Here is a 72,089-nt window from a genome sequence, read left to right as displayed (position 1 = left end):
GGTCCCTTCATGGGATATCTTTGATGCACTGGTCCCTTCATGGGATATCTGTCCCTTCATGGGATATCTTTGATGCACTGGTCCCTTCATGGGATATGTCCCTTAATGGGATATCTTTGATGCACTGGTCCCTTCATGGGATATCTGTCCCTTAATGGGATATCTGTCCCTTCATGGGACATCTTTGATGCACTGGTCCCTTGATGGGATATCTGTCCCTTCATGGGATATCTTTGATGCACTGGTCCCTTCATGGGATATCTTTGATGCACTGGTCCCTTCATGGGATATCTTTGATGCACTGGTCCCTTCATGGGATATCTGTCCCTTCATGGGATATCTTTGATGCACTGGTCCCTTCATGGGATATCTTTGATGCACTGGTCCCTTCATGGGATATCTTTGATGCACTGGTCCCTTCATGGGATATCTTTGATGCACTGGTCCCTTAATGGGATATCTTTGATGCACTGGTCCCTTCATGGGATATCTGTCCCTTCATGGGATATCTTTGATGCACTGGTCCCTTCATGGGATATCTGTCCCTTCATGGGATATCTTTGATGCACTGGTCCCTTCATGGGATATCTGTCCCTTCATGGGATATCTTTGATGCACCGGTCCCTTCATGGGATATCTGTCCCTTCATGGGATATCTGTCCCTTCATGGGACATCTTTCATGCACCGGTCCCTTCATGGGATATCTGTCCCTTCATGGGATATCTGTCCCTTCATGGGATATCTTTGATGCACTGGTCCCTTCATGGGATATCTTTGATGCACTGGTCCCTTCATGGGATATCTGTCCCTTCATGGGATATCTTTGATGCCCTGGTCCCTTCATGGGATATCTGTCCCTTCATGGGATATCTTTGATGCACTGGTCCCTTCATGGGATATCTGTCCCTTCATGGGATATATTTGATGCACTGGTCCCTTCATGGGATATCTGTCCCTTCATGGGATATCTTTGATGCACTGGTCCCTTCATGGGATATCTGTCCCTTCATGGGATATCTGTCCCTTCATGGGATATCTGTCCCTTCATGGGATATCTGTCCCTTCATGGGATATCTGTCCCTTCATGGGATATCTGTCCCTTCATGGGATATCTGTCCCTTCATGGGATATCTGTCCCTTCATGGGATATCTGTCCCTTCATGGGATATCTGTCCCTTCATGGGATATCTGTCCCTTCATGGGATATCTGTCCCTTCATGGGATATCTTTGATGCACTGGTCCCTTCATGGGATATCTTTGATGCACTGGTCCCTTCATGGGATATCTTTGATGCACCGGTCCCTTCATGGGATATCTTTGATGCACCGGTCCCTTCATGGGATATCTTTGATGCACCGGTCCCTTCATGGGATATCTTTGATGCACCGGTCCCTTCATGGGATATCTTTGATGCACCGGTCCCTTCATGGGATATCTTTGATGCACCGGTCCCTTCATGGGATATCTTTGATGCACTGGTCCCTTCATGGGATATCTGTCCCTTCATGGGATATCTTTGATGCACTGGTCCCTTCATGGGATATCTTTGATGCACTGGTCCCTTCATGGGATATCTTTGATGCACTGGTCCCTTCATGGGATATCTTTGATGCACTGGTCCCTTCATGGGATATCTTTGATGCACTGGTCCCTTCATGGGATATCTGTCCCTTCATGGGATATCTTTGATGCACTGGTCCCTTCATGGGATATCTTTGATGCACTGGTCCCTTCATGGGATATCTTTGATGCACTGGTCCCTTCATGGGATATCTTTGATGCACTGGTCCCTTCATGGGATATCTTTGATGCACTGGTCCCTTCATGGGATATCTTTGATGCACTGGTCCCTTCATGGGATATCTTTGATGCACCGGTCCCTTCATGGGATATATTTGATGCACTGGTCCCTTCTCGGGATATCTGTCCCTTCCTGGGATATCTTTGATGCACTGGTCCCTTAATGGAATATCTTTGATGCACTGGTCCCTTCATGGGATATCTGTCCCTTTATGGGATATCGTTGATGCACTGGTCCCTTCATGGGATATCTTTGATGCACTGGTCCCTTCATGGGATATCTGTCCCTTCATGGGATATCTTTAATGCACTGGTCCCTTCATGGGATATCTGTCCCTTCATGGGATATCTTTGATGCACTGGTCCCTTCATGGGATATCTTTGATGCACTGGTCCCTTCATGGGATATCTTTGATGCACTGGTCCCTTCATGGGATATCGGTCCCTTCATGGGATATCTTTGATGCACTGGTCCCTTCATGGGATATCTGTCCCTTCATGGGATATCTTTGATGCACTGGTCCCTTCATGGGATATCTTTGATGCACTGGTCCCTTCATGGGATATCTGTCCCTTCATGGGATATCTTTGATGCACTGGTCCCTTCATGGGATATCTTTGATGCACTGGTCCCTTCATCGGATATCTTTGATGCACTGGTCCCTTCATGGGATATCTGTCCCTTCATGGGATATCTTTGATGCACTGGTCCCTTCATGGGATATCTTTGATGCACTGGTCCCTTCATGGGATATCTGTCCCTTCATGGGATATCTTTGATGCACTGGTCCCTTCATGGGATATCTTTGATGCACTGGTCTCTTCATGGGATATCTTTGATGCACTGGTCCCTTCATGGGATATCTTTGATGCACTGGTCCCTTCATGGGATATCTTTGATGCACTGGTCCCTTCATGGGATATCTTTGATGCACTGGTCCCTTCATGGGATATCTTTGATGCATCGGTCCCTTCATGGGATATATTTGATGCACTGGTCCCTTCTCGGGATATCTGTCCCTTCCTGGGATATCTTTGATGCACTGGTCCCTTAATGGGATATCTTTGATGCACTGGTCCCTTAATGGGATATCTTTGATGCACTGGTCCCTTCATGGGATATCTGTCCCTTTATGGGATATCTTTGATGCACTGGTCCCTTCATGGGATATCTTTGATGCACTGGTCCCTTCATGGGATATCTGTCCCTTCATGGGATATCTGTCCCTTCATGGGATATATGTCCCTTCATGGGATATCTTTGATGCACTGGTCCCTTCATGGGATATCTTTGATGCACTGGTCCCTTCATGGGATATCTTTGATGCACTGGTCCCTTCATGGGATATCCTTGATGCACTGGTCCCTTCATGGGATATCGGTCCCTTGATGGGATATCTTTGATGCACTGGTCCCTTCATGGGATATCTGTCCCTTCATGGGATATCTTTGATGCACTGGTCCCTTCATGGGATATCTTTGATGCACTGGTCCCTTCATGGGATATCTGTCCCTTCATGGGATATCTTTGATGCACTGGTCCCTTCATGGGATATCTTTGATGCACTGGTCCCTTCATGGGATATCTGTCCCTTCATGGGATATCTTTGATGCACCGGTCCCTTCATGGGATATCTGTCCCTTCATGGGATATCTGTCCCTTCATGGGATATCTTTGATGCACTGGTCCCTTCATGGGATATCTGTCCCTTCATGGGATATCTTTGATGCACCGGTCCCTTCATGGGATATCTGTCCCTTCATGGGATATCTTTGATGCACTGGTCCCTTCATGGGATATCTTTGATGCACTGGTCCCTTCATGGGATATCTGTCCCTTCATGGGATATCTGTCCCTTCATGGGATATCTTTGATGCACTGGTCCCTTCATGGGATGTCTTTGATGCACCGGTCCCTTCATGGGATATCTTTGATGCACCTGTCCCTTCATGGGATATCTATGATGCACTGGTCCCTTCATGGGATATCTGTCCCTTCATGGGATATCTTTGATGCACTGGTCCCTTCATGGGATATCTTTGATGCACTGGTCCCTTCATGGGATATCTTTGATGCACCGGTCCCTTCATGGGATATCTGTCCCTTCATGGGATATCTTTGATGCACTGGTCCCTTCATGGGATATCTGTCCCTTCATGGGATATCTTTGATGCACTGGTCCCTTCATGGGATATCTTTGATGCACTGGTCCCTTCATGGGATATCTGTCCCTTCATGGGATATCTTTGAAGCACTGGTCCCTTCATGGGATATCTTTGATGCACTGGTCCCTTCATGGGATATCTGTCCCTTCATGGGATATCTTTGATGCACTGGTCCCTTCATGGGATATCTTTGATGCACTGGTCCCTTCATGGGATATCTGTCCCTTCATGGGATATCTTTGATGCACTGGTCCCTTCATGGGATATCTTTGATGCACCGGTCCCTTCATGGGATATCTGTCCCTTCATGGGATATCTTTGATGCACTGGTCCCTTCATGGGATATCTTTGATGCACTGGTCCCTTCATGGGATATCTGTCCCTTCATGGGATATCTTTGATGCACTGGTCCCTTCATGGGATATCTTTGATGCACTGGTCCCTTCATGGGATATCTGTCCCTTCATGGGATATCTTTGATGCACTGGTCCCTTCATGGGATATCTTTGATGCACTGGTCCCTTCATGGGATATCTTTGATGCACTGGTCCCTTCATGGGATATCTGTCCCTTCATGGGATATCTTTGATGCACTGGTCCCTTCTTGGGATATCTGTCCCTTCGTGGGATATCTTTGATGCACTGGTCCCTTCATGGGATATCTGTCCCTTCATGGGATATCTTTGATGCACTGGTCCCTTCATGGGATATCTTTGATGCACTGGTCCCTTCATGGGATATCTTTGATGCACTGGTCCCTTCATCGGATATCTTTGATGCACCGGTCCCTTCATGGGATATCTTTGATGCACTGGTCCCTTCATGGGATATCTGTCCCTTCATGGGATATCTTTGATGCACTGGTCCCTTCATGGGATATCTTTGATGCACTGGTCCCTTCATGGGATATCTGTCCCTTCATGGGATATCTTTGATGCACTGGTCCCTTCATGGGATATCTGTCCCTTCATGGGATATCTTTGATGCACTGGTCCCTTCATCGGATATCTGTCCCTTCATGGGATATCTTTGATGCACTGGTCCCTTCATGGGATATCTTTGATGCACTGGTCCCTTCATGGGATATCTTTGATGCACTGGTCCCTTCATGGGATATCTGTCCCTTCATGGGATATCTTTGATGCACTGGTCCCTTCTTGGGATATCTGTCCCTTCGTGGGATATCTTTGATGCACTGGTCCCTTCATGGGATATCTGTCCCTTCATGGGATATCTTTGATGCACTGGTCCCTTCATGGGATATCTGTCCCTTCATGGGATATCTTTGATGCACTGGTCCCTTCATGGGATATCTGTCCCTTCATGGGATATCTTTGATGCACTGGTCCCTTCATGGGATATCTTTGATGCACCGGTCCCTTCATGGGATATCTGTCCCTTCATGGGATATCTTTGATGCACTGGTCCCTTCATGGGATATCTTTGATGCACTGGTCCCTTCATGGGATATCTTTGATGCACTGGTCCCTTCATGGGATATCTTTGATGCACTGGTCCCTTCAGGGGATATCTTTAATGCACTGGTCCCTTCATGGGATATCTTTGATGCACCGGTCCCTTCATGTGATATCTGTCCCTTCATGGGATATCTTTGATGCACTGGTCCCTTCATGGGATATCTTTGATGCACTGGTCCCTTCATGGGATATCTTTGATGCACTGGTCCCTTCATGGGATATCTGTCCCTTCATGGGATATCTTTGATGCACTGGTCCCTTCATGGGATATGTCCCTTAATGGGATATCTTTGATGCACTGGTCCCTTCATGGGATATCTGTCCCTTAATGGGATATCTGTCCCTTCATGGGACATCTTTGATGCACTGGTCCCTTGATGGGATATCTGTCCCTTCATGGGATATCTTTGATGCACTGGTCCCTTCATGGGATATCTTTGATGCACTGGTCCCTTCATGGGATATCTTTGATGCACTGGTCCCTTCATGGGATATCTGTCCCTTCATGGGATATCTTTGATGCACTGGTCCCTTCATGGGATATCTTTGATGCACTGGTCCCTTCATGGGATATCTTTGATGCACTGGTCCCTTCATGGGATATCTTTGATGCACTGGTCCCTTAATGGGATATCTTTGATGCACTGGTCCCTTCATGGGATATCTGTCCCTTCATGGGATATCTTTGATGCACTGGTCCCTTCATGGGATATCTGTCCCTTCATGGGATATCTTTGATGCACTGGTCCCTTCATGGGATATCTGTCCCTTCATGGGATATCTTTGATGCACCGGTCTCTTCATGGGATATCTGTCCCTTCATGGGATATCTGTCCCTTCATGGGACATCTTTCATGCACCGGTCCCTTCATGGGATATCTGTCCCTTCATGGGATATCTGTCCCTTCATGGGATATCTTTGATGCACTGGTCCCTTCATGGGATATCTTTGATGCACTGGTCCCTTCATGGGATATCTGTCCCTTCATGGGATATCTTTGATGCCCTGGTCCCTTCATGGGATATCTGTCCCTTCATGGGATATCTTTGATGCACTGGTCCCTTCATGGGATATCTGTCCCTTCATGGGATATATTTGATGCACTGGTCCCTTCATGGGATATCTGTCCCTTCATGGGATATCTTTGATGCACTGGTCCCTTCATGGGATATCTGTCCCTTCATGGGATATCTGTCCCTTCATGGGATATCTGTCCCTTCATGGGATATCTGTCCCTTCATGGGATATCTGTCCCTTCATGGGATATCTGTCCCTTCATGGGATATCTGTCCCTTCATGGGATATCTGTCCCTTCATGGGATATCTTTGATGCACTGGTCCCTTCATGGGATATCTTTGATGCACCGGTCCCTTCATGGGATATCTTTGATGCACCGGTCCCTTCATGGGATATCTTTGATGCACCGGTCCCTTCATGGGATATCTTTGATGCACCAGTCCCTTCATGGGATATCTTTGATGCACCGGTCCCTTCATGGGATATCTTTGATGCACCGGTCCCATCATGGGATATCTTTGATGCACCGGTCCCTTCATGGGATATCTTTGATGCACCGGTCCCTTCATGGGATATCTTTGATGCACTGGTCCCTTCATGGGATATCTTTGATGCACTGGTCCCTTCATGGGATATCTTTGATGCACTGGTCCCTTCATGGGATATCTGTCCCTTCATGGGATATCTTTGATGCACTGGTCCCTTCATGGGATATCTGTCCCTTCATGGGATATCTTTGATGCACTGGTCCCTTCATGGGATATCTGTCCCTTCATGGGATATCTTTGATGCACTGGTCCCTTTGTGGTATATAAATAAATAATACCGGATCTATTTTTGAATGTATGAATGAATAACAGATAGCTCAATAAAATAAGAGTCAAGATTCGAGGTAGTAGGAGTTTCTGCAGGTTTATTACAGCATAAGGACAGGATCGGGACAACCTGCATAGGATGACCCAGCAGCTGCTGGGGCTGGATCTGGGATGATCGCGCCAACTTTTAATAACAATACATCAACTTATATACATAGCGCAAACACATAGCATTACATTGCAGTAGGCGTAACAGTGGGTGGAGCAGAAGGCGTGACGCGTAGCAGTCGCGAGAGATAACAGTAAAAGTAGGTGTAACTGGGAGTATACATGGACATGTGATGCAAACGTAACAGAATATGTCATGAATGGGCGGAATCATTGGAGGGGGCTACCTAAGGAGCCGGGACCTCTAACCTAATGGTGCGCGTAAACTGGCAATGACGTGTTACTAGGAGAAGCTGGGGGCTACGAACTCTGTGCTAGGAGCAGAGACTTGAGTCTGGAGGGTCGGAGCGACATGTACCTAAACCCTATCTGGTATCTGATGTTTAGGGAACATGTTGATATAAACTAGAAGTCATGAGGGGAAAAGCTAACTTGATTCTAAGACTGGACCATGCATTATTCTACATGTAGTGCGTGATGAAGAATATTAAATGACCATTAATACAGTATTTCTCTAACGTGGAGCCGAATAGGCTAGACAATGACGGAAACTATTGATGCAGTTCAGTAGTTTAGGAATGCAGAGAAGAAGGACTGAACTGATAGCTGGAATCATAACATACTCTTGGCAGACTCAGAGGCAGAGCCAAGCTGCACCGGGCACTGCGAGGCAGGAAGTAAGTGAGAGGTCGAGGATACAGGTGGGGGCTGTATCGCTCCTCAGCGAGGCTTTCAGGAGACAGGAGCTGAATCTGTGGTCCGGGCCCTTTTGAGGCCTGGAAACGGGGACTTTATAATGAAATAACGTGCACACTGAGAAACGTGGCAATATAACTTTACATAGGCCTGATATTCGTAGTATTCACGAGGACTGGAAACTGACATACCAGAGGTGGACACAACTGTAATTGCGTCATTAATCAGACATGGGGAATAACATATGCATATTGGTCATGCACTCATAACCTATGATGGATGAGGCGTAGGGACACAGAACATGGCAAAATTTACTTTTCCACATTCCCTCCTTGTCACTACGTTTCCATCAGGAAACATCAATATTCATGATACCATCTATCATTTCATACAGTACCATTTGCTCGTCTCGAATTGTCTTGGAACGGGATTTAGAACGGGGCTTGGGACTAGGAATACAAGAGGTAGCACACATGCTGCAAATCGCAGGGCCACATTGTATACAGAGGCAGCAGCTGAATATGATCGCTACTGCAATACCTAGAAAGGACAGGACTTTCCATCCCCATGCGGAAATTATATTCCAGAACCAACCGGACCATGTCCAGGTGCCTGGATCTTGGTGTAACAGATGGGCAATTTTATGGAGTCTGGTTATAGCTGAATAAACAGACGGCGCGTTATTTGGAATGAAAATGCAGCAACTAGATCCGATGACTCTACAGGCCCCGCCCCTATCGGCCAGTATGACGACAAGGACGAGACGATTTTGCAAAACGACAAATCTCATAGCAGATTGTTCTTCGGTTAGGTTACCTAGAGCAGAGGCAGTCTCATTTACTACAGCTTCAAGGGTTCTTGTTAACCTACGGATCAGTTTACTATTCTGGACAGGTCCTACAAAGAAGAAGAAACCTTTATTGAAATCTGTATACTGTTCTAGAGTAGTTTCAGTATAATCGACAATTGGGGACTCCCTTCTATGTCTAATGTGTACTAGATGTGTGTTTCTGTGATAATCAGATGGGGCTAGGAAAACAGGTGGCAGTAGGAAGGCAATGTAACAGGTTCCCTCCCAATCGAGGGGCAGACGGACATATGCGGTCTGACCACAAATAAAATAAGAATGACGTGAAGCTTTGAAAACAGATTTCCCACTGTCACTATACTGGATAACAGTAGTACATTCACTATGTCCTACATGTACAGAACCATAACTACGGACACATAATTCGCCTTTGACAGGTAGTACTGAAATAGCAGGTAAGTCTGGAGTAGTATCAGACTGAACATTCAGGACCATAAAATTCGACGAATAATTACCTAAATTATATACTTCATTTTCTAGATCTAAACCTGTTCTGTGGGGGAAACCTTGCTTGTCTGAAAAACATGTACTGTTAAGAAAAGACATATCTGTTGAGGATGACGTTAGCGTGGACCATGCTCCACACGAACCATTATATGAGAATGGATAAGGAAAAAGTGGCAGAACTCCCTTCGGTGTCTGGAAAGGGGGGAGTCGACCACACACCCAACAATTAGTGGCATTGCTGGTCTGGTGTGAATAATGTAACATACGGATAAATGTGTTGTTGCGCATAGCGAGGCGGTATGAATATTCGTGAGGAGGCAGATCACTAAACGTGTGCTCTACTGTAGCATTAGCAGACATATTTACATGAGGAACTGGAAAATACAGATAGAACGCATAGCTGGTGCAGGAAATCAAGATGCTGATGAATAATACGAAACTCAGAAAAACGATACATTGAATTGAACTTCGACTGACTCTCTCACTATGGGGGTCTATTTTATACATGTCAGAAACAGTCTAACCGTTTCACCTAGGGGAGGACTTATACAATCAAACTGACTGACTTATTAGACCTGAGCTTTTGCTTATACTCCTGCTGCGGAGTTTTCTCTAACCAGGGAGGGGTTGTAGTAATGTCTTTTGCGGGACAGTCCTTTAAAACAATGTTCTGGCAATCTTTCGAATCCTGGGAAATGTTTTTAGAAACGGATTTCAATCCTTTAAAAAGTTTAATATGAGAAAGGTGGATCCATCCTTTTCTGCCTTCCAACTTGACGGCTGTACGGGTGGTGAGGAGGACCTGACGGGGCTCCTTCCAACGAGGCTCCAGCGGACTTGATCGGTCAAAATTCCGGACCATCACTAGGGAACCTGGAACGATTTCATGCGGGGCCACCTCGGTATTGTCTGGAAATGCGGCAGCAACCTGTGAACGACATGAGTTGAGGGCAGACATCAAGGAAGCTAGGTAATCTGTCAGCATATTACATGAAACATCGGTAATACTTCGGGGTCTAGGAGTACCCCACATATTAGGGGGGCGGCCGAATACGACCTCATACGGGGACAGACCTGATCTGGAATGTGCGACCATGCGCATATAAAACAAAGCAACTGGCAGAGCTACTAGCCAGTCCACACCTTTTTCTTTACAGACTTTTGCAATACGGATTTTCAGGGTCTGATTATGTCTCTCGACTAGACCGGCTGCTTCGGGATGGCGTACACAATGAAACTTCCACTGGTACCCTAACAACAGGGAAACGTGCTTCATCAGTTCAGAGGAGAATGGCTGACCGTTATCAGAATATACGACTCTAGGAAGTCCATACCTAGGGAAAAATTCACGAACCAACTGCTTGGCAGTGGTCGCGGCTGTGTAATCTGGGACTGGATATGCTTCTGTCCACCTGGACAAAGCGCATACTACTACAAGGACATACTTGAAACCTCGACATCGCTCCATCTGAATATAATCCATCTGGAGGACCTCAAAAGGGTGGTCAGGGGGCTGGAAACCACCTTGTTCCACCGGGACACCTTTACCTGGATTAAACTGACAACATATCATACAGGTACGGACTTTCTGCTTGGCTGCAGCTCGTAAATGCTTGTTGAACCAAATGTTCTGGATACTGTCTAACATAGCTTTTTCTCCTAAATGTGCTGGACTATGTGCGGTATTGATAATGACTTGAACCATAGAATCGGGGAGAAACCATGTGGCTCTACCCTTCGTTAACCATCCTTGATCTGTCTGGACCCCTCCTTGTTCAGACCATTTCTTGATTTCGTCGGGAGTAGCATGTAACTGGATATCTATGACATCTTGTGTAGGGTCCTTAACTGTCATGCATGTAGTCGGATCTGGAGTATGTATTATGTTAACTGGAATGTCTGGATTCTGTGCTGTAAGCTTGGCTGTGCGATCTGCTAGATCATTACCTTGGGAAATAATGTCAGTAACTTTCGTATGTGCTTTGCATTTCATGATGGCAATGGATGTCGGTAAATGTATGGCATCTAACAGGGCTTGAATAAGGAGACCATGCTGAATCTTGGTTCCATGAGAAGTCATGAAACCTCTCTCCTGCCAGAGCACTCCGAAGTCGTGTACAACTCCGAATGCGTAACGTGAATCTGTGTAAACATTAACTTTCAGGTTCTTGGCATGTATACAGGCTTGTGTCAGAGCGACTAGCTCTGCTGCTTGAGCGGACAGGGTATCAATACGGTGTATTTCAATAACTTCGGTGTCGGTAGTCACTGCATACGCGGCGACTAGTTCTCCTGTACTAGTTCTCATACATGAACCATCCACATAAAGTGTCAGGTCGGGGTCTGGTAACGGAATGTCTGTCAGGTCTTGTCTTGGCTTTGTCGTAATGTTAACTACTTCCACACAGTCATGTGGGTCAGGGTTCAAACTGACTGATGGTAACAGTGTAGCAGGATTCAGGACGTTGCAGCGTCTAATTTCTATGTGTGGCTGGAACAGTGTCAATTCATAACCTGTTAAACGTGCAATTGTCAAGTGCTGAGTTTGTGTTCGGTTTAAAAGAACTTCTACGGAGTGTGGAACTTGTACTGTCAGGGAGTGTCCTAAAACTATGGAATCACTTTGTCTGATAGCTAGTGCTGTGGCTGCAACTGACTTGAGGCACGCAGGCAACGCCTGGGCGACTGGATCTAATGTGCTCGAAAAATAAGCACAGGGCTTGTATTGTCCTGCTTGATCTTGTGTGAGAACAGATAATGCTGTACCTTCGCGTTCAGTAACAAAAAGTGTAAAAGGCTTACTGTAGTTCGGTGTAGCTAGAACTGGAGCTTGGCATAAAGCTTTCTTTAACTCGTTGAAACTCAGTGTATGTTCAGATGTCCAAGGGAGGACAGTCGATACGGCTGCCTCCTGTGTCGTTAACTGTATCAGTGGCTTGGCTAGAAATGCATACTGGGGAATCCATTGTCTACAATAAGAAGTAAGGCCGATAAAGGCACGTACCTCCTTCTGGGTTCTGGGCTGGGGAAGACTCGCTATTAACTGGATACGGTCTGGTGTCAACTGCCTACCCCTCTTGGACAGCAAGTGTCCTAAGTATACCACTTGCTGGACACAGAATTGAAGCTTCGAAGGTGACACCTTGTGCCCCATCTCGGCTAGAAAATACAAAACTGTAAGTGATGCTCGCTCGCAGTCACGTTCAGAACGGGCTGTGATCAGTAGATCATCGACATACTGGAGTAGGGCAGTGTCAGTTGGCATGTGAATGTTGTCTAGTTGTCTCTTGAGTGCTTGACTGTAAATACTAGGGCTTTCTGTGAAACCTTGAGGAGCGCGTGTGAACATATAGCTCCTTCCATTTAAACAAAATCCGAAAAGAAACTGGCTGTCTGGATGAATTGGAACACTGAAAAATGCATTCTTGAGGTCTATGACAGTGAAAAACGTGGCTTCGGAATCAATAGCTGTTAACAGGGAAGAAATGTCTGGGACAACTGGATACTGAGGAATAATACATTTATTAAGCTCTCGTAGGTCGATCACTAATCGATATACTGGAGGTGCATTTGGATCAGTACGTTTCATGACTGGAATGATCGGAGAATTGCATACATTGGAGTCAGTTTCTACAACTACTCCTTGAGCCATGAGTTCGTCAATAATTTTGGATAAGGCTGCTACAGCCTCAGGTGGCAATCTGTACTGTCTGATTCGGGGTAACACTACACCTGGTTTGAGAGTCACACGATGGGGTGTGATTTGCATGTAACCTACATCAGTTGGACCTTGCGCCCATAAATGCTGCGGAACTTTAGACAATCTTGAATCAAAATCTCGTAATACATAGTGACCCTTGAAGTCACGTAGGAACAGACGTATTCCCTCTGGGGAACAGCAAATAACTGCACCTAATTCTTTCAGTGTCTTAATGCCTAATAGATTTTCTGGACATGACTTAGTAAGTAACAGATCAGTAGTGCGGGACAATGGACCTACTTCTAGAGTAACTGGCTTTGAAATCTCATTAACTATTGGTTTTCCTGAAAATCCAAGGGAAACATTTCTTGAGCCTGAGAGCGGAGCCCCTGGAACTTCGGCATGACTAATTGTGGTCCTACTTGCCCCTGTATCAATCAAAAACTTTGTCTTTCCCTAATACTTGACTGTGAACATAGGGACCTTCTTGATCTACAGGTATCTCGATGAGAGGCAAGCCTACCTCCCTCTCTAGGCTGTTTCATGAATATGGCTGGTACTCTGGATACTCTGTCTGAGCATACTGGTACATCTGCGATGTAACGTGCTGTGTTGCAGCAATAGGCTGCGGTGCTGTAACTGTCTGTTGTGCATTCTGTGACTGAGGAATCTGTGAAACTTGTTCTTGTCTAGGCGGACGTGGTCTTTCTTTAGTCTTACCAGTAGCTATATTATGTTTCAGAACTGCACACTCGTTTATAAAATGACCTGGCTGTTTACAATAATTGCAGTTCCCTTTAACGGGAGCGGCAGGATGACTGGCTTGATTCGGACCCCTCTTCTGACTGTCTTGAGGAATAGATTGTGCAACTAGCACTTTCATTTTCGTGTCTTTCATACGTTTTCTTTCGTGTTCTTGCTCTTCCCTGATTCTATTTTGGTGATACTGGAGCATCTGGAGCATTTGGGACGGGGTGTTTGCTTGCCAGGTGCTTTCGACTTTCAGAACTCGATTTTTAATTTGTGGACTTGAATTCTCGACTAATTTAGTAACGAAAAGGTGAGGGTATGACTCACTACTTGTCTTGAGACCACTGTTAATACTGAAACATTTCTCAAATCTAGAATAAAAATCACTAATATCTTCATCTTGTTTCTGTTTACAGGCTGAGATTGCATCCCAGTCTTCTTTTCTCGTTGTCAATAATCTAGGTAAAACTTGAATCAATAATTCTGGTAATTCTTTACATTTATCTCCAAGACCGGTACCTGGTACTCGTGCCTTGTCTTCAGCTTCTAGAGCTGCCCAATCTATCTTTTTCTCTCCCACCTCCCATTCTTTTTCCTTTAACTTTTCATACACCCCTGCGGGCAACAGGACTTTTAACATTTTAACGATATCTGGGTAAGTGTATTCTCCCATACGGAGCATGTCTTTTAATTCTCTATGGAACCCTGCTGGATCTTTGTCATGACAGGGAATTAATTTCTTCATTTCAAGAAGTTCCATCTTTGAAATCGGAGTGTATACAAACACTCGTTGCATTTCGCCACCCGCCCCTTGGACTGGGTGGACTTCTCGTAACGGATTCTGTCTGTCTATGTAGAATGATTTGCTTTCTGGGGGTGAAACATGAACAAAATGCGGATTCAGAAACGTTCTATACTTGTGACGCTGTTCTAGAATGACACTAACTAAATCGGTACCTAGACCTCTCCATCTATACTGGAGTAACTCGTTCAGGATATCGTGCAACGGACCTGGATCAGAGTGCTGACCCTCATACAAAGTAATGAGGTACTGGATCATATACATACCCACCAGTCGTTGCTCGGCTGGGGGCAGTTTCAGAAACATTTGTGCCACTATTTCGTCTGGAAAAGTGGTAGAATCAGTAATCCATCGGACTGCTGATCGGGCTAGTTCTTGTTCATGCATGGTACTTAATTCACTGTAACCGATTCGTGATTTCAGAATGTGATCGGCAGCTTGAAATACTTGTTCTAGAGAACCTTGTTCTGGTGCTGGATGATGGAAAGTAGACTTGCGTTCTAGACGTAAATGGCGATCTGGAAATCTAGATTTTCCTACATACGCTATTCTGGCGGGATTCTCGTCCTCTTCCTCTTCAGGTTCAGAGGTACTTTCTTTCTCGCTTACTTGTGCTGCTTTACGCTGTTCGTGTAACCTTATTATTTCTTTACGAATTTTCTTGTACATACTCTCCATGGCACAATAGTCTTGTGCTTACCCTCGGCTATATTATCACTCCACCTTGTCAGGATTCTCATTTCGGCAGAATCTTTAGACGGGTAATCTTGTTCTCTTATTAGACAATTGATCAGGAACTTTAATATCATGAGCTGGATCTCGGCTTTCCTTTGAGACATAATCTCGCCAATACTTTCTGGATCATCCCCTGTACGGATGAAACGATATATTCTGTCTAGATCTTCTTTCATATTCGGTAAGGTGACTAGATACTCGGTCACTCTCCTTACACGTAAGGAATATAAAACCATATTATATTCGCCTGGAACTGGATCATAGACACATTCGTTAAGGGTTTGCCTGATTTCTGTAACAGACTGATGTTTAGGCGTGCGCTGTAACGCTTGAGCATGTAATTCGAGTAATGTTAAACGCTTGTGTGGCGGCGGGGTTTGAGGAAGACCTCCTCCTGCGGCCCCTAGACTAGAATCGTCGACTGACATTCTTCGTCCTGGCAGGGTCGGTAATTGTAACATGGGCTGGACTTGTATGGCGGGCTGGACCGGGGGTACCGTAACAGGTACTCCGGTGTCTGGAGGAGCATGAACTACCTGGTTTACAGGGACTGGCGGAGCGCGAACAGGATTTGCATATTCGGGGACTGTGTCGTCCAGATAGGACGAAATAAAAATATCAGCTGCGGTCGGTTTGTGACGCAGCTTGGTCGGAACCAATGGTGGCGGGAAATTACTAGATGCCTCTGGGGTCGCTTCTGGCAAGCCCTCGGCAAGAAGAGGATACATACCCTCAATGAGGGCATGCCTCTGTCTGTCTGACTGTTCGGCTTTGACTTGTTCACCTGTCTCGATTAATTCTCTTTCTTGGGCTCGTTCCTGGGATTCTCTACTTAACTCTGACTTTCTGACTTCTTTCTCGGTCCTTCTATGGGCTTCCTTACGCCATAACTCGATGGCATCTTTCTGTGACTGTCTGGCTTTCTTTTTCCATAATGCTTCTTCTACTCGCATGATACATTCGGCATCCCATGTACCCGATACGGGCCATCTATACTTTTCGTCTAACTGTTTGGTATACTCTACCCATAAATCTAGATACAATATGGCGCTTATGCCATGTTTCTGATACATAAAATGACCTGGACTGTCCCTGGGCGGGACAGGAACTGCTTCCTCTAATAAACCCTTTCTAGTTTTTAACTGACGTAACTTGGAAAAGAGCGGCATTGTAAACTTGAATCGGAACACAATACAATACACGAAAAACAATAACAATTGGGAAAACAATTCAGGCATACCACGACATTGGAAATACATTGAACAACATTATAAATGACAGGTCGAACAGAATATTACCTGGAATACTGAGAACAGAAACAGAACAGAATTTCTCGAGAACGGAACAGACTAGAGTTACTGGATGCACTGCTATAACAGTACGGAACATACCGGTCCCATAAAGGGACGCATCAAGACCCGTATCCACCTAGGTGAACACTTCGTTTGTGAGTCTGGGCACCACCAACCCACGGACCAGGAGTCAATTTAGATTGGTCCTGTCTAGATACTACCCCAGCAATGGTACTCACCGGGCAGCAAGAACGGAAAGGCCTCGGACTGGACGACGGACGACGAACTTCGGACTTCAGTTACGGGTGGGCCTCCGGATACCTCGGACCTTGGACTCTTGGCTTGGGCTCTGGTCGGGACTCGCCGCGTTCCTCCACCGTCTCGTTCGGATGCTGGACCGCCTCCTCCGTCTCCTCCGTGGGCCTGAGGGATACTTGAGGCAGAAATATCTGCACGTGGCCGGTATGGTTCCGTCACGGCTGCAGAGGGTCAGGGGGTCGGCGTGGCTTCACCGACGCGTGGGGAAAGGGCAAGTCCCTATTCGGGCGCCATTATGTGGTATATAAATAAATAATACCGGATCTATTTTTGAATGTATGAATGAATAACAGATAGCTCAATAAAATAAGAGTCAAGATTCGAGGTAGTAGGAGTTTCTGCAGGTTTATTACAGCATAAGGACAGGATCGGGACAACCTGCATAGGATGACCCAGCAGCTGCTGGGGCTGGATCTGGGATGAGCGCGCCAACTTTTAATAACAATACATCAACTTATATACATAGCGCAAACACATAGCATTACATTGCAGTAGGCGTAACAGTGGGTGGAGCAGAAGGCGTGACGCGTAGCAGTCGCGAGAGATAACAGTAAAAGTAGGTGTAACTGGGAGTATACATGGACATGTGATGCAAACGTAACAGAATATGTCATGAATGGGCGGAATCATTGGAGGGGGCTACCTAAGGAGCCGGGACCTCTAACCTAATGGTGCGCGTAAACTGGCAATGACGTGTTACTAGGAGAAGCTGGGGGCTACGAACTCTGTGCTAGGAGCAGAGACTTGAGTCTGGAGGGTCGGAGCGACATGTACCTAAACCCTATCTGGTATCTGATGTTTAGGGAACATGTTGATATAAACTAGAAGTCATGAGGGGAAAAGCTAACTTGATTCTAAGACTGGACCATGCATTATTCTACATGTAGTGCGTGATGAAGAATATTAAATGACCATTAATACAGTATTTCTCTAACGTGGAGCCGAATAGGCTAGACAATGACGGAAACTATTGATGCAGTTCAGTAGTTTAGGAATGCAGAGAAGAAGGACTGAACTGATAGCTGGAATCATAACATACTCTTGGCAGACTCAGAGGCAGAGCCAAGCTGCACCGGGCACTGCGAGGCAGGAAGTAAGTGAGAGGTCGAGGATACAGGTGGGGGCTGTATCGCTCCTCAGCGAGGCTTTCAGGAGACAGGAGCTGAATCTGTGGTCCGGGCCCTTTTGAGGCCTGGAAACGGGGACTTTATAATGAAATAACGTGCACACTGAGAAACGTGGCAATATAACTTTACATAGGCCTGATATTCGTAGTATTCACGAGGACTGGAAACTGACATACCAGAGGTGGACACAACTGTAATTGCATCATTAATCAGACATGGGGAATAACATATGCATATTGGTCATGCACTCATAACCTATGATGGATGAGGCGTAGGGACACAGAACATGGCAAAATTTACTTTTCCACACCTTCATGGGATATCTGTCCCTTCATGGGATATCTTTGATGCACTGGTCCCTTCATGGGATATCTTTGATGCACTGGTCCCTTCATGGGATATCTTTGATGCACTGGTCCCTTCATGGGATATCTGTCCCTTCATGGGATATCTTTGATGCACTGGTCCCTTCATGGGATATCTTTGATGCACTGGTCCCTTCATGGGATATCTTTGATGCACTGGTCCCTTCATGGGATATCTTTGATGCACTGGTCCCTTCATGGGATATCTTTGATGCACCGGTCCCTTCATGGGATATATTTGAAGCACTGGTCCCTTCATGGGATATCTGTCCCTTCCTGGGATATCTTTGATGCACTGGTCCCTTCATTGGATAACTTTGATGCACTGGTCCCTTCATGGGATATCTGTCCCTTCATGGGATATCTTTGATGCACTGGTCCCTTCATGGGATATCTGTCCCTTCATGGGATATCTTTGATGCACCGGTCCCTTCATGGGATATCTTTGATGCACTGGTCCCTTCATGGGATATCTGTCCCTTCATGGGATATCTTTGATGCACTGGTCCCTTCATGGGATATCTTTGATGCACCGGTCCCTTCATGGGATATCTGTCCCTTCATGGGATATCTGTCCCTTCATGGGATATCTTTGATGCACTGGTCCCTTCATGGGATATCTGTCCCTTCATGGGATATCTTTGATGCACTGGTCCCTTCATGGGATATCTTTGATGCACCGGTCCCTTCATGGGATATCTGTCCCTTCATGGGATATCTTTGATGCACTGGTCCCTTCATGGGATATCTGTCCCTTCATGGGATATCTTTGATGCACTGGTCCCTTCATGGGATATCTTTGATGCACTGGTCCCTTCATGGGATATCTTTGATGCACTGGTCCCTTCATGGGATATCTGTCCCTTCATGGGATATCTTTGATGCACTGGTCCCTTCATGGGATATCTGTCCCTTCATGGGATATCTTTGATGCACCGGTCCCTTCATGGGATATCTGTCCCTTCATGGGATATCTGTCCCTTCATGGGATATCTGTCCCTTCATGGGATATCTTTGATGCACTGGTCCCTTCATGGGATATCTTTGATGCACTGGTCCCTTCATGGGATATCTTTGATGCACTGGTCCCTTCATGGGATATCTTTGATGCACCGGTCCCTTCATGGGATATCTTTGATGCACCGGTCCCTTCATGGGATATCTTTGATGCACCGGTCCCTTCATGGGATATCTTTGATGCACCGGTCCCTTCATGGGATATCTTTGATGCACCGGTTCCTTCATGGGATATCTTTGATGCACTGGTCCCTTCATGGGATATCTGTCCCTTCATGGGATATCTTTGATGCACTGGTCCCTTCATGGGATATCTTTGATGCACTGGTCCCTTCATGGGATATCTGTCCCTTCATGGGATATCTTTGATGCACTGGTCCCTTCATGGGATATCTGTCCCTTCATGGGATATCTTTGATGCACTGGTCCCTTCATGGGATATCTGTCCCTTCATGGGATATCTTTGATGCACTGGTCCCTTCATGGGATATCTGTCCCTTAATGGGATATCTGTCCCTTCATGGGATATCTTTGATGCACTGGTCCCTTCATGGGATATCTGTCCCTTCATGGGATATCTTTGATGCACTGGTCCCTTCATGGGATATCTTTGATGCACTGGTCCCTTCATGGGATATCTGTCCCTTCATGGGATATCTTTGATGCACTGGTCCCTTCATGGGATATCTTTGATGCACTGGTCCCTTCATGGGATATCTTTGATGCACTGGTCCCTTCATGGGATATCTTTGATGCACTGGTCCCTTCATGGGATATCTTTGATGCACTGGTCCCTTCATGGGATATCTTTGATGCACCGGTCCCTTCATGGGATATATTTGAAGCACTGGTCCCTTCATGGGATATCTGTCCCTTCCTGGGATATCTTTGATGCACTGGTCCCTTCATTGGATAACTTTGATGCACTGGTCCCTTCATGGGATATCTGTCCCTTCATGGGATATCTTTGATGCACTGGTCCCTTCATGGGATATCTCTCCCTTCATGGGATATCTTTGATGCACTGGTCCCTTCATGGGATATCTTTGATGCACCGGTCCCTTCATGGGATATCTTTGATGCACTGGTCCCTTCATGGGATATCTGTCCCTTCATGGGATATCTTTGATGCACTGGTCCCTTCATGGGATATCTTTGATGCACCGGTCCCTTCATGGGATATCTGTCCCTTCATGGGATATCTGTCCCTTCATGGGATATCTGTCCCTTCATGGGATATCTTTGATGCACTGGTCCCTTCATGGGATATCTGTCCCTTCATGGGATATCTTTGATGCACTGGTCCCTTCATGGGATATCTTTGATGCACCGGTCCCTTCATGGGATATCTGTCCCTTCATGGGATATCTTTGATGCACTGGTCCCTTCATGGGATATCTGTCCCTTCATGGGATATCTTTGATGCACTGGTCCCTTCATGGGATATCTGTCCCTTCATGGGATATCTTTGATGCACTGGTCCCTTCATGGGATATCTTTGATGCACTGGTCCCTTCATGGGATATCTTTGATGCACTGGTCCCTTCATGGGATATCTGTCCCTTCATGGGATATCTTTGATGCACTGGTCCCTTCAGGGGATATCTGTCCCTTCATGGGATATCTTTGATGCACCGGTCCCTTCATGGGATATCTGTCCCTTCATGGGATATCTGTCCCTTCATGGGACATCTTTGATGCACCGGTCCCTTCATGGGATATCTTTGATGCACTGGTCCCTTCAGGGGATATCTTTGATGCACCGGTCCCTTCATGGCATATCTGTCCCTTCATGGGATATCTGTCCCTTCATGGGATATCTTTGATGCACTGGTCCCTTCATGGGATATCTTTGATGCACTGGTCCCTTCAGGGGATATCTTTGATGCACTGGTCCCTTCATGGGATATCTTTGATGCACTGGTCCCTTCAGGGGATATCTTTGATGCACTGGTCCCTTCATGGGATATCTTTGATGCGCCGGTCCCTTCATGGGATATCTTTGATGCACTGGTCCCTTCATGGGATATCTGTCCCTTCATGGGATATCTTTGATGCACTGGTCCCTTCATGGGATATCTGTCCTTCATGGGATATCTGTCCCTTCATGGGATATCTTTGATGCACTGGTCCCTTCATGGGATATCTGTCCCTTCATGGGATATCTTTGATGCACTGGTCCCTTCATGGGATATCTTTGATGCACTGGTCCCTTCATGGGATATCTTTGATGCACTGGTCTCTTCATGGGATATCTGTCCCTTCATGGGATATCTTTGATGCACTGGTCCCTTCATGGGATATCTTTGATGCACTGGTCCCTTCATGGGATATCTGTCCCTTCATGGGATATCTTTGATGCACTGGTCCCTTCATGGGATATCTTTGATGCACTGGTCCCTTCATGGGATATCTTTGATGCACTGGTCCCTTCATGGGATATCTGTCCCTTCATGGGATATCTGTCCCTTCATGGGAAATCTTTGATGCACTGGTCCCTTCATGGGATATCTTTGATGCACTGGTCCCTTCATGGGATATCTTTGATGCACTGGTCCCTTCATGGGATATCTTTGATGCACTGGTCCCTTCATGGGATATCTTTGATGCACCGGTCCCTTCATGGGATATCTTTGATGCACCGGTCCCTTCATGGGATATATTTGATGCACTGGTCCCTTCATGGGATATCTGTCCCTTCCTGGGATATCTTTGATGCACTGGTCCCTTCATTGGATATCTTTGATGCACTGGTCCCTTCATGGGATATCTGTCCCTTCATGGGATATCTTTGATGCACTGGTCCCTTCATGGGATATCTTTGATGCACTGGTCCCTTCATGGGATATCTGTCCCTTCATGGGATATCTTTGATGCACTGGTCCCTTCATGGGATATCTGTCCCTTCATGGGATATCTTTGATGCACCGGTCCCTTCATGGGATATCTGTCCCTTCATGGGATATCTGTCCCTTCATGGGATATCTGTCCCTTCATGGGATATCTTTGATGCACTGGTCCCTTCATGGGATATCTTTGATGCACTGGTCCCTTCATGGGATATCTTTGATGCACTGGTCCCTTCATGGGATATCTTTGATGCACTGGTCCCTTCATGGGATATCTTTGATGCACTGGTCCCTTCATGGGATATCTGTCCCTTCATGGGGATATCTTTGATGCACTGGTCCCTTCATGGGATATCTGTCCCTTCATGGGATATCTTTGATGCACCGGTCCCTTCATGGGATATCTGTCCCTTCATGGGATATCTGTCCCTTCATGGGATATCTGTCCCTTCATGGGATATCTTTGATGCACTGGTCCCTTCATGGGATATCTTTGATGCACTGGTCCCTTCATGGGATATCTTTGATGCACTGGTCCCTTCATGGGATATCTTTAATGCACTGGTCCCTTCATGGGATATCTTTGATGCACCGGTCCCTTCATGGGATATCTTTGATGCACTGGTCCCTTCATGGGATATCTGTCCCTTCATGGGATATCTTTGATGCACTGGTCCCTTCATGGGATATCTTTGATGCACTGGTCCCTTCAGGGGATATCTTTGATGCACTGGTCCCTTCAGGGGATATCTTTGATGCACTGGTCCCTTCATGGGATATCTTTGATGCACCGGTCCCTTCATGGGATATCTTTGATGCACTGGTCCCTTCATGGGATATCTGTCCCTTCATGGGATATCTTTGATGCACTGGTCCCTTCATGGGATATCTGTCCTTCATGGGATATCTTTGATGCACCGGTCCCTTCATGGGATATCTGTCCCTTCATGGGATATCTTTGATGCACTGGTCCCTTCATGGGATATCTTTGATGCACTGGTCCCTTCATGGGATATCTGTCCCTTCATGGGATATCTTTGATGCACTGGTCCCTTCATGGGATATCTTTGATGCACTGGTCCCTTCATGGGATATCTTTGATGCACTGGTCCCTTCATGGGATATCTGTCCCTTCATGGGATATCTTTGATGCACTGGTCCCTTCATGGGATATCTGTCCCTTCATGGGATATCTTTGATGCACCGGTCCCTTCATGGGATATCTGTCCCTTCATGGGATATCTGTCCCTTCATGGGATATCTGTCCCTTCATGGGATATCTGTCCCTTCATGGGATATCTGTCCCTTCATGGGATATCTGTCCCTTCATGGGATATCTTTGATGCACCGGTCCCTTCATGGGATATCTGTCCCTTCATGGGATATCTGTCCCTTCATGGGATATCTGTCCCTTCATGGGATATCTTTGATGCGCTGCTCCCTTCATGGGATATCTGTCCCTTCATGGGATATCTGTCCCTTCATGGGATATCTGTCCCTTCACGGGATATCTGTCCCTTCACGGGATATCTGTCCCTTCACGGGATATCTGTCCCTTCACGGGATATCTGTCCCTTCACGGGATATCTGTCCCTTCACGGGATATCTGTCCCTTCATGGGATATCTGTCCCTTCATGGGATATCTGTCCCTTCATGGGATATCTGTCCCTTCATGGGATATCTGTCCCTTCATGGGATATCTGTCCCTTCATGGGATATCTGTCCCTTCATGGGATATCTGTCCCTTCATGGGATATCTGTCCCTTCATGGGATATCTGTCCCTTCATGGGATATCTGTCCCTTCATGGGATATCTGTCCCTTCATGGGATATCTGTCCCTTCATGGGATATCTTTGATGCACCGGTCCCTTCATGGGATATCTGTCCCTTCATGGGATATCTTTGATGCACTGGTCCCTTCATGGGATATCTTTGGTGCACTGGTCCCTTCATGGGATATCTTTGATGCACTGGTCCCTTCAGGGGATATCTTTGATGCACTGGTCCCTTCATGGGATATCTGTCCTTCATGGGATATCTGTCCCTTCATGGGATATCTGTCCCTTCATGGGATATCTTTGATGCACTGGTCCCTTCATGGGATATCCGCCCCTTCATGGGATATCTGTCCCTTCATGGGATATCTTTGATGCACCGGTCCCTTCATGGGATATCTTTGATGCACCGGTCCCTTCATGGGATACCTTTGATGCACCGGTCCCTTCATGGGATATCTTTGATGCACTGGTCCCTTCATGGGATATCTTTGATGCACTGGTCTCTTCATGGGATATCTTTGATGCACTGGTCCCTTCATGGGATATCTTTGATGCACTGGTCCCTTCATGGGATATCTGTCCCTTTATGGGATATCTTTGATGCACTGGTCCCTTCATGGGATATCTTTGATGCACTGGTCCCTTCATGGGATATCTGTCCCTTCATGGGATATCTTTGATGCACTGGTCCCTTCATGGGATATCTGTTCCTTCATGGGATATCTTTGATGCACTGGTCCCTTCATGGGATATCTTTGATGCACTGGTCCCTTCATGGGATATCAGTCCCTTCATGGGATATCTTTGATGCACTGGTCCCTTCATGGGATATCTTTGATGCACCGGTCCCTTCATGGGATATCTGTCCCTTCATGGGATATCTGTCCCTTCATGGGATATCTGTCCCTTCTTGGGATATCTGTCCCTTTATGGGATATCTGTCCCTTCATGGTATATCTGTCCCTTCATGCGATATCTTTGATGCACTGGTCCCTTCATGGGATATCTGTCCCTTCATGGGATATCTTTGATGCACTGGTCCCTTCATGGGATATCTTTGATGCACCGGTCCCTTCATGGGATATCTTTGATGCACCGGTCCCTTCATGGGATATCTTTGATGCACCGGTCCCTTCATGGGATATCTTTGATGCACTGGTCCCTTCATGGGATATCTTTGATGCACCTGTCCCTTCATGGGATATCTGTCCCTTCATGGGATATCTGTCCCTTCATGGGATATCTGTCCCTTCATGGGATATCTGTCCCTTCATGGGATATCTGTCCCTTCATGGGATATCTGTCCCTTCATGCGATATATTTGATGCACTGGTCTCTTCATGGGATATCTGTCCCTTCATGGGATATCTTTGATGCACTGGTCCCTTCATGGGATATTTTTGATGCACTGGTCCCTTCATGGGATATCTTTGATGCACCGGTCCCTTCATGGGATATCTTTGATGCACTGGTCCCTTCATGGGATATCTGTCCCTTCATGGGATATCTTTGATGCACCGGTCCCTTCATGGGATATCTTTGATGCACTGGTCCCTTCATGGGATATCTTTGATGCACTGGTCCCTTCATGGGATATCTTTGATGCACCGGTCCCTTCATGGGATATCTGTCCCTTCATGGGATATCTTTGATGCACTGGTCCCTTCATGGGATATCTTTGATGCACTGGTCCCTTCATGGGATATCTGTCCCTTCATGGGATATCTGTCCCTTCATGGGATATCTTTGAAGCACTGGTCCCTTCATGGGATATCTTTGATGCACTGGTCCCTTCATGGGATATCTGTCCCTTCATGGGATATCTTTGATGCACTGGTCCCTTCATGGGATATCTGTCCCTTCATGGGATATCTGTCCCTTCATGGGATATCTTTGATGCGCTGCTCCCTTCATGGGATATCTGTCCCTTCATGGGATATCTGTCCCTTCATGGGATATCTGTCCCTTCATGGGATATCTGTCCCTTCATGGGATATCTGTCCCTTCATGGGATATCTTTGATGCACTGGTCCCTTCATGGGATATCTGTCCCTTCATGGGATATCTTTGATGCACTGGTCCCTTCATGGGATATCTGTCCCTTCATGGGATATATTTGATGCACTGGTCCCTTCATGGGATATCTTTGATGCACTGGTCCCTTCATGGGATATCTTTGATGCACTGGTCCCTTCATGGGATATCTTTGATGCACTGGTCTCTTCATGGGATATCTTTGATGCACTGGTCCCTTAATGGGATATCTTTGATGCACTGGTGCCTTCATGGGATATCTGTCCCTTTATGGGATATCTTTGATGCACTGGTGCCTTCATGGGATATCTGTCCCTTTATGGGATATCTTTGATGCACTGGTCCCTTCATGGGATATCTGTCCCTTTATGGGATATCTTTGATGCACTGGTCCCTTCATGGGATATCTGTCCCTTCATGGGATATCTGTCCCTTCATGGGATATCTGTCCCTTCATGGGATATCTGTCCCTTCATGGGATATCTGTCCCTTCATGGGATATCTGTCCCTTCATGGGATATCTGTCCCTTCATGGGATATCTTTGATGCACTGGTCCCTTCATGGGATATCTGTCCCTTCATGGGATATCTGTCCCTTCATGTGATATCTTTGATGCACCGGTCCCTTCATGGGATATCTGTCCCTTCATGGGATATCTTTGATGCACTGGTCCCTTCATGGGATATCTTTGGTGCACTGGTCCCTTCATGGGATATCCGTCCCTTCATGGGATATCTGTCCCTTCATGGGATATCTTTGATGCACTGGTCCCTTCTTGGGATATCTGTCCCTTCATGGGATATCTTTGATGCACCGGTCCCTTCATGGGATATCTTTGATGCACCGGTCCCTTCATGGGATATCTTTGATGCACTGGTCCCTTCATGGGATATCTTTGATGCACTGGTCTCTTCATGGGATATCTTTGATGCACTGGTCCCTTCATGGGATATCTTTGATGCACTGGTCCCTTCATGGGATATCTGTCCCTTTATGGGATATCTTTGATGCACTGGTCCCTTCATGGGATATCTTTGATGCACTGGTCCCTTCATGGGATATCTGTCCCTTCATGGGATATCTTTGATGCACTGGTCCCTTCATGGGATATCTGTTCCTTCATGGGATATCTTTGATGCACTGGTCCCTTCATGGGATATCTTTGATGCACTGGTCCCTTCATGGGATATCTGTCCCTTCATGGGATATCTTTGATGCACTGGTCCCTTCATGGGATATCTTTGATGCACCGGTCCCTTCATGGGATATCTGTCCCTTCATGGGATATCTGTCCCTTCATGGGATATCTGTCCCTTCATGGGATATCTGTCCCTTCATGGGATATCTGTCCCTTCATGGGATATCTTTGATGCACTGGTCCCTTCATGGGATATCTGTCCCTTCATGGGATATCTTTGATGCACTGGTCCCTTCATCGGATATCTTTGATGCACTGGTCCCTTCATGGGATATCTGTCCCTTCATGGGATATCTTTGATGCACTGGTCCCTTCATGGGATATCTTTGATGCACTGGTCCCTTCATGGGATATCTGTCCCTTCATGGGATATCTTTGATGCACTGGTCCCTTCATGGGATATCTTTGATGCACTGGTCTCTTCATGGGATATCTTTGATGCACTGGTCCCTTCATGGGATATCTTTGATGCACTGGTCCCTTCATGGGATATCTTTGATGCACTGGTCCCTTCATGGGATCTCTTTGATGCACTGGTCTCTTCATGGGATATCTTTGATGCACTGGTCCCTTCATGGGATATCTTTGATGCACTGGTCCCTTCATGGGATATCTTTGATGCACCGGTCCCTTCATGGGATATATTTGATGCACTGGTCCCTTCTCGGGATATCTGTCCCTTCCTGGGATATCTTTGATGCACTGGTCCCTTAATGGAATATCTTTGATGCACTGGTCCCTTCATGGGATATCTGTCCCTTTATGGGATATCGTTGATGCACTGGTCCCTTCATGGGATATCTTTGATGCACTGGTCCCTTCATGGGATATCTGTCCCTTCATGGGATATCTTTAATGCACTGGTCCCTTCATGGGATATCTGTCCCTTCATGGGATATCTTTGATGCACTGGTCCCTTCATGGGATATCTTTGATGCACTGGTCCCTTCATGGGATATCTTTGATGCACTGGTCCCTTCATGGGATATCGGTCCCTTCATGGGATATCTTTGATGCACTGGTCCCTTCATGGGATATCTGTCCCTTCATGGGATATCTTTGATGCACTGGTCCCTTCATGGGATATCTTTGATGCACTGGTCCCTTCATGGGATATCTGTCCCTTCATGGGATATCTTTGATGCACTGGTCCCTTCATGGGATATCTTTGATGCACTGGTCCCTTCATCGGATATCTTTGATGCACTGGTCCCTTCATGGGATATCTGTCCCTTCATGGGATATCTTTGATGCACTGGTCCCTTCATGGGATATCTTTGATGCACTGGTCCCTTCATGGGATATCTGTCCCTTCATGGGATATCTTTGATGCACTGGTCCCTTCATGGGATATCTTTGATGCACTGGTCTCTTCATGGGATATCTTTGATGCACTGGTCCCTTCATGGGATATCTTTGATGCACTGGTCCCTTCATGGGATATCTTTGATGCACTGGTCCCTTCATGGGATATCTTTGATGCACTGGTCCCTTCATGGGATATCTTTGATGCACTGGTCCCTTCATGGGATATCTTTGATGCACTGGTCCCTTCATGGGATATCTTTGATGCATCGGTCCCTTCATGGGATATATTTGATGCACTGGTCCCTTCTCGGGATATCTGTCCCTTCCTGGGATATCTTTGATGCACTGGTCCCTTAATGGGATATCTTTGATGCACTGGTCCCTTAATGGGATATCTTTGATGCACTGGTCCCTTCATGGGATATCTGTCCCTTTATGGGATATCTTTGATGCACTGGTCCCTTCATGGGATATCTTTGATGCACTGGTCCCTTCATGGGATATCTGTCCCTTCATGGGATATCTGTCCCTTCATGGGATATCTGTCCCTTCATGGGATATCTTTGATGCACTGGTCCCTTCATGGGATATCTTTGATGCACTGGTCCCTTCATGGGATATCCTTGATGCACTGGTCCCTTCATGGGATATCGGTCCCTTGATGGGATATCTTTGATGCACTGGTCCCTTCATGGGATATCTGTCCCTTCATGGGATATCTTTGATGCACTGGTCCCTTCATTGGATATCTTTGATGCACTGGTCCCTTCATGGGATATCTGTCCCTTCATGGGATATCTTTGATGCACTGGTCCCTTCATGGGATATCTTTGATGCACTGGTCCCTTCATGGGATATCTGTCCCTTCATGGGATATCTTTGATGCACTGGTCCCTTCATGGGATATCTGTCCCTTCATGGGATATCTTTGATGCACCGGTCCCTTCATGGGATATCTGTCCCTTCATGGGATATCTGTCCCTTCATGGGATATCTGTCCCTTCATGGGATATCTTTGATGCACTGGTCCCTTCATGGGATATCTTTGATGCACTGGTCCCTTCATGGGATATCTTTGATGCACTGGTCCCTTCATGGGATATCTTTGATGCACTGGTCCCTTCATGGGATATCTTTGATGCACTGGTCCCTTCATGGGATATCTGTCCCTTCATGGGGATATCTTTGATGCACTGGTCCCTTCATGGGATATCTGTCCCTTCATGGGATATCTTTGATGCACTGGTCCCTTCATGGGATATCTGTCCCTTCATGGGATATCTTTGATGCACCGGTCCCTTCATGGGATATCTGTCCCTTCATGGGATATCTGTCCCTTCATGGGATATCTGTCCCTTCATGGGATATCTTTGATGCACTGGTCCCTTCATGGGATATCTTTGATGCACTGGTCCCTTCATGGGATATCTTTGATGCACCGGTCCCTTCATGGGATATCTTTGATGCACTGGTCCCTTCATGGGATATCTGTCCCTTCATGGGATATCTTTGATGCACTGGTCCCTTCATGGGATATCTTTGATGCACTGGTCCCTTCAGGGGATATCTTTGATGCACTGGTCCCTTCAGGGGATATCTTTGATGCACTGGTCCCTTCAGGGGATATCTTTGATGCACTGGTCCCTTCATGGGATATCTTTGATGCACCGGTCCCTTCATGGGATATCTTTGATGCACTGGTCCCTTCATGGGATATCTGTCCCTTCATGGGATATCTTTGATGCACTGGTCCCTTCATGGGATATCTGTCCTTCATGGGATATCTTTGATGCACCGGTCCCTTCATGGGATATCTGTCCCTTCATGGGATATCTTTGATGCACTGGTCCCTTCATGGGATATCTTTGATGCACTGGTCCCTTCATGGGATATCTGTCCCTTCATGGGATATCTTTGATGCACTGGTCCCTTCATGGGATATCTTTGATGCACTGGTCCCTTCATGGGATATCTTTGATGCACTGGTCCCTTCATGGGATATCTGTCCCTTCATGGGATATCTTTGATGCACTGGTCCCTTCATGGGATATCTGTCCCTTCATGGGATATCTTTGATGCACCGGTCCCTTCATGGGATATCTGTCCCTTCATGGGATATCTGTCCCATAATGGGATATCTGTCCCTTCATGGGATATCTGTCCCTTCATGGGATATCTGTCCCTTCATGGGATATCTTTGATGCACCGGTCCCTTCATGGGATATCTGTCCCTTCATGGGATATCTGTCCCTTCATGGGATATCTGTCCCTTCATGGGATATCTTTGATGCGCTGCTCCCTTCATGGGATATCTGTCCCTTCATGGGATATCTGTCCCTTCATGGGATATCTGTCCCTTCACGGGATATCTGTCCCTTCACGGGATATCTGTCCCTTCACGGGATATCTGTCCCTTCACGGGATATCTGTCCCTTCATGGGATATCTGTCCCTTCATGGGATATCTGTCCCTTCATGGGATATCTGTCCCTTCATGGGATATCTGTCCCTTCATGGGATATCTGTCCCTTCATGGGATATCTGTCCCTTCATGGGATATCTGTCCCTTCATGGGATATCTGTCCCTTCATGGGATATCTGTCCCTTCATGGGATATCTGTCCCTTCATGGGATATCTTTGATGCACCGGTCCCTTCATGGGATATCTGTCCCTTCATGGGATATCTTTGATGCACTGGTCCCTTCATGGGATATCTTTGGTGCACTGGTCCCTTCATGGGATATCTTTGATGCACTGGTCCCTTCAGGGGATATCTTTGATGCACTGGTCCCTTCATGGGATATCTGTCCTTCATGGGATATCTGTCCCTTCATGGGATATCTTTGATGCACTGGTCCCTTCATGGGATATCTTTGGTGCACTGGTCCCTTCATGGGATATCCGCCCCTTCATGGGATATCTGTCCCTTCATGGGATATCTTTGATGCACTGGTCCCTTCATGGGATATCTGTCCCTTCATGGGATATCTTTGATGCACCGGTCCCTTCATGGGATATCTTTGATGCACCGGTCCCTTCATGGGATACCTTTGATGCACCGGTCCCTTCATGGGATATCTTTGATGCACTGGTCCCTTCATGGGATATCTTTGATGCACTGGTCTCTTCATGGGATATCTTTGATGCACTGGTCCCTTCATGGGATATCTTTGATGCACTGGTCCCTTCATGGGATATCTGTCCCTTTATGGGATATCTTTGATGCACTGGTCCCTTCATGGGATATCTTTGATGCACTGGTCCCTTCATGGGATATCTGTCCCTTCATGGGATATCTTTGATGCACTGGTCCCTTCATGGGATATCTGTTCCTTCATGGGATATCTTTGATGCACTGGTCCCTTCATGGGATATCTTTGATGCACTGGTCCCTTCATGGGATATCAGTCCCTTCATGGGATATCTTTGATGCACTGGTCCCTTCATGGGATATCTTTGATGCACCGGTCCCTTCATGGGATATCTGTCCCTTCATGGGATATCTGTCCCTTCATGGGATATCTGTCCCTTCTTGGGATATCTGTCCCTTTATGGGATATCTGTCCCTTCATGGGATATCTGTCCCTTCATGGGATATCTTTGATGCACTGGTCCCTTCATGGGATATCTGTCCCTTCATGGGATATCTTTGATGCACTGGTCCCTTCATGGGATATCTTTGATGCACCGGTCCCTTCATGGGATATCTTTGATGCACCGGTCCCTTCATGGGATATCTTTGATGCACCGGTCCCTTCATGGGATATCTTTGATGCACTGGTCCCTTCATGGGATATCTTTGATGCACCGGTCCCTTCATGGGATATCTGTCCCTTCATGGGATATCTGTCCCTTCATGGGAAATCTGTCCCTTCATGGGATATCTTTGATGCACTGGTCCCTTCATGGGATATCTGTCCCTTCATGGGATATCTTTGATGCACTGGTCCCTTCATCGGATATCTTTGATGCACTGGTCCCTTCATGGGATATCTGTCCCTTCATGGGATATCTTTGATGCACTGGTCCCTTCATGGGATATCTTTGATGCACTGGTCCCTTCATGGGATATCTGTCCCTTCATGGGATATCTTTGATGCACTGGTCCCTTCATGGGATATCTTTGATGCACTGGTCTCTTCATGGGATATCTTTGATGCACTGGTCCCTTCATGGGATATCTTTGATGCACTGGTCCCTTCATGGGATATCTTTGATGCACTGGTCCCTTCATGGGATCTCTTTGATGCACTGGTCTCTTCATGGGATATCTTTGATGCACTGGTCTCTTCATGGGATATCTTTGATGCACTGGTCCCTTCATGGGATATCTTTGATGCACTGGTCCCTTCATGGGATATCTTTGATGCACCGGTCCCTTCATGGGATATATTTGATGCACTGGTCCCTTCTCGGGATATCTGTCCCTTCCTGGGATATATTTGATGCACTGGTCCCTTAATGGAATATCTTTGATGCACTGGTCCCTTCATGGGATATCTGTCCCTTTATGGGATATCGTTGATGCACTGGTCCCTTCATGGGATATCTTTGATGCACTGGTCCCTTCATGGGATATCTGTCCCTTCATGGGATATCTTTAATGCACTGGTCCCTTCATGGGATATCTGTCCCTTCATGGGATATCTTTGATGCACTGGTCCCTTCATGGGATATCTTTGATGCACTGGTCCCTTCATGGGATATCTTTGATGCACTGGTCCCTTCATGGGATATCGGTCCCTTCATGGGATATCTTTGATGCACTGGTCCCTTCATGGGATATCTGTCCCTTCATGGGATATCTTTGATGCACTGGTCCCTTCATGGGATATCTTTGATGCACTGGTCCCTTCATGGGATATCTGTCCCTTCATGGGATATCTTTGATGCACTGGTCCCTTCATGGGATATCTTTGATGCACTGGTCCCTTCATCGGATATCTTTGATGCACTGGTCCCTTCATGGGATATCTGTCCCTTCATGGGATATCTTTGATGCACTGGTCCCTTCATGGGATATCTTTGATGCACTGGTCCCTTCATGGGATATCTGTCCCTTCATGGGATATCTTTGATGCACTGGTCCCTTCATGGGATATCTTTGATGCACTGGTCTCTTCATGGGATATCTTTGATGCACTGGTCCCTTCATGGGATATCTTTGATGCACTGGTCCCTTCATGGGATATCTTTGATGCACTGGTCCCTTCATGGGATATCTTTGATGCACTGGTCCCTTCATGGGATATCTTTGATGCACTGGTCCCTTCATGGGATATCTTTGATGCATCGGTCCCTTCATGGGATATATTTGATGCACTGGTCCCTTCTCGGGATATCTGTCCCTTCCTGGGATATCTTTGATGCACTGGTCCCTTAATGGGATATCTTTGATGCACTGGTCCCTTAATGGGATATCTTTGATGCACTGGTCCCTTCATGGGATATCTGTCCCTTTATGGGATATCTTTGATGCACTGGTCCCTTCATGGGATATCTTTGATGCACTGGTCCCTTCATGGGATATCTGTCCCTTCATGGGATATCTGTCCCTTCATGGGATATCTGTCCCTTCATGGGATATCTGTCCCTTCATGGGATATCTGTCCCTTCATGGGATATCTTTGATGCACTGGTCCCTTCATGGGATATCTTTGATGCACTGGTCCCTTCATGGGATATCCTTGATGCACTGGTCCCTTCATGGGATATCGGTCCCTTGATGGGATATCTTTGATGCACTGGTCCCTTCATGGGATATCTGTCCCTTGATGGGATATCTTTGATGCACTGGTCCCTTCATGGGATATCTGTCCCTTCATGGGATATCTTTGATGCACTGGTCCCTTCATGGGATATCTGTCCCTTCATGGGATATCTTTGATGCACTGGTCCCTTCATGGGATATCTTTGATGCACTGGTCCCTTCATGGGATATCTGTCCCTTCATGGGATATCTTTGATGCACCGGTCCCTTCATGGGATATCTGTCCCTTCATGGGATATCTGTCCCTTCATGGGATATCTTTGATGCACTGGTCCCTTCATGGGATATCTGTCCCTTCATGGGATATCTTTGATGCACCGGTCCCTTCATGGGATATCTGTCCCTTCATGGGATATCTTTGATGCACTGGTCCCTTCATGGGATATCTTTGATGCACAGGTCCCTTCATGGGATATCTGTCCCTTCATGGGATATCTGTCCCTTCATGGGATATCTTTGATGCACTGGTCCCTTCATGGGATGTCTTTGATGCACCGGTCCCTTCATGGGATATCTTTGATGCACCTGTCCCTTCATGGGATATCTATGATGCACTGGTCCCTTCATGGGATATCTGTCCCTTCATGGGATATCTTTGATGCACTGGTCCCTTCATGGGATATCTTTGATGCACTGGTCCCTTCATGGGATATCTTTGATGCACCGGTCCCTTCATGGGATATCTGTCCCTTCATGGGATATCTTTGATGCACTGGTCCCTTCATGGGATATCTGTCCCTTCATGGGATATCTTTGATGCACTGGTCCCTTCATGGGATATCTTTGATGCACTGGTCCCTTCATGGGATATCTGTCCCTTCATGGGATATCTTTGAAGCACTGGTCCCTTCATGGGATATCTTTGATGCACTGGTCCCTTCATGGGATATCTGTCCCTTCATGGGATATCTTTGATGCACTGGTCCCTTCATGGGATATCTTTGATGCACTGGTCCCTTCATGGGATATCTTTGATGCACTGGTCCCTTCATGGGATATCTGTCCCTTCATGGGATATCTTTGATGCACTGGTCCCTTCATGGGATATCTTTGATGCACCGGTCCCTTCATGGGATATCTGTCCCTTCATGGGATATCTTTGATGCACTGGTCCCTTCATGGGATATCTTTGATGCACTGGTCCCTTCATGGGATATCTGTCCCTTCATGGGATATCTTTGATGCACTGGTCCCTTCATGGGATATCTTTGATGCACTGGTCCCTTCATGGGATATCTGTCCCTTCATGGGATATCTTTGATGCACTGGTCCCTTCATGGGATATCTTTGATGCACTGGTCCCTTCATGGGATATCTTTGATGCACTGGTCCCTTCATGGGATATCTGTCCCTTCATGGGATATCTTTGATGCACTGGTCCCTTCTTGGGATATCTGTCCCTTCGTGGGATATCTTTGATGCACTGGTCCCTTCATGTGATATCTGTCCCTTCATGGGATATCTTTGATGCACTGGTCCCTTCATGGGATATCTGTCCCTTCATGGGATATCTTTGATGCACTGGTCCCTTCATGGGATATCTTTGATGCACCGGTCCCTTCATGGGATATCTTTGATGCACTGGTCCCTTCATGGGATATCTTTGATGCACTGGTCCCTTCATCGGATATCTTTGATGCACCGGTCCCTTCATGGGATATCTTTGATGCACTGGTCCCTTCATGGGATATCTGTCCCTTCATGGGATATCTTTGATGCACTGGTCCCTTCATGGGATATCTTTGATGCACTGGTCCCTTCATGGGATATCTGTCCCTTCATGGGATATCTTTGATGCACTGGTCCCTTCATGGGATATCTGTCCCTTCATGGGATATCTTTGATGCACTGGTCCCTTCATGGGATATCTGTCCCTTCATGGGATATCTTTGATGCACTGGTCCCTTCATGGGATATCTTTGATGCACTGGTCCCTTCATGGGATATCTTTGATGCACTGGTCCCTTCATGGGATATCTGTCCCTTCATGGGATATCTTTGATGCACTGGTCCCTTCTTGGGATATCTGTCCCTTCGTGGGATATCTTTGATGCACTGGTCCCTTCATGGGATATCTGTCCCTTCATGGGATATCTTTGATGCACTGGTCCCTTCATGGGATATCTTTGATGCACTGGTCCCTTCATGGGATATCTGTCCCTTCATGGGATATCTTTGATGCACTGGTCCCTTCATGGGATATCTGTCCCTTCATGGGATATCTTTGATGCACTGGTCCCTTCATGGGATATCTTTGATGCACCGGTCCCTTCATGGGATATCTGTCCCTTCATGGGATATCTTTGATGCACTGGTCCCTTCATGGGATATCTTTGATGCACTGGTCCCTTCATGGGATATCTTTGATGCACTGGTCCCTTCATGGGATATCTTTGATGCACTGGTCCCTTCAGGGGATATCTTTAATGCACTGGTCCCTTCATGGGATATCTTTGATGCACCGGTCCCTTCATGGGATATCTGTCCCTTCATGGGATATCTTTGATGCACTGGTCCCTTCATGGGATATCTTTGATGCACTGGTCCCTTCATGGGATATCTTTGATGCACTGGTCCCTTCATGGGATATCTGTCCCTTCATGGGATATCTTTGATGCACTGGTCCCTTCATGGGATATGTCCCTTAATGGGATATCTTTGATGCACTGGTCCCTTCATGGGATATCTGTCCCTTAATGGGATATCTGTCCCTTCATGGGACATCTTTGATGCACTGGTCCCTTGATGGGATATCTGTCCCTTCATGGGATATCTTTGATGCACTGGTCCCTTCATGGGATATCTTTGATGCACTGGTCCCTTCATGGGATATCTTTGATGCACTGGTCCCTTCATGGGATATCTGTCCCTTCATGGGATATCTTTGATGCACTGGTCCCTTCATGGGATATCTTTGATGCACTGGTCCCTTCATGGGATATCTTTGATGCACTGGTCCCTTCATGGGATATCTTTGATGCACTGGTCCCTTAATGGGATATCTTTGATGCACTGGTCCCTTCATGGGATATCTGTCCCTTCATGGGATATCTTTGATGCACTGGTCCCTTCATGGGATATCTGTCCCTTCATGGGATATCTTTGATGCACTGGTCCCTTCATGGGATATCTGTCCCTTCATGGGATATCTTTGATGCACCGGTCCCTTCATGGGATATCTGTCCCTTCATGGGATATCTGTCCCTTCATGGGACATCTTTCATGCACCGGTCCCTTCATGGGATATCTGTCCCTTCATGGGATATCTGTCCCTTCATGGGATATCTTTGATGCACTGGTCCCTTCATGGGATATCTTTGATGCACTGGTCCCTTCATGGGATATCTGTCCCTTCATGGGATATCTTTGATGCCCTGGTCCCTTCATGGGATATCTTTGATGCACTGGTCCCTTCATGGGATATCTGTCCCTTCATGGGATATATTTGATGCACTGGTCCCTTCATGGGATATCTGTCCCTTCATGGGATATCTTTGATGCACTGGTCCCTTCATGGGATATCTGTCCCTTCATGGGATATCTGTCCCTTCATGGGATATCTGTCCCTTCATGGGATATCTGTCCCTTCATGGGATATCTGTCCCTTCATGGGATATCTGTCCCTTCATGGGATATCTGTCCCTTCATGGGATATCTGTCCCTTCATGGGATATCTGTCCCTTCATGGGATATCTGTCCCTTCATGGGATATCTGTCCCTTCATGGGATATCTGTCCCTTCATGGGATATCTGTCCCTTCATGGGATATCTTTGATGCACTGGTCCCTTCATGGGATATCTTTGATGCACTGGTCCCTTCATGGGATATCTTTGATGCACCGGTCCCTTCATGGGATATCTTTGATGCACCGGTCCCTTCATGGGATATCTTTGATGCACCGGTCCCTTCATGGGATATCTTTGATGCACCGGTCCCTTCATGGGATATCTTTGATGCACCGGTCCCATCATGGGATATCTTTGATGCACCGGTCCCTTCATGGGATATCTTTGATGCACCGGTCCCTTCATGGGATATCTTTGATGCACTGGTCCCTTCATGGGATATCTGTCCCTTCATGGGATATCTTTGATGCACTGGTCCCTTCATGGGATATCTTTGATGCACTGGTCCCTTCATGGGATATCTTTGATGCACTGGTCCCTTCATGGGATATCTGTCCCTTCATGGGATATCTTTGATGCACTGGTCCCTTCATGGGATATCTGTCCCTTCATGGGATATCTTTGATGCACTGGTCCCTTCATGGGATATCTGTCCCTTCATGGGATATCTTTGATGCACTGGTCCCTTCATGGGATATCTGTCCCTTCATGGGATATCTTTGATGCACTGGTCCCTTCATGGGATATCTTTGATGCACTGGTCCCTTCATGGGATATCTGTCCCTTCATGGGATATCTTTGATGCACTGGTCCCTTCATGGGATATCTTTGATGCACTGGTCCCTTCATGGGATATCTTTGATGCACTGGTCCCTTCATGGGATATCTTTGATGCACTGGTCCCTTCATGGGATATCTTTGATGCACCGGTCCCTTCATGGGATATATTTGAAGCACTGGTCCCTTCATGGGATATCTGTCCCTTCCTGGGATATCTTTGATGCACTGGTCCCTTCATTGGATAACTTTGATGCACTGGTCCCTTCATGGGATATCTGTCCCTTCATGGGATATCTTTGATGCACTGGTCCCTTCATGGGATATCTGTCCCTTCATGGGATATCTTTGATGCACCGGTCCCTTCATGGGATATCTTTGATGCACTGGTCCCTTCATGGGATATCTGTCCCTTCATGGGATATCTTTGATGCACTGGTCCCTTCATGGGATATCTTTGATGCACCGGTCCCTTCATGGGATATCTGTCCCTTCATGGGATATCTGTCCCTTCATGGGATATCTGTCCCTTCATGGGATATCTTTGATGCACTGGTCCCTTCATGGGATATCTGTCCCTTCATGGGATATCTTTGATGCACTGGTCCCTTCATGGGATATCTTTGATGCACCGGTCCCTTCATGGGATATCTGTCCCTTCATGGGATATCTTTGATGCACTGGTCCCTTCATGGGATATCTGTCCCTTCATGGGATATCTTTGATGCACTGGTCCCTTCATGGGATATCTTTGATGCACTGGTCCCTTCATGGGATATCTTTGATGCACTGGTCCCTTCATGGGATATCTGTCCCTTCATGGGATATCTTTGATGCACTGGTCCCTTCATGGGATATCTGTCCCTTCATGGGATATCTTTGATGCACCGGTCCCTTCATGGGATATCTGTCCCTTCATGGGATATCTGTCCCTTCATGGGATATCTGTCCCTTCATGGGATATCTTTGATGCACTGGTCCCTTCATGGGATATCTTTGATGCACTGGTCCCTTCATGGGATATCTTTGATGCACTGGTCCCTTCATGGGATATCTTTGATGCACCGGTCCCTTCATGGGATATCTTTGATGCACCGGTCCCTTCATGGGATATCTTTGATGCACCGGTCCCTTCATGGGATATCTTTGATGCACCGGTCCCTTCATGGGATATCTTTGATGCACCGGTTCCTTCATGGGATATCTTTGATGCACTGGTCCCTTCATGGGATATCTGTCCCTTCATGGGATATCTGTCCCTTCATGGGATATCTTTGATGCACTGGTCCCTTCATGGGATATCTTTGATGCACTGGTCCCTTCATGGGATATCTGTCCCTTCATGGGATATCTTTGATGCACTGGTCCCTTCATGGGATATCTGTCCCTTCATGGGATATCTTTGATGCACTGGTCCCTTCATGGGATATCTGTCCCTTCATGGGATATCTTTGATGCACTGGTCCCTTCATGGGATATCTGTCCCTTAATGGGATATCTGTCCCTTCATGGGATATCTTTGATGCACTGGTCCCTTCATGGGATATCTGTCCCTTCATGGGATATCTTTGATGCACTGGTCCCTTCATGGGATATCTTTGATGCACTGGTCCCTTCATGGGATATCTGTCCCTTCATGGGATATCTTTGATGCACTGGTCCCTTCATGGGATATCTTTGATGCACTGGTCCCTTCATGGGATATCTTTGATGCACTGGTCCCTTCATGGGATATCTTTGATGCACCGGTCCCTTCATGATGCACTGGTCCCTTCATTGGATAACTTTGATGCACTGGTCCCTTCATGGGGGATATCTGGTCCCTTCATTGGGATATCTTTGATGCACTGGTCCCTTCATGGGATATCTGGTCCCTTCATGGGATATCTTTGATGCACTGGTCCCTTCATGGGATATCTTTGATGCACCTGTCCCTTCATGGGATATCTTTGATGCACTGGTCCCTTCATGGATATCTGTCCCTTCATGGGATATCTTTGATGCACTGGTCCCTTCATGGGATATCTTTGATGCACCGGTCCCTTCATGGGATATCTTTGTTGCACTGGTCCCTTCATGGGATATCTTTTGATGCACTGTCCCTTCATGGGATATCTGTCCCCTTCATGGGATATCTTTGATTGCACTGTCCCTTCATGGGATATCTTTGATGCCCGGTCCCTTCATGGGATATCTTTGATGCACTGGTCCCTTCATGGGATATCTGTCCCTTCATGGGATATCTTTGATGCACTGGTCCCTTCATGGGATAATCTTTGATGCACCGGTCCCTTCATGGGATATCTGTCCCTTCATGGGATATCTTTGATGCACTGGTCCCTTCATGGGATATCTGTCCCTTCATGGGATATCTTTGATGCACTGGTCCCTTCATGGGATATCTGTCCCTTCATGGGATATCTTTGATGCACTGGTCCCTTCATGGGATATCTTTGATGGCACTGGTCCCTTCATGGGATATCTTTGATGCACTGGTCCCTTCATGGGATATCTGTCCCTTCATGGGATATCTTTGATGCACTGGTCCCTTCAGGGGATATCTGTCCCTTCATGGGATATCTTTGATGCACCGGTCCCTTCATGGGATATCTGTCCCTTCATGGGATATCTGTCCCTTCATGGGACATCTTTGATGCACCGGTCCCTTCATGGGATATCTTTGATGCACTGGTCCCTTCAGGGGATATCTTTGATGCACCGGTCCCCTTCATGGGATATCTGTCCCTTCATGGGATATCTGTCCCTTCATGGGATATCTTTGATGCACTGGTCCCTTCATGGGATATCTTTGATGCACTGGTCCCTTCAGGGATATCTTTGATGCACTGGTCCCTTCATGGGATATCTTTGATGCACTGGTCCCTTCAGGGATATCTTTGATGCACTGGTCCCTTCATGGGATATCTTTGATGCGCTGGTCCCTTCATGGGATATCTTTGATGCACTGGTCCCTTCATGGGATATCTGTCCCCTTCATGGGATATCTTTGATGCACTGGTCCCTTCAGGGGATATCTGTCCTTCATGGGATATCTTTGATGCCCCGTCCCTTCATGGGATATCTTTGATGCACTGGTCCCTTCATGGGATATCTGTCCCTTCATGGGATATCTTTGATGCACTGGTCCCTTCATGGGATATCTTTGATGCACTGGTCCCTTCATGGGATATCTTTGATGCACTGGTCTCTTCATGGGATATCTGTTCCCTTCATGGGATATCTTTGATGCACTGGTCCCTTCATGGGATATCTTTGATGCACTGGTCCCTTCATGGGATATCTGTCCCTTCATGGGATATCTTTGATGCACTGGTCCCTTCATGGGATATCTTTGATGCACTGGTCCCTTCATGGGATATCTTTGATGCACTGGTCCCTTCATGGGATATCTGTCCCTTCATGGGATATCTGTCCCTTCATGGGATATCTGTCCCTTCATGGGATATCTTTGATGCACTGGTCCCCTCATGGGATATCTTTGATGCACTGGTCCCTTCATGGGATATCTTTGATGCACTGGTCCCTTTATGGGATATCTTTGATGCACTGGTCCCTTCATGGGATATCTTTGATGCACCGGTCCCTTCATGGGATATATTTGATGCACTGGTCCCTTCATGGGATATCTGTCCCTTCCTGGGATATCTTTGATGCACTGGTCCCTTCATTGGATATCTTTGATGCACTGGTCCCTTCATGGGATATCTGTCCCTTCATGGGATATCTTTGATGCACTGGTCCCTTCATGGGATATCTTTGATGCACTGGTCCCTTCATGGGATATCTGTCCCTTCATGGGATATCTTTGATGCACTGGTCCCTTCATGGGATATCTGTCCCTTCATGGGATATCTTTGATGCACCGGTCCCTTCATGGGATATCTGTCCCTTCATGGGATATCTGTCCCTTCATGGGATATCTGTCCCTTCATGGGATATCTTTGATGCACTGGTCCCTTCATGGGATATCTTTGATGCACTGGTCCCTTCATGGGATATCTTTGATGCACTGGTCCCTTCATGGGATATCTTTGATGCACTGGTCCCTTCATGGGATATCTTTGATGCACTGGTCCCTTCATGGGATATCTGTCCCTTCATGGGGATATCTTTGATGCACTGGTCCCTTCATGGGATATCTGTCCCTTCATGGGATATCTTTGATGCACCGGTCCCTTCATGGGATATCTGTCCCTTCATGGGATATCTGTCCCTTCATGGGATATCTGTCCCTTCATGGGATATCTGTCCCTTCATGGGATATCTTTGATGCACTGGTCCCTTCATGGGATATCTTTGATGCACTGGTCCCTTCATGGGATATCTTTGATGCACTGGTCCCTTCATGGGATATCTTTGATGCACTGGTCCCTTCATGGGATATCTTTGATGCACCGGTCCCTTCATGGGATATCTTTGATGCACTGGTCCCTTCATGGGATATCTGTCCCTTCATGGGATATCTTTGATGCACTGGTCCCTTCATGGGATATCTTTGATGCACTGGTCCCTTCAGGGGATATCTTTGATGCACTGGTCCCTTCAGGGGATATCTTTGATGCACTGGTCCCTTCATGGGATATCTTTGATGCACCGGTCCCTTCATGGGATATCTTTGATGCACTGGTCCCTTCATGGGATATCTGTCCCTTCATGGGATATCTTTGATGCACTGGTCCCTCCATGGGATATCTGTCCTTCATGGGATATCTTTGATGCACCGGTCCCTTCATGGGATATCTGTCCCTTCATGGGATATCTTTGATGCACTGGTCCCTTCATGGGATATCTTTGATGCACTGGTCCCTTCATGGGATATCTGTCCCTTCATGGGATATCTTTGATGCACTGGTCCCTTCATGGGATATCTTTGATGCACTGGTCCCTTCATGGGATATCTTTGATGCACTGGTCCCTTCATGGGATATCTTTGATGCACTGGTCCCTTCATGGGATATCTGTCCCTTCATGGGATATCTTTGATGCACTGGTCCCTTCATGGGATATCTGTCCCTTCATGGGATATCTTTGATGCACTGGTCCCTTCATGGGATATATGTCCCTTCATGGGATATCTTTGATGCACCGGTCCCTTCATGGGATATCTGTCCCTTCATGGGATATCTGTCCCTTCATGGGATATCTGTCCCTTCATGGGATATCTGTCCCTTCATGGGATATCTGTCCCTTCATGGGATATCTGTCCCTTCATGGGATATCTTTGATGCACCGGTCCCTTCATGGGATATCTGTCCCTTCATGGGATATCTGTCCCTTCATGGGATATCTGTCCCTTCATGGGATATCTTTGATGCGCTGCTCCCTTCATGGGATATCTGTCCCTTCTTGGGATATCTGTCCCTTCATGGGATATCTGTCCCTTCATGGGATATCTGTCCCTTCACGGGATATCTGTCCCTTCACGGGATATCTGTCCCTTCACGGGATATCTGTCCCTTCACGGGATATCTGTCCCTTCACGGGATATCTGTCCCTTCATGGGATATCTGTCCCTTCATGGGATATCTGTCCCTTCATGGGATATCTTTGATGCACTGGTCCCTTCATGGGATATCTTTGATGCACTGGTCCCTTCATGGGATATCTTTGATGCACTGGTCCCTTTATGGGATATCTTTGATGCACTGGTCCCTTCATGGGATATCTTTGATGCACCGGTCCCTTCATGGGATATATTTGATGCACTGGTCCCTTCATGGGATATCTGTCCCTTCCTGGGATATCTTTGATGCACTGGTCCCTTCATTGGATATCTTTGATGCACTGGTCCCTTCATGGGATATCTGTCCCTTCATGGGATATCTTTGATGCACTGGTCCCTTCATGGGATATCTTTGATGCACTGGTCCCTTCATGGGATATCTGTCCCTTCATGGGATATCTTTGATGCACTGGTCCCTTCATGGGATATCTGTCCCTTCATGGGATATCTTTGATGCACCGGTCCCTTCATGGGATATCTGTCCCTTCATGGGATATCTGTCCCTTCATGGGATATCTGTCCCTTCATGGGATATCTTTGATGCACTGGTCCCTTCATGGGATATCTTTGATGCACTGGTCCCTTCATGGGATATCTTTGATGCACTGGTCCCTTCATGGGATATCTTTGATGCACTGGTCCCTTCATGGGATATCTTTGATGCACTGGTCCCTTCATGGGATATCTGTCCCTTCATGGGGATATCTTTGATGCACTGGTCCCTTCATGGGATATCTGTCCCTTCATGGGATATCTTTGATGCACCGGTCCCTTCATGGGATATCTGTCCCTTCATGGGATATCTGTCCCTTCATGGGATATCTGTCCCTTCATGGGATATCTGTCCCTTCATGGGATATCTTTGATGCACTGGTCCCTTCATGGGATATCTTTGATGCACTGGTCCCTTCATGGGATATCTTTGATGCACTGGTCCCTTCATGGGATATCTTTGATGCACTGGTCCCTTCATGGGATATCTTTGATGCACCGGTCCCTTCATGGGATATCTTTGATGCACTGGTCCCTTCATGGGATATCTGTCCCTTCATGGGATATCTTTGATGCACTGGTCCCTTCATGGGATATCTTTGATGCACTGGTCCCTTCAGGGGATATCTTTGATGCACTGGTCCCTTCAGGGGATATCTTTGATGCACTGGTCCCTTCATGGGATATCTTTGATGCACCGGTCCCTTCATGGGATATCTTTGATGCACTGGTCCCTTCATGGGATATCTGTCCCTTCATGGGATATCTTTGATGCACTGGTCCCTTCATGGGATATCTGTCCTTCATGGGATATCTTTGATGCACCGGTCCCTTCATGGGATATCTGTCCCTTCATGGGATATCTTTGATGCACTGGTCCCTTCATGGGATATCTTTGATGCACTGGTCCCTTCATGGGATATCTGTCCCTTCATGGGATATCTTTGATGCACTGGTCCCTTCATGGGATATCTTTGATGCACTGGTCCCTTCATGGGATATCTTTGATGCACTGGTCCCTTCATGGGATATCTTTGATGCACTGGTCCCTTCATGGGATATCTGTCCCTTCATGGGATATCTTTGATGCACTGGTCCCTTCATGGGATATCTGTCCCTTCATGGGATATCTTTGATGCACTGGTCCCTTCATGGGATATATGTCCCTTCATGGGATATCTTTGATGCACCGGTCCCTTCATGGGATATCTGTCCCTTCATGGGATATCTGTCCCTTCATGGGATATCTGTCCCTTCATGGGATATCTGTCCCTTCATGGGATATCTGTCCCTTCATGGGATATCTGTCCCTTCATGGGATATCTGTCCCTTCATGGGATATCTTTGATGCACCGGTCCCTTCATGGGATATCTGTCCCTTCATGGGATATCTGTCCCTTCATGGGATATCTGTCCCTTCATGGGATATCTTTGATGCGCTGCTCCCTTCATGGGATATCTGTCCCTTCATGGGATATCTGTCCCTTCATGGGATATCTGTCCCTTCATGGGATATCTGTCCCTTCACGGGATATCTGTCCCTTCACGGGATATCTGTCCCTTCACGGGATATCTGTCCCTTCACGGGATATCTGTCCCTTCACGGGATATCTGTCCCTTCACGGGATATCTGTCCCTTCATGGGATATCTGTCCCTTCATGGGATATCTGTCCCTTCATGGGATATCTGTCCCTTCATGGGATATCTGTCCCTTCATGGGATATCTGTCCCTTCATGGGATATCTGTCCCTTCATGGGATATCTGTCCCTTCATGGGATATCTGTCCCTTCATGGGATATCTGTCCCTTCATGGGATATCTGTCCCTTCATGGGATATCTGTCCCTTCATGGGATATCTGTCCCTTCATGGGATATCTGTCCCTTCATGGGATATCTTTGATGCACCGGTCCCTTCATGGGATATCTGTCCCTTCATGGGATATCTTTGATGCACTGGTCCCTTCATGGGATATCTTTGGTGCACTGGTCCCTTCATGGGATATCTTTGATGCACTGGTCCCTTCAGGGGATATCTTTGATGCACTGGTCCCTTCATGGGATATCTGTCCTTCATGGGATATCTGTCCCTTCATGGGATATCTTTGATGCACTGGTCCCTTCATGGGATATCTTTGGTGCACTGGTCCCTTCATGGGATATCCGCCCCTTCATGGGATATCTGTCCCTTCATGGGATATCTTTGATGCACTGGTCCCTTCATGGGATATCTGTCCCTTCATGGGATATCTTTGATGCACCGGTCCCTTCATGGGATATCTTTGATGCACCGGTCCCTTCATGGGATACCTTTGATGCACCGGTCCCTTCATGGGATATCTTTGATGCACCGGTCCCTTCATGGGATATCTTTGATGCACTGGTCCCTTCATGGGATATCTTTGATGCACTGGTCTCTTCATGGGATATCTTTGATGCACTGGTCCCTTCATGGGATATCTTTGATGCACTGGTCCCTTCATGGGATATCTGTCCCTTTATGGGATATCTTTGATGCACTGGTCCCTTCATGGGATATCTTTGATGCACTGGTCCCTTCATGGGATATCTGTCCCTTCATGGGATATCTTTGATGCACTGGTCCCTTCATGGGATATCTGTTCCTTCATGGGATATCTTTGATGCACTGGTCCCTTCATGGGATATCTTTGATGCACTGGTCCCTTCATGGGATATCAGTCCCTTCATGGGATATCTTTGATGCACTGGTCCCTTCATGGGATATCTTTGATGCACCGGTCCCTTCATGGGATATCTGTCCCTTCATGGGATATCTGTCCCTTCATGGGATATCTGTCCCTTCTTGGGATATCTGTCCCTTCTTGGGATATCTGTCCCTTTATGGGATATCTGTCCCTTTATGGGATATCTGTCCCTTCATGGGATATCTGTCCCTTCATGGGATATCTTTGATGCACTGGTCCCTTCATGGGATATCTGTCCCTTCATGGGATATCTTTGATGCACTGGTCCCTTCATGGGATATCTTTGATGCACCGGTCCCTTCATGGGATATCTTTGATGCACCGGTCCCTTCATGGGATATCTTTGATGCACTGGTCCCTTCATGGGATATCTTTGATGCACCGGTCCCTTCATGGGATATCTGTCCCTTCATGGGATATCTGTCCCTTCATGGGATATCTGTCCCTTCATGGGATATCTGTCCCTTCATGGGATATCTGTCCCTTCATGGGATATCTGTCCCTTCATGGGATATCTGTCCCTTCATGGGATATCTGTCCCTTCATGCGATATATTTGATGCACTGGTCTCTTCATGGGATATCTGTCCCTTCATGGGATATCTTTGATGCACTGGTCCCTTCATGGGATATTTTTGATGCACTGGTCCCTTCATGGGATATCTTTGATGCACTGGTCCCTTCATGGGATATCTTTGATGCACCGGTCCCTTCATGGGATATCTTTGATGCACTGGTCCCTTCATGGGATATCTGTCCCTTCATGGGATATCTTTGATGCACCGGTCCCTTCATGGGATATTCATGGGATATCTTTGATGCACTGGTCCCTTCATGGGATATCTTTGATGCACCGGTCCCTTCATGGGATATCTGTCCCTTCATGGGATATCTTTGATGCACTGGTCCCTTCATGGGATATCTTTGATGCACTGGTCCCTTCATGGGATATCTGTCCCTTCATGGGATATCTGTCCCTTCATGGGATATCTTTGAAGCACTGGTCCCTTCATGGGATATCTTTGATGCACTGGTCCCTTCATGGGATATCTTTGATGCACTGGTCCCTTCATGGGATATCTGTCCCTTCATGGGATATCTTTGATGCACTGGTCCCTTCATGGGATATCTGTCCCTTCATGGGATATCTGTCCCTTCATGGGATATCTTTGATGCGCTGCTCCCTTCATGGGATATCTGTCCCTTCATGGGATATCTGTCCCTTCATGGGATATCTGTCCCTTCATGGGATATCTGTCCCTTCATGGGATATCTTTGATGCACTGGTCCCTTCATGGGATATCTTTGATGCACTGGTCCCTTCATGGGATATCTGTCCCTTCATGGGATATCTTTGATGCACTGGTCCCTTCATGGGATATCTGTCCCTTCATGGGATATATTTGATGCACTGGTCCCTTCATGGGATATCTTTGATGCACTGGTCCCTTCATGGGATATCTTTGATGCACTGGTCCCTTCATGGGATATCTTTGATGCACTGGTCCCTTCATGGGATATCTTTGATGCACTGGTCCCTTCATGGGATATCTTTGATGCACTGGTGCCTTCATGGGATATCTGTCCCTTTACGGGATATCTTTGATGCACTGGTGCCTTCATGGGATATCTGTCCCTTTACGGGATATCTTTGATGCACTGGTCCCTTCATGGGATATCTGTCCCTTTACGGGATATCTTTGATGCACTGGTCCTTTCATGGGATATCTTTGATGCACTGGTCCCTTCATGGGATATCTGTCCCTTCATGGGATATCTGTCCCTTCATGGGATATCTGTCCCTTCATGGGATATCTGTCCCTTCATGGGATATCTGTCCCTTCATGGGATATCTGTCCCTTCATGGGATATCTGTCCCTTCATGGGATATCTGTCCCTTCATGGGATATCTGTCCCTTCATGGGATATCTTTGATGCACTGGTCCCTTCATGGGATATCTGTCCCTTCATGGGATATCTTTGATGCACTGGTCCCTTCATGGGATATCTGTCCCTTCATGGGATATCTGTCCCTTCATGTGATATCTTTGATGCACTGGTCCCTTCATGGGATATCTTTGGTGCACTGGTCCCTTCATGGGATATCCGTCCCTTCATGGGATATCTGTCCCTTCATGGGATATCTTTGATGCACTGGTCCCTTCTTGGGATATCTGTCCCTTCATGGGATATCTTTGATGCACCGGTCCCTTCATGGGATATCTTTGATGCACCGGTCCCTTCATGGGATATCTTTGATGCACTGGTCCCTTCATGGGATATCTTTGATGCACTGGTCTCTTCATGGGATATCTTTGATGCACTGGTCCCTTCATGGGATATCTTTGATGCACTGGTCCCTTCATGGGATATCTGTCCCTTTATGGGATATCTTTGATGCACTGGTCCCTTCATGGGATATCTTTGATGCACTGGTCCCTTCATGGGATATCTGTCCCTTCATGGGATATCTTTGATGCACTGGTCCCTTCATGGGATATCTGTTCCTTCATGGGATATCTTTGATGCACTGGTCCCTTCATGGGATATCTTTGATGCACTGGTCCCTTCATGGGATATCTGTCCCTTCATGGGATATCTTTGATGCACTGGTCCCTTCATGGGATATCTTTGATGCACCGGTCCCTTCATGGGATATCTGTCCCTTCATGGGATATCTGTCCCTTCATGGGATATCTGTCCCTTCATGGGATATCTGTCCCTTCATGGGATATCTGTCCCTTCATGGGATATCTTTGATGCACTGGTCCCTTCATGGGATATCTGTCCCTTCATGGGATATCTTTGATGCACTGGTCCCTTCATCGGATATCTTTGATGCACTGGTCCCTTCATGGGATATCTGTCCCTTCATGGGATATCTTTGATGCACTGGTCCCTTCATGGGATATCTTTGATGCACTGGTCCCTTCATGGGATATCTGTCCCTTCATGGGATATCTTTGATGCACTGGTCCCTTCATGGGATATCTTTGATGCACTGGTCTCTTCATGGGATATCTTTGATGCACTGGTCCCTTCATGGGATATCTTTGATGCACTGGTCCCTTCATGGGATATCTTTGATGCACTGGTCCCTTCATGGGATCTCTTTGATGCACTGGTCTCTTCATGGGATATCTTTGATGCACTGGTCCCTTCATGGGATATCTTTGATGCACTGGTCCCTTCATGGGATATCTTTGATGCACCGGTCCCTTCATGGAATATATTTGATGCACTGGTCCCTTCTCGGGATATCTGTCCCTTCCTGGGATATCTTTGATGCACTGGTCCCTTAATGGAATATCTTTGATGCACTGGTCCCTTCATGGGATATCTGTCCCTTTATGGGATATCGTTGATGCACTGGTCCCTTCATGGGATATCTTTGATGCACTGGTCCCTTCATGGGATATCTGTCCCTTCATGGGATATCTTTAATGCACTGGTCCCTTCATGGGATATCTGTCCCTTCATGGGATATCTTTGATGCACTGGTCCCTTCATGGGATATCTTTGATGCACTGGTCCCTTCATGGGATATCTTTGATGCACTGGTCCCTTCATGGGATATCGGTCCCTTCATGGGATATCTTTGATGCACTGGTCCCTTCATGGGATATCTGTCCCTTCATGGGATATCTTTGATGCACTGGTCCCTTCATGGGATATCTTTGATGCACTGGTCCCTTCATGGGATATCTGTCCCTTCATGGGATATCTTTGATGCACTGGTCCCTTCATGGGATATCTTTGATGCACTGGTCCCTTCATCGGATATCTTTGATGCACTGGTCCCTTCATGGGATATCTGTCCCTTCATGGGATATCTTTGATGCACTGGTCCCTTCATGGGATATCTTTGATGCACTGGTCCCTTCATGGGATATCTGTCCCTTCATGGGATATCTTTGATGCACTGGTCCCTTCATGGGATATCTTTGATGCACTGGTCTCTTCATGGGATATCTTTGATGCACTGGTCCCTTCATGGGATATCTTTGATGCACTGGTCCCTTCATGGGATATCTTTGATGCACTGGTCCCTTCATGGGATATCTTTGATGCACTGGTCCCTTCATGGGATATCTTTGATGCACTGGTCCCTTCATGGGATATCTTTGATGCACTGGTCCCTTCATGGGATATCTTTGATGCATCGGTCCCTTCATGGGATATATTTGATGCACTGGTCCCTTCTCGGGATATCTGTCCCTTCCTGGGATATCTTTGATGCACTGGTCCCTTAATGGGATATCTTTGATGCACTGGTCCCTTAATGGGATATCTTTGATGCACTGGTCCCTTCATGGGATATCTGTCCCTTTATGGGATATCTTTGATGCACTGGTCCCTTCATGGGATATCTTTGATGCACTGGTCCCTTCATGGGATATCTGTCCCTTCATGGGATATCTGTCCCTTCATGGGATATCTGTCCCTTCATGGGATATCTGTCCCTTCATGGGATATCTTTGATGCACTGGTCCCTTCATGGGATATCTTTGATGCACTGGTCCCTTCATGGGATATCCTTGATGCACTGGTCCCTTCATGGGATATCGGTCCCTTGATGGGATATCTTTGATGCACTGGTCCCTTCATGGGATATCTGTCCCTTCATGGGATATCTTTGATGCACTGGTCCCTTCATTGGATATCTTTGATGCACTGGTCCCTTCATGGGATATCTGTCCCTTCATGGGATATCTTTGATGCACTGGTCCCTTCATGGGATATCTTTGATGCACTGGTCCCTTCATGGGATATCTGTCCCTTCATGGGATATCTTTGATGCACTGGTCCCTTCATGGGATATCTGTCCCTTCATGGGATATCTTTGATGCACCGGTCCCTTCATGGGATATCTGTCCCTTCATGGGATATCTGTCCCTTCATGGGATATCTGTCCCTTCATGGGATATCTTTGATGCACTGGTCCCTTCATGGGATATCTTTGATGCACTGGTCCCTTCATGGGATATCTTTGATGCACTGGTCCCTTCATGGGATATCTTTGATGCACTGGTCCCTTCATGGGATATCTTTGATGCACTGGTCCCTTCATGGGATATCTGTCCCTTCATGGGGATATCTTTGATGCACTGGTCCCTTCATGGGATATCTGTCCCTTCATGGGGATATCTTTGATGCACCGGTCCCTTCATGGGATATCTGTCCCTTCATGGGATATCTGTCCCTTCATGGGATATCTGTCCCTTCATGGGATATCTGTCCCTTCATGGGATATCTTTGATGCACTGGTCCCTTCATGGGATATCTTTGATGCACTGGTCCCTTCATGGGATATCTTTGATGCACTGGTCCCTTCATGGGATATCTTTGATGCACTGGTCCCTTCATGGGATATCTTTGATGCACCGGTCCCTTCATGGGATATCTTTGATGCACCGGTCCCTTCATGGGATATCTTTGATGCACCGGTCCCTTCATGGGATATCTTTGATGCACTGGTCCCTTCATGGGATATCTGTCCCTTCATGGGATATCTTTGATGCACTGGTCCCTGGGGATATCTTTGATGCACTGGTCCCTTCAGGGGATATCTTTGATGCACTGGTCCCTTCAGGGGATATCTTTGATGCACTGGTCCCTTCATGGGATATCTTTGATGCACCGGTCCCTTCATGGGATATCTTTGATGCACTGGTCCCTTCATGGGATATCTGTCCCTTCATGGGATATCTTTGATGCACTGGTCCCTTCATGGGATATCTGTCCTTCATGGGATATCTTTGATGCACCGGTCCCTTCATGGGATATCTGTCCCTTCATGGGATATCTTTGATGCACTGGTCCCTTCATGGGATATCTTTGATGCACTGGTCCCTTCATGGGATATCTGTCCCTTCATGGGATATCTTTGATGCACTGGTCCCTTCATGGGATATCTGTCCCTTCATGGGATATCTGTCCCTTCATGGGATATCTGTCCCTTCATGGGATATCTGTCCCTTCATGGGATATCTGTCCCTTCATGGGATATCTGTCCCTTCATGGGATATCTTTGATGCACCGGTCCCTTCATGGGATATCTGTCCCTTCATGGGATATCTGTCCCTTCATGGGATATCTGTCCCTTCATGGGATATCTTTGATGCGCTGCTCCCTTCATGGGATATCTGTCCCTTCATGGGATATCTGTCCCTTCATGGGATATCTGTCCCTTCATGGGATATCTGTCCCTTCACGGGATATCTGTCCCTTCACGGGATATCTGTCCCTTCACGGGATATCTGTCCCTTCACGGGATATCTGTCCCTTCACGGGATATCTGTCCCTTCATGGGATATCTGTCCCTTCATGGGATATCTGTCCCTTCATGGGATATCTGTCCCTTCATGGGATATCTGTCCCTTCATGGGATATCTGTCCCTTCATGGGATATCTGTCCCTTCATGGGATATCTGTCCCTTCATGGGATATCTGTCCCTTCATGGGATATCTGTCCCTTCATGGGATATCTGTCCCTTCATGGGATATCTGTCCCTTCATGGGATATCTGTCCCTTCATGGGATATCTGTCCCTTCATGGGATATCTGTCCCTTCATGGGATATCTGTCCCTTCATGGGATATCTGTCCCTTCATGGGATATCTGTCCCTTCATGGGATATCTTTGATGCACCGGTCCCTTCATGGGATATCTGTCCCTTCATGGGATATCTTTGATGCACTGGTCCCTTCATGGGATATCTTTGGTGCACTGGTCCCTTCATGGGATATCTTTGATGCACTGGTCCCTTCAGGGGATATCTTTGATGCACTGGTCCCTTCATGGGATATCTGTCCTTCATGGGATATCTGTCCCTTCATGGGATATCTTTGATGCACTGGTCCCTTCATGGGATATCTTTGGTGCACTGGTCCCTTCATGGGATATCCGCCCCTTCATGGGATATCTGTCCCTTCATGGGATATCTTTGATGCACTGGTCCCTTCATGGGATATCTGTCCCTTCATGGGATATCTTTGATGCACCGGTCCCTTCATGGGATATCTTTGATGCACCGGTCCCTTCATGGGATACCTTTGATGCACCGGTCCCTTCATGGGATATCTTTGATGCACCGGTCCCTTCATGGGATATCTTTGATGCACCGGTCCCTTCATGGGATATCTTTGATGCACTGGTCTCTTCATGGGATATCTTTGATGCACTGGTCCCTTCATGGGATATCTTTGATGCACTGGTCCCTTCATGGGATATCTGTCCCTTTATGGGATATCTTTGATGCACTGGTCCCTTCATGGGATATCTTTGATGCACTGGTCCCTTCATGGGATATCTGTCCCTTCATGGGATATCTTTGATGCACTGGTCCCTTCATGGGATATCTGTTCCTTCATGGGATATCTTTGATGCACTGGTCCCTTCATGGGATATCTTTGATGCACTGGTCCCTTCATGGGATATCAGTCCCTTCATGGGATATCTTTGATGCACTGGTCCCTTCATGGGATATCTTTGATGCACCGGTCCCTTCATGGGATATCTGTCCCTTCATGGGATATCTGTCCCTTCATGGGATATCTGTCCCTTCTTGGGATATCTGTCCCTTCTTGGGATATCTGTCCCTTTATGGGATATCTGTCCCTTTATGGGATATCTGTCCCTTCATGGGATATCTGTCCCTTCATGGGATATCTTTGATGCACTGGTCCCTTCATGGGATATCTGTCCCTTCATGGGATATCTTTGATGCACTGGTCCCTTCATGGGATATCTTTGATGCACCGGTCCCTTCATGGGATATCTTTGATGCACCGGTCCCTTCATGGGATATCTTTGATGCACTGGTCCCTTCATGGGATATCTTTGATGCACCGGTCCCTTCATGGGATATCTGTCCCTTCATGGGATATCTGTCCCTTCATGGGATATCTGTCCCTTCATGGGATATCTGTCCCTTCATGGGATATCTGTCCCTTCATGGGATATCTGTCCCTTCATGGGATATCTGTCCCTTCATGCGATATATTTGATGCACTGGTCTCTTCATGGGATATCTGTCCCTTCATGGGATATCTTTGATGCACTGGTCCCTTCATGGGATATTTTTGATGCACTGGTCCCTTCATGGGATATCTTTGATGCACCGGTCCCTTCATGGGATATCTTTGATGCACTGGTCCCTTCATGGGATATCTGTCCCTTCATGGGATATCTTTGATGCACCGGTCCCTTCATGGGATATCTTTGATGCACTGGTCCCTTCATGGGATATCTTTGATGCACTGGTCCCTTCATGGGATATCTTTGATGCACCGGTCCCTTCATGGGATATCTGTCCCTTCATGGGATATCTTTGATGCACTGGTCCCTTCATGGGATATCTTTGATGCACTGGTCCCTTCATGGGATATCTGTCCCTTCATGGGATATCTGTCCCTTCATGGGATATCTTTGAAGCACTGGTCCCTTCATGGGATATCTTTGATGCACTGGTCCCTTCATGGGATATCTTTGATGCACTGGTCCCTTCATGGGATATCTGTCCCTTCATGGGATATCTTTGATGCACTGGTCCCTTCATGGGATATCTGTCCCTTCATGGGATATCTGTCCCTTCATGGGATATCTTTGATGCGCTGCTCCCTTCATGGGATATCTGTCCCTTCATGGGATATCTGTCCCTTCATGGGATATCTGTCCCTTCATGGGATATCTGTCCCTTCATGGGATATCTTTGATGCACTGGTCCCTTCATGGGATATCTTTGATGCACTGGTCCCTTCATGGGATATCTGTCCCTTCATGGGATATCTTTGATGCACTGGTCCCTTCATGGGATATCTGTCCCTTCATGGGATATATTTGATGCACTGGTCCCTTCATGGGATATCTTTGATGCACTGGTCCCTTCATGGGATATCTTTGATGCACTGGTCCCTTCATGGGATATCTTTGATGCACTGGTCCCTTCATGGGATATCTTTGATGCACTGGTGCCTTCATGGGATATCTGTCCCTTTACGGGATATCTTTGATGCACTGGTGCCTTCATGGGATATCTGTCCCTTTACGGGATATCTTTGATGCACTGGTCCCTTCATGGGATATCTGTCCCTTTACGGGATATCTTTGATGCACTGGTCCCTTCATGGGATATCTTTGATGCACTGGTCCCTTCATGGGATATCTGTCCCTTCATGGGATATCTGTCCCTTCATGGGATATCTGTCCCTTCATGGGATATCTGTCCCTTCATGGGATATCTGTCCCTTCATGGGATATCTGTCCCTTCATGGGATATCTGTCCCTTCATGGGATATCTGTCCCTTCATGGGATATCTGTCCCTTCATGGGATATCTTTGATGCACTGGTCCCTTCATGGGATATCTGTCCCTTCATGGGATATCTTTGATGCACTGGTCCCTTCATGGGATATCTGTCCCTTCATGGGATATCTGTCCCTTCATGTGATATCTTTGATGCACTGGTCCCTTCATGGGATATCTTTGGTGCACTGGTCCCTTCATGGGATATCCGTCCCTTCATGGGATATCTGTCCCTTCATGGGATATCTTTGATGCACTGGTCCCTTCTTGGGATATCTGTCCCTTCATGGGATATCTTTGATGCACCGGTCCCTTCATGGGATATCTTTGATGCACCGGTCCCTTCATGGGATATCTTTGATGCACTGGTCCCTTCATGGGATATCTTTGATGCACTGGTCTCTTCATGGGATATCTTTGATGCACTGGTCCCTTCATGGGATATCTTTGATGCACTGGTCCCTTCATGGGATATCTGTCCCTTTATGGGATATCTTTGATGCACTGGTCCCTTCATGGGATATCTTTGATGCACTGGTCCCTTCATGGGATATCTGTCCCTTCATGGGATATCTTTGATGCACTGGTCCCTTCATGGGATATCTGTTCCTTCATGGGATATCTTTGATGCACTGGTCCCTTCATGGGATATCTTTGATGCACTGGTCCCTTCATGGGATATCTGTCCCTTCATGGGATATCTTTGATGCACTGGTCCCTTCATGGGATATCTTTGATGCACCGGTCCCTTCATGGGATATCTGTCCCTTCATGGGATATCTGTCCCTTCATGGGATATCTGTCCCTTCATGGGATATCTGTCCCTTCATGGGATATCTGTCCCTTCATGGGATATCTTTGATGCACTGGTCCCTTCATGGGATATCTGTCCCTTCATGGGATATCTTTGATGCACTGGTCCCTTCATCGGATATCTTTGATGCACTGGTCCCTTCATGGGATATCTGTCCCTTCATGGGATATCTTTGATGCACTGGTCCCTTCATGGGATATCTTTGATGCACTGGTCCCTTCATGGGATATCTGTCCCTTCATGGGATATCTTTGATGCACTGGTCCCTTCATGGGATATCTTTGATGCACTGGTCTCTTCATGGGATATCTTTGATGCACTGGTCCCTTCATGGGATATCTTTGATGCACTGGTCCCTTCATGGGATATCTTTGATGCACTGGTCCCTTCATGGGATCTCTTTGATGCACTGGTCTCTTCATGGGATATCTTTGATGCACTGGTCCCTTCATGGGATATCTTTGATGCACTGGTCCCTTCATGGGATATCTTTGATGCACCGGTCCCTTCATGGAATATATTTGATGCACTGGTCCCTTCTCGGGATATCTGTCCCTTCCTGGGATATCTTTGATGCACTGGTCCCTTAATGGAATATCTTTGATGCACTGGTCCCTTCATGGGATATCTGTCCCTTTATGGGATATCGTTGATGCACTGGTCCCTTCATGGGATATCTTTGATGCACTGGTCCCTTCATGGGATATCTGTCCCTTCATGGGATATCTTTAATGCACTGGTCCCTTCATGGGATATCTGTCCCTTCATGGGATATCTTTGATGCACTGGTCCCTTCATGGGATATCTTTGATGCACTGGTCCCTTCATGGGATATCTTTGATGCACTGGTCCCTTCATGGGATATCGGTCCCTTCATGGGATATCTTTGATGCACTGGTCCCTTCATGGGATATCTGTCCCTTCATGGGATATCTTTGATGCACTGGTCCCTTCATGGGATATCTTTGATGCACTGGTCCCTTCATGGGATATCTGTCCCTTCATGGGATATCTTTGATGCACTGGTCCCTTCATGGGATATCTTTGATGCACTGGTCCCTTCATCGGATATCTTTGATGCACTGGTCCCTTCATGGGATATCTGTCCCTTCATGGGATATCTTTGATGCACTGGTCCCTTCATGGGATATCTTTGATGCACTGGTCCCTTCATGGGATATCTGTCCCTTCATGGGATATCTTTGATGCACTGGTCCCTTCATGGGATATCTTTGATGCACTGGTCTCTTCATGGGATATCTTTGATGCACTGGTCCCTTCATGGGATATCTTTGATGCACTGGTCCCTTCATGGGATATCTTTGATGCACTGGTCCCTTCATGGGATATCTTTGATGCACTGGTCCCTTCATGGGATATCTTTGATGCACTGGTCCCTTCATGGGATATCTTTGATGCACTGGTCCCTTCATGGGATATCTTTGATGCATCGGTCCCTTCATGGGATATATTTGATGCACTGGTCCCTTCTCGGGATATCTGTCCCTTCCTGGGATATCTTTGATGCACTGGTCCCTTAATGGGATATCTTTGATGCACTGGTCCCTTAATGGGATATCTTTGATGCACTGGTCCCTTCATGGGATATCTGTCCCTTTATGGGATATCTTTGATGCACTGGTCCCTTCATGGGATATCTTTGATGCACTGGTCCCTTCATGGGATATCTGTCCCTTCATGGGATATCTGTCCCTTCATGGGATATCTGTCCCTTCATGGGATATCTGTCCCTTCATGGGATATCTTTGATGCACTGGTCCCTTCATGGGATATCTTTGATGCACTGGTCCCTTCATGGGATATCCTTGATGCACTGGTCCCTTCATGGGATATCGGTCCCTTGATGGGATATCTTTGATGCACTGGTCCCTTCATGGGATATCTGTCCCTTCATGGGATATCTTTGATGCACTGGTCCCTTCATTGGATATCTTTGATGCACTGGTCCCTTCATGGGATATCTGTCCCTTCATGGGATATCTTTGATGCACTGGTCCCTTCATGGGATATCTTTGATGCACTGGTCCCTTCATGGGATATCTGTCCCTTCATGGGATATCTTTGATGCACTGGTCCCTTCATGGGATATCTGTCCCTTCATGGGATATCTTTGATGCACCGGTCCCTTCATGGGATATCTGTCCCTTCATGGGATATCTGTCCCTTCATGGGATATCTGTCCCTTCATGGGATATCTTTGATGCACTGGTCCCTTCATGGGATATCTTTGATGCACTGGTCCCTTCATGGGATATCTTTGATGCACTGGTCCCTTCATGGGATATCTTTGATGCACTGGTCCCTTCATGGGATATCTTTGATGCACTGGTCCCTTCATGGGATATCTGTCCCTTCATGGGGATATCTTTGATGCACTGGTCCCTTCATGGGATATCTGTCCCTTCATGGGGATATCTTTGATGCACCGGTCCCTTCATGGGATATCTGTCCCTTCATGGGATATCTGTCCCTTCATGGGATATCTGTCCCTTCATGGGATATCTGTCCCTTCATGGGATATCTTTGATGCACTGGTCCCTTCATGGGATATCTTTGATGCACTGGTCCCTTCATGGGATATCTTTGATGCACTGGTCCCTTCATGGGATATCTTTGATGCACTGGTCCCTTCATGGGATATCTTTGATGCACCGGTCCCTTCATGGGATATCTTTGATGCACCGGTCCCTTCATGGGATATCTTTGATGCACCGGTCCCTTCATGGGATATCTTTGATGCACTGGTCCCTTCATGGGATATCTGTCCCTTCATGGGATATCTTTGATGCACTGGTCCCTGGGGATATCTTTGATGCACTGGTCCCTTCAGGGGATATCTTTGATGCACTGGTCCCTTCAGGGGATATCTTTGATGCACTGGTCCCTTCATGGGATATCTTTGATGCACCGGTCCCTTCATGGGATATCTTTGATGCACTGGTCCCTTCATGGGATATCTGTCCCTTCATGGGATATCTTTGATGCACTGGTCCCTTCATGGGATATCTGTCCTTCATGGGATATCTTTGATGCACCGGTCCCTTCATGGGATATCTGTCCCTTCATGGGATATCTTTGATGCACTGGTCCCTTCATGGGATATCTTTGATGCACTGGTCCCTTCATGGGATATCTGTCCCTTCATGGGATATCTTTGATGCACTGGTCCCTTCATGGGATATCTTTGATGCACTGGTCCCTTCATGGGATATCTTTGATGCACTGGTCCCTTCATGGGATATCTGTCCCTTCATGGGATATCTTTGATGCACTGGTCCCTTCATGGGATATCTGTCCCTTCATGGGATATCTTTGATGCACCGGTCCCTTCATGGGATATCTGTCCCTTCATGGGATATCTGTCCCTTCATGGGATATCTGTCCCTTCATGGGATATCTGTCCCTTCATGGGATATCTGTCCCTTCATGGGATATCTGTCCCTTCATGGGATATCTGTCCCTTCATGGGATATCTGTCCCTTCATGGGATATCTGTCCCTTCATGGGATATCTTTGATGCACCGGTCCCTTCATGGGATATCTGTCCCTTCATGGGATATCTGTCCCTTCATGGGATATCTGTCCCTTCATGGGATATCTTTGATGCGCTGCTCCCTTCATGGGATATCTGTCCCTTCATGGGATATCTGTCCCTTCATGGGATATCTGTCCCTTCACGGGATATCTGTCCCTTCACGGGATATCTGTCCCTTCACGGGATATCTGTCCCTTCACGGGATATCTGTCCCTTCACGGGATATCTGTCCCTTCACGGGATATCTGTCCCTTCACGGGATATCTGTCCCTTCACGGGATATCTGTCCCTTCACGGGATATCTGTCCCTTCACGGGATATCTGTCCCTTCACGGGATATCTGTCCCTTCACGGGATATCTGTCCCTTCATGGGATATCTGTCCCTTCATGGGATATCTGTCCCTTCATGGGATATCTGTCCCTTCATGGGATATCTGTCCCTTCATGGGATATCTGTCCCTTCATGGGATATCTGTCCCTTCATGGGATATCTTTGATGCACCGGTCCCTTCATGGGATATCTGTCCCTTCATGGGATATCTTTGATGCACTGGTCCCTTCATGGGATATCTTTGGTGCACTGGTCCCTTCATGGGATATCTTTGATGCACTGGTCCCTTCAGGGGATATCTTTGATGCACTGGTCCCTTCATGGGATATCTGTCCTTCATGGGATATCTGTCCCTTCATGGGATATCTGTCCCTTCATGGGATATCTTTGATGCACTGGTCCCTTCATGGGATATCTTTGGTGCACTGGTCCCTTCATGGGATATCCGCCCCTTCATGGGATATCTGTCCCTTCATGGGATATCTTTGATGCACTGGTCCCTTCATGGGATATCTGTCCCTTCATGGGATATCTTTGATGCACCGGTCCCTTCATGGGATATCTTTGATGCACCGGTCCCTTCATGGGATACCTTTGATGCACCGGTCCCTTCATGGGATATCTTTGATGCACTGGTCCCTTCATGGGATATCTTTGATGCACTGGTCTCTTCATGGGATATCTTTGATGCACTGGTCCCTTCATGGGATATCTTTGATGCACTGGTCCCTTCATGGGATATCTGTCCCTTTATGGGATATCTTTGATGCACTGGTCCCTTCATGGGATATCTTTGATGCACTGGTCCCTTCATGGGATATCTGTCCCTTCATGGGATATCTTTGATGCACTGGTCCCTTCATGGGATATCTGTTCCTTCATGGGATATCTTTGATGCACTGGTCCCTTCATGGGATATCTTTGATGCACTGGTCCCTTCATGGGATATCAGTCCCTTCATGGGATATCTTTGATGCACTGGTCCCTTCATGGGATATCTTTGATGCACCGGTCCCTTCATGGGATATCTGTCCCTTCATGGGATATCTGTCCCTTCATGGGATATCTGTCCCTTCTTGGGATATCTGTCCCTTTATGGGATATCTGTCCCTTCATGGGATATCTGTCCCTTCATGGGATATCTTTGATGCACTGGTCCCTTCATGGGATATCTGTCCCTTCATGGGATATCTTTGATGCACTGGTCCCTTCATGGGATATCCTTGATGCACCGGTCCCTTCATGGGATATCTTTGATGCACCGGTCCCTTCATGGGATATCTTTGATGCACCGGTCCCTTCATGGGATATCTTTGATGCACTGGTCCCTTCATGGGATATCTGTCCCTTCATGGGATATCTGTCCCTTCATGGGATATCTGTCCCTTCATGGGATATCTGTCCCTTCATGGGATATCTGTCCCTTCATGGGATATCTGTCCCTTCATGCGATATATTTGATGCACTGGTCTCTTCATGGGATATCTGTCCCTTCATGGGATATCTTTGATGCACTGGTCCCTTCATGGGATATTTTTGATGCACTGGTCCCTTCATGGGATATCTTTGATGCACCGGTCCCTTCATGGGATATCTTTGATGCACTGGTCCCTTCATGGGATATCTGTCCCTTCATGGGATATCTTTGATGCACCGGTCCCTTCATGGGATATCTTTGATGCACTGGTCCCTTCATGGGATATCTTTGATGCACTGGTCCCTTCATGGGATATCTTTGATGCACCGGTCCCTTCATGGGATATCTGTCCCTTCATGGGATATCTTTGATGCACTGGTCCCTTCATGGGATATCTTTGATGCACTGGTCCCTTCATGGGATATCTGTCCCTTCATGGGATATCTGTCCCTTCATGGGATATCTTTGAAGCACTGGTCCCTTCATGGGATATCTTTGATGCACTGGTCCCTTCATGGGATATCTGTCCCTTCATGGGATATCTTTGATGCACTGGTCCCTTCATGGGATATCTGTCCCTTCATGGGATATCTGTCCCTTCATGGGATATCTTTGATGCGCTGCTCCCTTCATGGGATATCTGTCCCTTCATGGGATATCTGTCCCTTCATGGGATATCTGTCCCTTCATGGGATATCTGTCCCTTCATGGGATATCTGTCCCTTCATGGGATATCTTTGATGCACTGGTCCCTTCATGGGATATCTTTGATGCACTGGTCCCTTCATGGGATATCTGTCCCTTCATGGGATATCTTTGATGCACTGGTCCCTTCATGGGATATCTGTCCCTTCATGGGATATATTTGATGCACTGGTCCCTTCATGGGATATCTTTGATGCACTGGTCCCTTCATGGGATATCTTTGATGCACTGGTCCCTTCATGGGATATCTTTGATGCACTGGTCTCTTCATGGGATATCTTTGATGCACTGGTCCCTTAATGGGATATCTTTGATGCACTGGTGCCTTCATGGGATATCTGTCCCTTTATGGGATATCTTTGATGCACTGGTCCCTTCATGGGATATCTTTGATGCACTGGTCCCTTCATGGGATATCTGTCCCTTCATGGGATATCTGTCCCTTCATGGGATATCTGTCCCTTCATGGGATATCTGTCCCTTCATGGGATATCTGTCCCTTCATGGGATATCTGTCCCTTCATGGGATATCTGTCCCTTCATGGGATATCTGTCCCTTCATGGGATATCTGTCCCTTCATGGGATATCTGTCCCTTAATGGGATATCTGTCCCTTCATGGGATATCTGTCCCTTAATGGGATATCTGTCCCTTAATGGGATATCTGTCCCTTAATGGGATATCTGTCCCTTCATGGGATATCTGTCCCTTCATGGGATATCTGTCCCTTCATGGGATATCTTTGATGCACTGGTCCCTTCATGGGATATCTGTCCCTTCATGGGATATCTGTCCCTTCATGTGATATCTTTGATGCACCGGTCCCTTCATGGGATATCTGTCCCTTCATGGGATATCTTTGATGCACTGGTCCCTTCATGGGATATCTTTGGTGCACTGGTCCCTTCATGGGATATCCGTCCCTTCATGGGATATCTGTCCCTTCATGGGATATCTTTGATGCACTGGTCCCTTCTTGGGATATCTGTCCCTTCATGGGATATCTTTGATGCACCGGTCCCTTCATGGGATATCTTTGATGCACCGGTCCCTTCATGGGATATCTTTGATGCACTGGTCCCTTCATGGGATATCTTTGATGCACTGGTCTCTTCATGGGATATCTTTGATGCACTGGTCCCTTCATGGGATATCTTTGATGCACTGGTCCCTTCATGGGATATCTGTCCCTTTATGGGATATCTTTGATGCACTGGTCCCTTCATGGGATATCTTTGATGCACTGGTCCCTTCATGGGATATCTGTCCCTTCATGGGATATCTTTGATGCACTGGTCCCTTCATGGGATATCTGTTCCTTCATGGGATATCTTTGATGCACTGGTCCCTTCATGGGATATCTTTGATGCACTGGTCCCTTCATGGGATATCTGTCCCTTCATGGGATATCTTTGATGCACTGGTCCCTTCATGGGATATCTTTGATGCACCGGTCCCTTCATGGGATATCTGTCCCTTCATGGGATATCTGTCCCTTCATGGGATATCTGTCCCTTCATGGGATATCTGTCCCTTCATGGGATATCTGTCCCTTCATGGGATATCTTTGATGCACTGGTCCCTTCATGGGATATCTGTCCCTTCATGGGATATCTTTGATGCACTGGTCCCTTCATGGGATATCTGTCCCTTCATGGGATATCTTTGATGCACTGGTCCCTTCATGGGATATCTGTCCCTTCATGGGATATCTGTCCCTTCATGGGATATCTGTCCCTTCATGGGATATCTGTCCCTTCATGGGATATCTTTGATGCACTGGTCCCTTCATGGGATATCTTTGATGCACTGGTCCCTTCATGGGATATCCTTGATGCACTGGTCCCTTCATGGGATATCGGTCCCTTGATGGGATATCTTTGATGCACTGGTCCCTTCATGGGATATCTGTCCCTTCATGGGATATCTTTGATGCACTGGTCCCTTCATTGGATATCTTTGATGCACTGGTCCCTTCATGGGATATCTGTCCCTTCATGGGATATCTTTGATGCACTGGTCCCTTCATGGGATATCTTTGATGCACTGGTCCCTTCATGGGATATCTGTCCCTTCATGGGATATCTTTGATGCACTGGTCCCTTCATGGGATATCTGTCCCTTCATGGGATATCTTTGATGCACCGGTCCCTTCATGGGATATCTGTCCCTTCATGGGATATCTGTCCCTTCATGGGATATCTGTCCCTTCATGGGATATCTTTGATGCACTGGTCCCTTCATGGGATATCTTTGATGCACTGGTCCCTTCATGGGATATCTTTGATGCACTGGTCCCTTCATGGGATATCTTTGATGCACTGGTCCCTTCATGGGATATCTTTGATGCACTGGTCCCTTCATGGGATATCTGTCCCTTCATGGGGATATCTTTGATGCACTGGTCCCTTCATGGGATATCTGTCCCTTCATGGGGATATCTTTGATGCACCGGTCCCTTCATGGGATATCTGTCCCTTCATGGGATATCTGTCCCTTCATGGGATATCTGTCCCTTCATGGGATATCTGTCCCTTCATGGGATATCTTTGATGCACTGGTCCCTTCATGGGATATCTTTGATGCACTGGTCCCTTCATGGGATATCTTTGATGCACTGGTCCCTTCATGGGATATCTTTGATGCACTGGTCCCTTCATGGGATATCTTTGATGCACCGGTCCCTTCATGGGATATCTTTGATGCACCGGTCCCTTCATGGGATATCTTTGATGCACCGGTCCCTTCATGGGATATCTTTGATGCACTGGTCCCTTCATGGGATATCTGTCCCTTCATGGGATATCTTTGATGCACTGGTCCCTGGGGATATCTTTGATGCACTGGTCCCTTCAGGGGATATCTTTGATGCACTGGTCCCTTCAGGGGATATCTTTGATGCACTGGTCCCTTCATGGGATATCTTTGATGCACCGGTCCCTTCATGGGATATCTTTGATGCACTGGTCCCTTCATGGGATATCTGTCCCTTCATGGGATATCTTTGATGCACTGGTCCCTTCATGGGATATCTGTCCTTCATGGGATATCTTTGATGCACCGGTCCCTTCATGGGATATCTGTCCCTTCATGGGATATCTTTGATGCACTGGTCCCTTCATGGGATATCTTTGATGCACTGGTCCCTTCATGGGATATCTGTCCCTTCATGGGATATCTTTGATGCACTGGTCCCTTCATGGGATATCTTTGATGCACTGGTCCCTTCATGGGATATCTTTGATGCACTGGTCCCTTCATGGGATATCTGTCCCTTCATGGGATATCTTTGATGCACTGGTCCCTTCATGGGATATCTGTCCCTTCATGGGATATCTTTGATGCACCGGTCCCTTCATGGGATATCTGTCCCTTCATGGGATATCTGTCCCTTCATGGGATATCTGTCCCTTCATGGGATATCTGTCCCTTCATGGGATATCTGTCCCTTCATGGGATATCTGTCCCTTCATGGGATATCTGTCCCTTCATGGGATATCTGTCCCTTCATGGGATATCTGTCCCTTCATGGGATATCTTTGATGCACCGGTCCCTTCATGGGATATCTGTCCCTTCATGGGATATCTGTCCCTTCATGGGATATCTGTCCCTTCATGGGATATCTTTGATGCGCTGCTCCCTTCATGGGATATCTGTCCCTTCATGGGATATCTGTCCCTTCATGGGATATCTGTCCCTTCACGGGATATCTGTCCCTTCACGGGATATCTGTCCCTTCACGGGATATCTGTCCCTTCACGGGATATCTGTCCCTTCACGGGATATCTGTCCCTTCACGGGATATCTGTCCCTTCACGGGATATCTGTCCCTTCACGGGATATCTGTCCCTTCACGGGATATCTGTCCCTTCACGGGATATCTGTCCCTTCACGGGATATCTGTCCCTTCACGGGATATCTGTCCCTTCATGGGATATCTGTCCCTTCATGGGATATCTGTCCCTTCATGGGATATCTGTCCCTTCATGGGATATCTGTCCCTTCATGGGATATCTGTCCCTTCATGGGATATCTGTCCCTTCATGGGATATCTTTGATGCACCGGTCCCTTCATGGGATATCTGTCCCTTCATGGGATATCTTTGATGCACTGGTCCCTTCATGGGATATCTTTGGTGCACTGGTCCCTTCATGGGATATCTTTGATGCACTGGTCCCTTCAGGGGATATCTTTGATGCACTGGTCCCTTCATGGGATATCTGTCCTTCATGGGATATCTGTCCCTTCATGGGATATCTGTCCCTTCATGGGATATCTTTGATGCACTGGTCCCTTCATGGGATATCTTTGGTGCACTGGTCCCTTCATGGGATATCCGCCCCTTCATGGGATATCTGTCCCTTCATGGGATATCTTTGATGCACTGGTCCCTTCATGGGATATCTGTCCCTTCATGGGATATCTTTGATGCACCGGTCCCTTCATGGGATATCTTTGATGCACCGGTCCCTTCATGGGATACCTTTGATGCACCGGTCCCTTCATGGGATATCTTTGATGCACTGGTCCCTTCATGGGATATCTTTGATGCACTGGTCTCTTCATGGGATATCTTTGATGCACTGGTCCCTTCATGGGATATCTTTGATGCACTGGTCCCTTCATGGGATATCTGTCCCTTTATGGGATATCTTTGATGCACTGGTCCCTTCATGGGATATCTTTGATGCACTGGTCCCTTCATGGGATATCTGTCCCTTCATGGGATATCTTTGATGCACTGGTCCCTTCATGGGATATCTGTTCCTTCATGGGATATCTTTGATGCACTGGTCCCTTCATGGGATATCTTTGATGCACTGGTCCCTTCATGGGATATCAGTCCCTTCATGGGATATCTTTGATGCACTGGTCCCTTCATGGGATATCTTTGATGCACCGGTCCCTTCATGGGATATCTGTCCCTTCATGGGATATCTGTCCCTTCATGGGATATCTGTCCCTTCTTGGGATATCTGTCCCTTTATGGGATATCTGTCCCTTCATGGGATATCTGTCCCTTCATGGGATATCTTTGATGCACTGGTCCCTTCATGGGATATCTGTCCCTTCATGGGATATCTTTGATGCACTGGTCCCTTCATGGGATATCCTTGATGCACCGGTCCCTTCATGGGATATCTTTGATGCACCGGTCCCTTCATGGGATATCTTTGATGCACCGGTCCCTTCATGGGATATCTTTGATGCACTGGTCCCTTCATGGGATATCTGTCCCTTCATGGGATATCTGTCCCTTCATGGGATATCTGTCCCTTCATGGGATATCTGTCCCTTCATGGGATATCTGTCCCTTCATGGGATATCTGTCCCTTCATGCGATATATTTGATGCACTGGTCTCTTCATGGGATATCTGTCCCTTCATGGGATATCTTTGATGCACTGGTCCCTTCATGGGATATTTTTGATGCACTGGTCCCTTCATGGGATATCTTTGATGCACCGGTCCCTTCATGGGATATCTTTGATGCACTGGTCCCTTCATGGGATATCTGTCCCTTCATGGGATATCTTTGATGCACCGGTCCCTTCATGGGATATCTTTGATGCACTGGTCCCTTCATGGGATATCTTTGATGCACTGGTCCCTTCATGGGATATCTTTGATGCACCGGTCCCTTCATGGGATATCTGTCCCTTCATGGGATATCTTTGATGCACTGGTCCCTTCATGGGATATCTTTGATGCACTGGTCCCTTCATGGGATATCTGTCCCTTCATGGGATATCTGTCCCTTCATGGGATATCTTTGAAGCACTGGTCCCTTCATGGGATATCTTTGATGCACTGGTCCCTTCATGGGATATCTGTCCCTTCATGGGATATCTTTGATGCACTGGTCCCTTCATGGGATATCTGTCCCTTCATGGGATATCTGTCCCTTCATGGGATATCTTTGATGCGCTGCTCCCTTCATGGGATATCTGTCCCTTCATGGGATATCTGTCCCTTCATGGGATATCTGTCCCTTCATGGGATATCTGTCCCTTCATGGGATATCTGTCCCTTCATGGGATATCTTTGATGCACTGGTCCCTTCATGGGATATCTTTGATGCACTGGTCCCTTCATGGGATATCTGTCCCTTCATGGGATATCTTTGATGCACTGGTCCCTTCATGGGATATCTGTCCCTTCATGGGATATATTTGATGCACTGGTCCCTTCATGGGATATCTTTGATGCACTGGTCCCTTCATGGGATATCTTTGATGCACTGGTCCCTTCATGGGATATCTTTGATGCACTGGTCTCTTCATGGGATATCTTTGATGCACTGGTCCCTTAATGGGATATCTTTGATGCACTGGTGCCTTCATGGGATATCTGTCCCTTTATGGGATATCTTTGATGCACTGGTCCCTTCATGGGATATCTTTGATGCACTGGTCCCTTCATGGGATATCTGTCCCTTCATGGGATATCTGTCCCTTCATGGGATATCTGTCCCTTCATGGGATATCTGTCCCTTCATGGGATATCTGTCCCTTCATGGGATATCTGTCCCTTCATGGGATATCTGTCCCTTCATGGGATATCTGTCCCTTCATGGGATATCTGTCCCTTCATGGGATATCTGTCCCTTAATGGGATATCTGTCCCTTCATGGGATATCTGTCCCTTAATGGGATATCTGTCCCTTAATGGGATATCTGTCCCTTCATGGGATATCTGTCCCTTCATGGGATATCTGTCCCTTCATGGGATATCTTTGATGCACTGGTCCCTTCATGGGATATCTGTCCCTTCATGGGATATCTGTCCCTTCATGTGATATCTTTGATGCACCGGTCCCTTCATGGGATATCTGTCCCTTCATGGGATATCTTTGATGCACTGGTCCCTTCATGGGATATCTTTGGTGCACTGGTCCCTTCATGGGATATCCGTCCCTTCATGGGATATCTGTCCCTTCATGGGATATCTTTGATGCACTGGTCCCTTCTTGGGATATCTGTCCCTTCATGGGATATCTTTGATGCACCGGTCCCTTCATGGGATATCTTTGATGCACCGGTCCCTTCATGGGATATCTTTGATGCACTGGTCCCTTCATGGGATATCTTTGATGCACTGGTCTCTTCATGGGATATCTTTGATGCACTGGTCCCTTCATGGGATATCTTTGATGCACTGGTCCCTTCATGGGATATCTGTCCCTTTATGGGATATCTTTGATGCACTGGTCCCTTCATGGGATATCTTTGATGCACTGGTCCCTTCATGGGATATCTGTCCCTTCATGGGATATCTTTGATGCACTGGTCCCTTCATGGGATATCTGTTCCTTCATGGGATATCTTTGATGCACTGGTCCCTTCATGGGATATCTTTGATGCACTGGTCCCTTCATGGGATATCTGTCCCTTCATGGGATATCTTTGATGCACTGGTCCCTTCATGGGATATCTTTGATGCACCGGTCCCTTCATGGGATATCTGTCCCTTCATGGGATATCTGTCCCTTCATGGGATATCTGTCCCTTCATGGGATATCTGTCCCTTCATGGGATATCTGTCCCTTCATGGGATATCTTTGATGCACTGGTCCCTTCATGGGATATCTGTCCCTTCATGGGATATCTTTGATGCACTGGTCCCTTCATGGGATATCTGTCCCTTCATGGGATATCTTTGATGCACTGGTCCCTTCATCGGATATCTTTGATGCACTGGTCCCTTCATGGGATATCTGTCCCTTCATGGGATATCTTTGATGCACTGGTCCCTTCATGGGATATCTTTGATGCACTGGTCCCTTCATGGGATATCTGTCCCTTCATGGGATATCTTTGATGCACTGGTCCCTTCATGGGATATCTTTGATGCACTGGTCCCATCATGGGATATCTTTGATGCACTGGTCCCTTCATGGGATCTCTTTGATGCACTGGTCTCTTCATGGGATATCTTTGATGCACTGGTCCCTTCATGGGATATCTTTGATGCACTGGTCCCTTCATGGGATATCTTTGATGCACCGGTCCCTTCATGGGATATATTTGATGCACTGGTCCCTTCTCGGGATATCTGTCCCTTCCTGGGATATCTTTGATGCACTGGTCCCTTAATGGAATATCTTTGATGCACTGGTCCCTTCATGGGATATCTGTCCCTTTATGGGATATCGTTGATGCACTGGTCCCTTCATGGGATATCTTTGATGCACTGGTCCCTTCATGGGATATCTGTCCCTTCATGGGATATCTTTAATGCACTGGTCCCTTCATGGGATATCTGTCCCTTCATGGGATATCTTTGATGCACTGGTCCCTTCATGGGA

This window comes from Lissotriton helveticus, chromosome 8 (genome assembly GCF_964261635.1).
Source record: "Lissotriton helveticus chromosome 8, aLisHel1.1, whole genome shotgun sequence".
NCBI classification, from domain to species: Eukaryota; Metazoa; Chordata; class Amphibia; order Caudata; family Salamandridae; genus Lissotriton; species Lissotriton helveticus.
This window is presented reverse-complemented; position numbering follows the sequence as displayed.